This window comes from Marmota flaviventris, chromosome 1, assembly GCF_047511675.1.
Source record: "Marmota flaviventris isolate mMarFla1 chromosome 1, mMarFla1.hap1, whole genome shotgun sequence".
Classification (NCBI taxonomy): Eukaryota; Metazoa; Chordata; class Mammalia; order Rodentia; family Sciuridae; genus Marmota; species Marmota flaviventris.
In genome coordinates this window covers 187,782,367-187,854,455 of record NC_092498.1, presented here as the reverse complement: position 1 = coordinate 187,854,455, position 72,089 = coordinate 187,782,367, and the positions used below count along the sequence as shown (strand labels likewise).

General features: G+C 37.7%; 1 pseudogene; it reads right to left on the bottom strand.

Moving 5' to 3' along the window:
- Positions 1-52,980: 52,980 nt before the first annotated feature.
- On the bottom strand, positions 52,981-53,089 carry LOC114090424 (small nucleolar RNA SNORA70; annotated as a pseudogene).
- Positions 53,090-72,089: the final 19,000 nt, after the last annotated feature.

Genomic DNA, 72,089 nt, shown 5'->3' with positions numbered 1-72,089 from the left:
CAAGGTGGGGAATCTAAATATCTTTTTTTTTAATTTATGAAGCATAAAATGATCAAAAGAACCAAGTCATTCGATTGACTGCAAACATATATCTACACACTTTCCTGTAAGTCAGTGACAAAATACCCCCATTGTTAACTCTTCAATTGTATCTGTGGATAGCTAGCTCTGGCAGGACCCAGAGTATAATAAGTGTTAAAAATTTGGGGCTGGGGTTGTAGCTCAGTGGTGGAGCGCTTGCCTAGCATGCATGAAGCACTTGGTTCGATTCTCGGCACCACATATAAATAAATAAAAGGTTCATTGGTAACTTAAAAACATTTTTTTAAAATTAAACAAAAATTCCAAAAAATCTGTGATTCTCTCAGGTAGAGAAATAGGAAGATGAGATACACTGAAGTCCCTTTATTCTTTAGTCAGTTGACATCACCATGAAAAGCCCAACAATAACACATAGTAGGACTTTCCCCCTTTCTCTCTGCTTATCCCCCTACAATTGAAATTTTTTTTTCCAGGAAAAAAAAAATAAAGAGCTATTTTCAAGTTAAAGTGGTATTAACTGTTAGATATGCTACAGTAGTCTTATCTCGGCAAGTTCCTGAGTCTTGGATTTGCAAAGATCTGTATTACAGCTTTCAGAGCTTCATAACTGGCCTGCTCCAAACCTATCCAATAATGAACCCACTTTTCAGGAGAGGTTCCTGAAATCAAATCTGTCCAAATGGAGAACATGACCCCAAGACAGGACCAACTCTTACCTGCCTAGAGATGTCACATTATATTTCTCTAATATAAATCAAAGATAAGCCAGAAGGTAATTCAGTCCTCAGATGCAATTTAGAGTCTAATATATGCTGTGGCTGGAGCCCTTGCAAAGCTTCTGAATTTTCATCAGTGTTCATTTTTAAGTGGTTTAATTTTGCCTCTGATTGCCAGGTGCTAAAATATGAACCTTCACACTTGTGAGTCACCCAATTTAACCAAGCTGTGGCTTTACCCTCAGAGAGTTTCCTAGGTGTGAACCTAACTGTGCCCTGGACCCACAAAAACATTTTAGTCAAGATTTCCAGGGTAAATTCTAGCCCACCCATGTCAAAACCACGCAGACTCCTACCCTTACCTCTCTGCAAAGAGTTACTTCTCCAACCCTGGTTCGTTGGCCAGAGTCTGATTCTGCTATCAAGTTGACTAAGTTGAATTTAGACAAGTAACTTCACCTTTCTGAACCTCAATTTCCTCATTTGTAAAATGTGTGTTTAGAATAATGTAGAATAAAAATGTCATGTGTAAAACGTCTGGCACCTACCGGATACTCTCTCTGCCTCAAACTGTTCGCGATTTTAATTAGAAAAATAAAATGTGGATATTCAAAGCAATTGAAAATATGATGGAAACTCATATGATGTAGATGATTAACAAATGGAGTGTGGCTTTAGTTCTAGGGTCCTAGATTATCATATTCCATTTATCTAAGATTCCGTCTTGTCTTAAGGAGTGAAACCAGGGGCACTTTGCCACTCAGCCATATTGCCAGTCCTATTTATTTTTACTTTAAAATAGAGTTTTGTGAAATTGTTGAGACTGGCCTCAACTTTGTGATTCTCCTGCCTCAGCCTTGTTGGGATTATAAGCATGTGCCACTGCACCTAAGATACCATCCTTTATAAAATTTTTCTCAATGTTATAAAATGCACAGAAAATAAGACTACTGGAAACATGAAATTGTATAATTGCAAGTTAGGAGGAACAATGTTCTTGTATAGGCTCCACGAAAGTAGAAACTAGGCCCATAAAGACAGCCTCTCACTATTCCTTCTCTTGCTCTTTTTTAACCTACTCTGCTTTTCAATCTTAGTACAATGCATACATTTTTATAAAAATCCTTAAAACCATCTTGTCACAAGGTGGGAGGTAGAATTCTGGATGGAGAGATGGCCTAATGTGTCAAGCCAGCTTCAGTCTTTCTCAAGACAGTAATGACCCATTGGACTAAGAAGGACAGTTTCCTAGACTCCATTAAGCTGTGATGTGTGGATTTATAGACTCTGAAGCAAAGGAATACACAGGTACATTTATTGCCAAAATCAGTCTCCTGCCAAGAGACTCATCGCTAAAAGGAAGCCTAAAGCTTAACAAATTCATTTAGGTCCATCTCCTTTTCCTTTATTCATCTGTGCTATGAGCAGTCACACTGCCATAGTTTTCTCCTGAGGCAACCATAGTTGTTGCATGCAGAAGGCACTGAGTATATTTTGTCATACCTGCCATATGCACCAATCAACAATATCCCATTGTTCCATGACTTAAATCTTATTGAATGAACCAGAAATAATTTTGTTTCAGCCCAGAGAGGATAAATGTCTTTGGAGTTTTGAAGATACTACAACTAAGGCTACAGGGCCTGTTATTTTGAGTGAGAGACTAGACAGAACAAATGAAAAAGGCTAAGGGTCTTATCCAGTACCTGACACTTATCAGGAGCCAAGCAAATATTTATTGAATAAATGATAGGTCAGCTAGAGAGAAAAAAAAAAAAGAACAGTATGATTGATGGTGTGAATAGAGATTTGGATTTCAAAGAACCCTATCAAAGAAATATAGTTAAAATTTATCCCAGCACTAAGAGCAGAGTTGGATTAGTTAACCACAGAGAAATTTGTGAAGTATGTATTATGGTTTGGATCTTAAATATCCCCCCCAAAGCTCATCTGTTAAACGCTTGGGCCCCAGCTGATGGCATTATTGGGAAGCTATGGAAACTTAGGAGATGCGACTTAGTTGGAAGAAGGAGGTCTTTGACAGCATACCCTTGACGTCTATGTCTTGTTCCTGGCCCCTTCCTCGGTGGCCTCTCTCTCTCTCTCTCTCTCTCTCTCTCTCTCTCTCTCTCTCTCTCTCTCTTTCTCTCTCTGCTTTCTGACCACCATAAGGTGAGTAGCTTTGCTCCCCCATGCTCTCCCTGCTGTTATGTTCTGCCTCACCACAAGCACAGCAAATGGGACCAAGTGGCTATGGATGAAAACCTCTGAAACCATGAACCAAAATAAACCTTTCCTCCTTTAAATTGTTCTCCTCAGGCATTTTGTTATAGAGTCAGACAGCTGACTAACACAGTGCATTTTCATCACTTTTTGCCTTCTGTTGGATGGTCTACCATCTCTGTTATCTGCTCTCTAGGCCTCATCAAGATTTACATTCAGGGAAAGTTGGCTAATCTATTCTCACTGAAGAGTTAATAACTTAAGTTGCTTTAAACTTGCTCTCCAGAATTTGCAACTTCAGGTGATCATAACTGTCTTTGACCTTCTCAAAGGATGGAGTTTTGAATATGGATTCACCCAGGGTAAGTAATGATGATGGGATTAGCTAATGAATGGATAGAGGCTTTATGTGATAGCCATGGCATAGAAGATAGCTACACAATCTTGCATCCTTCAGATAAACAGATACAATTCTAGCAATGGAGCTTGGGACTAGGTTAAGCATATTGCGGGATATCTAAGGGACAGAAAACCAGCCTGCACTAAGAAATAAAAGCATATTGAAAATTTAAAAGATATTAGATATCTCCAGAATAAATTAAAGGACTTGGGCCAGAAATAATTGAGGTAAGTGGATGGCAGTTGAAGTGAACACCGAGTCCTCAACAAAGCTCCATGCAGCCCTTAAAGTATTATTTATACATCAGATGAGAAGGTGTGATGCTTAACTTTATGTGTCAACTTGGCTAGGCTATAAAATACAGGTATTTAATCAAAGGCTAATTTAATTGTTGGAGGTATTTTTGTAGATGTGACTAACATTTGTAACTACCTGACCTTAAGAAAAGTAGATACTCCTTAATCATGCAGGCAGGCTTCATCCAATCAGCTGAGGGTCAGAAGAGCAAAAAATATGAGGTTTAATGGAAAAGAAATTTCCCTCAATATGTTAGGACCAAGTTGAGTTTTGATTCTACTGACTTGCTGTGCAGACTTCAAACCTGCCAAAAACTTCATAATCATATGTGCCAGTACCCTAAAATAAAATCTCTAAATCAAATAATCACGTATTTTATATATTCATATATATAACATGTTTATACACACAAGCACACATACACATACATCCTACTGGTTCTGTTTCTCTGGAGGAATTTGAATAATAGAAGAGGCTTTATAGAATTAAAAGTATTAATAACCTTCATTCAACAGTCAACATTTCTATAGAATACCTATTATGTGGCACACTGTGGATGCACAGTGGAGAAGAAAGTCAATGTGAGATGCATTACTCGAAGGAGTCTGCTCTGCCTTGAAGGACTAATAGGAATGAGACAGGCAGTAGAGGGAGGAATGTTCATCCCAATGTAAGAGCCGCCTTTGCTTCAGACTCACAGGCAGCCCTGCCAACTTATCAGAAATCTATCTTGGAGGTGGAAAGAATCAACACTAAGGAATCTTTGCTGAATCATAATCAATCATAATGGTACCTCATGCAAACTCATTTCCTTTTCATCTCTTCACCCATTATGCCAAACTTATGTGTGAAGAAAATAATTTCTTTCATGGTTGCTAAAATCTGGAGTCCGACTGGGTTTATTTCAGCAAGTTACTAACCACTTTCTTTTCTGATTTGAACTACTAAAGCAGCTGAGAGGTTACTGGTTTCCTCTGATGCTTGCAAGAAAGAAATTGTATGAAACTCTTAGGGTCTCATGCAACACCTCGCTGTGATGCATTCAAGAATCAAGAGTCAAAGCTTGGGTTGTTCTGAAGAACCTATAAGAAATTCTGAAACCATTAGGAAGCAATGACATATTTCTTTTTCTTTCTTCTATTTACTTTCCACATAAGGAGAAAACACTAAAATGGCAATGGTTAAGATTTGTACCCTGCGAAATCTTACGTGATTTGAGCTCTTACACATTATCACCACCTTCAGTTATTTCCTGAAATGAGCAAGGGCATAGGTAAGACCATGAGAAGGGCGTAGATAAGAAAGATCATCAGGGACTTCATCATCTTGCATTTGTAGCCTAGAAGGCAATTTTGCTCTTGGAATCTTTTGGCTCATTCAGAACTTTAATAAAAAGCAGATCCGGTTACTATGACGAGAAATAAAAGGATGAAAGTGATAAAGTTTTCAAAAAAATTATAATTATTTTTGAGAGGATATTGATATTCAATGGGTCTTCCAGAGCTGTGAGTGTTTTCACAGTAGAGGACCTACAGTTGTTAGAGAAAGGGGACCATCTCTGTGTGTTGTGGGGGGATTTCCAGACCATACTGTCAATTGAAAAATTGAAGTCAATGCCAGTTTGTGTACTGCATGCTAGATTTTATGGAGGAAAAGATATATATATACATACACACACACATACATACATATATATTTTTTCATTTGCTTGTATTTCATAAACATAGAAAAGCAGACAATAGAATCTTAATGTATTTACCTCTAACAGTCAGGGTGGGGCAGAGGACTAAAGTACTTCTCCTAAAGGGCCTTGTGTATTTGACTCTCTGGGGAATTAAATACATATAATATACAATTGACCATTTTAAAGTGTACATTTCTGCATTAAGTGCAGTGACAATATTGTACAACCATCATAGTTTCCAGTTCCAGAGTTTTTTCATCAACTCCATAGGAAGCCCCATACCCATTAAGCAATCATTCCCAATTCTTCCCTAAACCTCCTCCCCTGTCACAAATCTGCTTTCTGTCTCTGTGGATTTACCTATTCTGGGTATTTCATATAAATGAAATCATACATTATGCATCTGGATTTTGTTTCTAGCTTCCATAATGCTTTCAATGTTCATTTACATCACATAATGAATCACTGCTTTATCTCTTTTTATGCGAAATCATGTTCCACGGTATGGATAAAACACATTTTGTTAATACAATCTTGTACTAATGGATATTGGTGTTGTTTCCACCTTTTACCTATTGTGAATAATGCTAATATGAACATTCAGATGGTACTGTCCACAGCCCATTTGTGATCAGTCAATGAAATAGGTTGCCAAGAGACCAAAGAAAGTACCTGGAGATGAGATATAAGACCTAAGGTTTATTGAAAGAATGCTTATGGGAAAGGTCCAGTGGCAACTGGCTGGACAGAGATCAACTATGTCCCTCATGGTGCCTTGCCAGGAAGGATATTGCCACAGTACGGCTACAGCAAACTAGCCGGGGGGTGACGAACAACTTGTGTACGTTGATACAGCAGGAGAGGGAGCCATTTATTGTAGGACAACAGAGGTATTTATACATTCCACACAGCTTATCTTAATTAGCATAAACTAGATACATCAGTCAACCAATAAGAAATCTCCACACTTAATGGCTCGCTGGCGTTACTTCACAAACCACTCCCTCTGGCATTTTGCCAGGCGCCATCCAGACTTGTTTACAGACTCTAACAGGATATGTCTTTCCTCAAGACACCTTGTCCAATGGTTGCTGAATGAGTGGCATTTATGCTCTCCACAGTGCCCTCCATTCTACACCAGTTACCACAAGGATGGGGTTTTACATGGTAGGCAACAGAAGGTGACATCACTCATTCAACTTGCGTTGTCCTCTTGTCTGAACAGCATCCCTAGGGATTTCACTTGCATGCAAAAACACTTGGCATGCATGCATACAGATCACACACACACTTGCCTGAATTCCCAGAATACATGGGAGGAAGCCAACTGTCCTATGAGATAATATTCATCTGGACATTCTGGTCCAAACTCCCTCTGATTGTACCTTGATTCTTGGGAATGGAAAGGGGCATTTCAGGGACATGGCATTTTGACTGGCCTCCTTTTCTCTAAGGATGACACACAAGTACAAGTTTTTCAGTTCTTTAGGGTATATACCTAGGAGTAGAATTTCTGGGTGGTACGGTAATTCTGTTACCTTGTTGAAGAATCACCACACTGTTTTCTGCAGAAATTGGGCCATTTGACATTTCAAACCCTGACAATGTATGAGGGTTCCAATTCCTCCACATTTTTTCAGCACTTGTTAAGTCATATTTTTAAAAATTATAGTCCTACTATAGTCCTACTTTGAGTGTGAAGTGGTATCTCACTGTGACTTTTATCTTTATTTTCCTAATGACTAATGGTTTTTATGATCTTTTCCTATACTTTCTGGCCATTTGTATATCTTTTTGGGAGAAATGTGTATTTGAGTCTTTTGCCTGTTTCTAATTTGGTCATCCCTTTATTATTGAATCATAAGAGTTGTATATATTCTGGATACTAAATCCTTATCAAATACAGGATTTGCAAATATTTTCTCCTATTATTTTTAGGTTGCCTTTTTACTCTCTTGACTATATCCTCTAAGGCACAAAACTTTTAATTATCATGAAGTCCAATTGTGTCTATGCTTTGTTTCTTTATTTGTTCTTTTGAAGTCATAACTAAGAATATATTTTCAAACAAAAGATAATGAAGGTTTATTTCTGTTTTCAGAGTTTTACAATTTGGGCTCTTATATTTAGTTCTTTGATAAATTTTGAGTTAATGTTCTTATCTGCTCAAACACTGAGCCACACCCCCAGCCCTATTTTGTGTTTTATCTATAGACAGGGTCTCTCTGAGTTGTTTAGCGCCTCGCTTTTGCTTTGAACTTGCAATCCTCCTGCATCCACCTCTTGAGCCTCTGGGATTGCAGGCATGCACCACCACACCTGGCTGCACTATCTTTTTAATATGTTTTTGTATGCAAATTTCCAGAACTTTATTGAGAGTTTTTGCATCTATGTTCATCGGGGATATTGGTCTGAAGTTTTCTTTCCTTGATGTGTCTCTGTTTGATTTTGGTATCAGGGTGACACTAGCTACATAGAATAAGTTTGGAAGGGTTCCCTCCTTTTCTATTCTATGGAATAATTTGAGGAGTATTGGTGTTAATTCTTCTTTGAAGGTCTTGTAGAACTTGGTTGAGAATCTGAGGACAGCCTGGGCTTTTCTTGGTTGGTAGGCTTTTGATGGAATCTTCTATTTCATTGCTTGAAATTGATCTGTTTAAATTGTGTATGTCCTCTTGATTCAGTTTGGGTAGGTCATGTGTCTCTAGATATTTGCTGATGTCTTCAAGATTTTCTTTTATTGGAATATAAATTTTCAAAATAGTTTCTGATTATCTTCTGTATTTCAGTAGTATTTGTCATGATATTTCCTTTTTCACCATGAATTTTAGTAATTTGAGTTTTCTTTCTCTTTCTCTTTGTTAGCATGGCTAAGGGTTTATCAATTTTACTTATTTTTTCAAAGAACCAACTTTTCATTTTGTCAATTTTTGAAATTGTTTCTTTTGTTTCGATTTCACTGATTTTTTGGTCTGAATTTAATTATTTCCTAATAATTAATGCAGGGTATTCTTCTACTGGTTTTAATGTTGGTTTGTTCTTCTTTTTCCAGGGCTCTGAGATGTTCCGTTAGGTCATTTATTCTTTGACTTTCTGTTCTTTTAATGAATGAGCTCAATGCAATGAATTTTCCTTTTATCCCCGCCTTCATAGTGTCCAGAGATTATGATATGTTATATAGGTGTTCTCATTTACCTCTAAGTATTTTTTTTATTTCATTGCTGATTTTTTCTGCTATCCATTCATCATTCAATAGTGTATTATTTAGTCTCCAGGTATTAGAGTACTTTCTATTTTTTATTCTATAGTTGATTTCTAATTTCATTCCATTATGATCTGATAGAATGCAAGGTGTGCACTCTATTTTTTTTTTTTTTGGTATTTGCTGAGTTGGATCTGTGTGCTGATGAGAAGAAATTGTATTCAGTCACTGATGGATGAAATATTCTATATATGTCTGTTAAGTCTAAATTATCAATTGTATTATTTAGTTCTATAGTTTCTTTTTTTATTCTTTGGAGGATCTATCCAGTAGTGAGAGAGGTGTTTTAAAGTCACCCAGTATTATTGTGTTGTGGTCTATTTGATTCTTGAAATTGAGAAGGGTTTGTTTGATGTACATAGATGTTCCATTGTTTGGAGCATAAATACTTATGATTGTTATGTCTTGTTGGTGTATAATTCCCTTAAGTAGTATGAGATGTCCTTCTTTGTCCCTTCTGATTAACTTTGGTTTGACGTGTACTTTATCTGAGATGAGAATAGAAATCCCTGCTTATTTTCAAGATCCATGTGAGTGATGTTTTTTTCCCCCCACCTTTCACCTTCAGTCTATGGATGTCTTTGCTTATGAGGTGAATCTCTTGGAGACAGCAAATTGTTGGGTCTTGTTTTTAATCCAATCTTCTAGTCTATGAATTTGGTGAGTTTAAAGTTATTATTGAGATATGATTTGTATTCCTGGTCATTTTGGTTTATTTCTAATTTTTAATTTGAATTATTTTCCCCTTTGATTGACTAGTCCTTTAGTGTTGTTCCTCCCTTGAGGAAAATTGCTACATTTTCTTTTTTTTTTTTTATTTCATCTTCATGGAATATTTTGTTGAGAATATTCTGTAGTTCAGGCTTTCTGGTTGTAATATCTATTAACGTTTGTTTATCATGAAAAGTTTTTCAGCTTCAAATCTGAAGCTTAGGGACTGGGGTTATGACTCAGTAGTAGAGCGCTTGCCTAGCACATGTGAGGCACTGGGTTCAATCCTCAGCACCACATAAAAATAAATAAAATAAAGGTATTGTGTTCATCTATAATTTATTTTTTTTTAAATCTGAAGCTTAATTTTGCTGGATATAGTATTCTTGGTTGGTATCCATTTCCTTCAGAGTTTGATATACGTTATTCCAGGACCTCCTAGCTTTGAGGGCCTGGGTTGAGATATGAATTGGTTTCCCCTTATACGTAATCTGATAGTTTTCTCTCACATCCTTTATTCTATACTTATTCTGCATGTTAGGCATTTTCATTATAATGTGCCTTGGTGTGGGTCTGTTGTAATTTTGTATATTTGAGGTTCTATATGCCTCTTGTATTTGATTTTCCATTTAATTCTTTAGGTTTGGGAAATCTTCTGATATTATTTCATTGAAAAGATTGTACATTCCATTGATTTGTTTCTCTGCACCTTCATCTATCCTGATAAATCTTTAATTTGGTCTTTTCATGTTATCCCATAATTCTTGGAAGTTCTGTTCATGGTTTCTTAACATCTTCTCTCTGTGGTCAACACTATTTACAAGATTTTATATATATATATATATATATATATATATATATATATATATATATTTTTTTTTTTTTCCTTCATGGCCTGAGATTCTGTCTTCCAAGTGGTCTAGTCTGTTGGTGATGTTTTCTATTAAATTTTTAATTTGGTTTATTATTTCCTTTATTTTGAGAATTTCTGCTTTTTTTCCCCAGAATATCTCTTTATTGAGTGATCTTTCACTTCCTGTGTTTTCTAATTTCATTCCTTATATGGTACTTTCTTTGCAGATTAGTTTAATTATGTACATTCTAAACTCCTTCTCTGACATTTCTTCCACTATGGTATTAATGGATTCTGTTCTTGGAGTATCTTGGTTTGTTTGGGGTGATTTATTCCCTTGCTTTTTCATGTTGTTTGTGTGTCTACCCATCTAACAGTATGGATCAGAGGCAGTAGAGTTTCTACCCTGTGGACTTACAGTGCCCCTGAAGGTTTTTCAGTACCTCACTATTCAGGGGGAGACAAATAACAACCACCAATGCAAACAGTATATATCATTAAACCAAATAGTTCCTACTATGACATCTACAATGTTAATCATCATAATAAACAGAAATTATATGATCAGTTATTGCCTAAAATAAAAACAGCAAGTTTGCAAAAGGATTTACAATTTCAAATGGTGGACATGAAGAGAACAGAAGTAATATAGGATGTGATGATTATGAGGGAAGAGGAGAGAAGATAGAAGTAAAAAAATAAAATAAAAGAAGAGTAAAAGAGAGAAAAATAGAAATTGGCTGTTAACAGAAGAAAAGAGGATCAAGGTATACTGATAAGTAAAAGAATATATAGAGAGAGTAAAAAGTAAAAGAATATATAGAGTAAAAATTTTTAAAAATTGTTTTTTAAATAAAAGAATACAAAACAAAACTTGAATATACTAATTAAACATCTGAGTTCACAAAAAAACTAATCCATGAAAACTAACTGGCTTCAAAAATACTAGAAATGAGAAAAAAAACAAATATGAAAATGTATAATCATCCATGTACTATTGACGCCACAATTAAACAGAGAAAAAAGAATTTAAAAAGATAGAAAAAGAAAATCTTGTTTAAAAGTTAAAGAATTCTTTCTGTTGGATTCAAAATACTCCAAGCTTCTTTTTTCTGCAGTGAGATTGCTGGATTGAGAGAGGTAATCCTGTGGGCGGAATTCCTGGAGGCAGGGTTTAGGTTGGCTGCAGGCTCTTTGCTGAATGCCAGTTAGTTTGGAGATTTTAAATCAGCACACCTCCAGGGCCCAGTACTTCCTGGTCCATACTAAAGACTGTACCCCAGGGATCTCCCTAGGTTCCACTCATATGGTGGGGGAGCCACTTATTAGTCCCCTATGTCACCTGCGGACCCCAGGTTTCCTGGTCTCAAATTTAGTCTCCAAACAAACTTTCCCATCCCCATCCTTCTAAGGCCAGCTGCGCCTCTCCCATCTGGTCCTGCAAGCAGTTGGATTGAAGTGGGAGGGGTAAAGCCGGGTGGGTTTACACAACCAGTTGTCCCCTGTGTAAACCTCTTTCCACATCTGATTTTCTTCTGGTCACTTAAGCACACTCTATGTCATGCAGTGTGGGTTTACTGAGCCTGTATTTCAGGTGAAACTCGGCTGCAGCTACACCCACCACCCTCCACCCTCCACCCCCCACCCCAACCCGGTTGCAAAGCAGTTCCTTCCTTCATCCAGCATACACCACCTGGAAGATGCCAGCTTCCTTCTCCACACATGGATATTTGGCAGTGCCTCTTTCAGGTTTGTCGGGCAATGCCCTAGATCTCTAAATACTCCTTCCACAGACGTGTCTGGGGCCTCCCCAAAACGCAGGTTCCCTTAATTCCCTTATCCCTCCTCTATGCTTCTGGCCTAGCCACAGCTGTGCCACTGGGGATTTCTTCCTTATTTTATTGTACCCAACCTCCTGAATCGCTGGTCTGTTTTGAATGTCCAGTTTTAAATTCCAGTAAAGTCCCCCCACCTTTTTTTTTTTTTTTTGGTTCGCCCAGGAACACCACTTCCTGTCTGCCATCTTGAAAAAAAATCATGGTTTTTAAATCCATTCTGCCAATCCCTACTATGTAATTGGAGACCTTACTTTGTTTATATTTAAAGTAATTACTGATAAAAAGGGCTTCTGACATTTTGACCAATGTTCTTTTATTTCTCTACATGGCTTCAAAGTACTAGCTCATGTTCTTTCATGTTATCATGAAGGACTCTCTTTTACCTTTTTTTTTTTGTATAGGTTGGGTCTCCTAACAAATATCTCCTTTATCTTTTGTTAGAAACACCTTAATTTTTCCTTCATTTTCAAAAGGATAGTTTTCACAAATATAAATATCTTGGTTCATAGTTTTTTCATTTCACTTTGAACAGGTCATCCCACCAGTGGCCTGCTTTTTTTAGCTTTTGATGAGAAATCATCTGTTAATTTTATTGAGGATTCCTGGTAAGTGATATGTTGTTTTTCTCTTTCTGCTTTGAATATTTACTTTTTGTCTTTGTTTTTGCAACGGTGCCTCAGTGTGGGTTGCTTTGTTTTTATCCAACTTGGAATTCATTGAGCTTCTTGTATGAATAGATTTATGTCGTTTATCAAATTTGGGAAGTTTCAAAGCATAATTTCTTCACATATTCTTTCAGTCCTTGCTCACCTCCCCTGTCTTTGAGATATATATATATATAATGATAAACTTGATGGTATCCTATAGATCCCTTAGGCTCTGCTCAGTTTTTTGGTCACTTTTTTTTTTTTTTAATATTTCTATGTGCAGACAAGGTAATTTCACTTTATTGATCTCTAAGTTCACAGATTCTTTCATTCTGCTAAAAAAAAAAAAGAAAGAAAGCAGTTGCTGAAACCCTTCAATGTAGTTTTCATTGCCACTATTACAATTTCCAGCTTTAAAATTCCTTTTTGGGTCATCTGTAATTTCCTTCTCTTTATTGATATGGTGGAATTCATGGTCTTGGTTTCCTTCATTTCCTTGGTTTCCTCTAGTTCCTTGATCATTTTAAAGAAAGTTGATTTAAAGTTTTTGGCTGTTGACTCCAAAGTCTATGCTTCTGACTGAACAGTGTCTATTAATTTATATATATATATATATATATATATATATATATATATTTTTTTTTTTTTTTTCTTTGATTGGGTCATACTCTTTTATTTCTTAGAATTTTTTTTTTTTGAGAACTGGCAACTTTGAGAAACTTTGAGTATTATGATTAAAAATGTCCCAGATCTTTGCAGACTCTGTATGGGTCACTCTTTCTCTACTTAGGACTTGGGTAATTCTGCTTGGCTTCCATGGTTTCGCAAGTCTTTTCTGAGCATGTGTCCTGACCTGGATATACATATGGCTTTCTAGATTCTCTAATATACGTGGGAGACTTTCAAAGCTCTTTTAAATTTCATCCCCAACATTAAGTTCATTTACAGCTTCTTTTTTTTTTCCTGGATTTTGAATATATCTATTATTTGCCCCAACTATTATCTTTTGCCCTTGTCTATAACAGATTATTTTTCATCTTTCCATGTTTGGGGGGACTAACCTTCCAGAAGTCATCAAGTTCCAAGTGAGGTGAAAGAAAGGAAAGTCTCTTGCGTCAGTCCCTTAAAGAATCCCTGGTTAAGTTGAGCCTAATGGCAGACACCTATAGTCGCAGCAGCTAGGGAGGCTGAGGCAGGAGGATTTCAAGTTCAAAGCAAGCCTCAACAACTTAGTGAGGCCCTAAGCAACTCAGCAAAACCTTGTCTCTAAAGAAAATATAAAAAGGGTTGGGGATGTCGCTCAATGGTTAAGTGCCCCTGACACTTATTCAATTCAACTGGGTTCAATTCCCAGTACCAAAAAAAAAAAAAAAAAAAAAAATCTCTGGTTAGGTCAAAACAGACAAATACAATTCCTTAGAACAAGTTCTTCTCTGCTCCTCCTGACAGCTGATACCCACACTAAGATGGCTACCATGTTTAGAACCACTACCACACTAGGAAGAATCAGGACTAGGGCAAGTTAAAATGCTAGAACACTTTTCTACCATGTTTCAGTGACTTTTAGCTTTGTTAAGCATTCATTTGGTTGCTACAAACTTTGATTATCTTCCAGAGTTCCAGTAAGGTTTATTCTGATATTTTTTTTTGCCATATTTTTAGTACTTTTTTCAAACTGCTGGGGTTACAGGTGTACATCATCATGCCCAGCAAGTGATGCATTTTTAATCATATATAATTCTACCACATATATTCTACATACATTTTCTTTAGTAATTTAGTCACTAAGCTTCAATCTTTTATGGTTAATTAGCCTAGTGTTTCTCCAGCACTGTAGCCTATTAGAATTGTAAGGACATTCCCCCAATTCCCAAATCAGGCCTCTCTACAGACAAACTGCATTAAAATCTGCGGGAAAGGACCCATGCATCAACAGTTTTAAAAGCTATCCAGATGATTCTAATGTGTAGTCAGTGTGGAAAATCGATAAATTTGAGAATATAAGCTTATTTCTAGTACCTCCTAATAAAGTTGTCCTATCCTATAACCCTCATTTTGAAATATGAGAGAGAGAAGGGGGGGGGGGAGAGAATGTGTATGAGATGGAAAAAGGGGCTGGAGAGGGAAATGGTACATATCCTTTCTTTGAAGGGTGTTGTTTTTGTTGACATTCACCACACAGGCATGTACACGCTCCACTTATGCCCATCTTCAGGGTGTTATGTCTAAACAGTTAATTGTATTTTGCAAGTTAAATGTTCATTGTAAAGACTTGGTGAATATCTAATAATTTGTTCAAACTAGTTTAAATTAGTAGAGCCATTCTGATTTGGAGAGGGCTACCATTCTGATTTGGAATGTATCGCAAAATAGGCCATATATTCACTAAAGTGTAAATTGCTTCAATTTATAACACAATTTCTTTTCTTTCTATATAATTCTATGGCCCTCTAACTATTCCTTTCCTATAACATTAAGCTTTATAAATTCTACAGTATTTTACACATGCCTCTTAACCTCTATTTTTTTAATTCTTTTTTTTTAGTTGTTGATAAATTTTATTTTATTTATTTATATGTGGTGCTGAGAATCGAACCCAGTACCTTACACACACCTGGCAAGTTCACTACTGCTGAGCCCCAGCCCCAGCCCCCTCTTAACCTCTATTTAGGGAAGTAACTTCAATTTTGTGAACATTTGGGTTCAAAAACTGGGTCTCCCAAATATTGGCAAGATGATCTTAAACTTGTTTCTTCATTTCTCTGAGTCTCAGTCTCCCATTTATTTAAAATCAATAAACAAGAAATAGTAATATTTAGCAAGGTTACTATGAGTTTCAGATGCAAAATATTTCACCTATTCAATGCCTGGAACATTGGTCCTCAACAAATGGAGCTTATTGATGATGCTTCCTCTTTTCCTCTGATGGTAATCTCCCTTATACAGCTCAAAGCATCTTCATCTTCATTATCTCATGCAATCTTCTTCACAAGGGAGATAGATTAGAAGTTATCTCTGGGTCACCAAAGAGCAAGCTGAAGTGCCAGACAGTTAATGGGATGGATTCAAGAGATGACTATTCATTCTCTTCATAAAACATGCTTATAAATGGGAAAATACTAAGCAACAGTCTAATTGGGTAAAATAATACAGCCACACAGGATTACATGCAGTTATCCACTTTGGTTGATTTGAAAATTAATGCTAGCATGAGCAAAGTCAACAAGGGGAAAATAATATGCATTTAATATTTTAAATTCATGTTGCTATTGAAGAGCAAAATTGCATTTGGGGGACAGAATGGTAAATGACAGATCTTTTCCTTTTCTCAAATTTTAAGTTTAACCCTCTTGTCTTATCCTCTCCCTTATTAAATAAAACTTTTAAAAAGCTAGAGATGACATATGTATTTATATTTACACATTTTTATGTATAAAATATATAAATGTATATTTATATATAAATGTATGTATATATGTATTTTTTACATAAATATGTATATAAGTATATAGTATAAAATATATTTTATGTATAAAAATATATAAATATAAATGTATCATTTTTTTAAATGATAATTATGAATCAACCCTGATTGGGACATTCCCCTACAACAAAAGATGGGAGTTCAAACCCAATATCTAGGTTGCTGGCTCAGTTGTCTCCAATTCAGAATGCCTGGAGGGCGATATGTATGCACTGTGATTGACAGGGTGTTATCATATTTTGCTACACATTAAAATCACCTAGAGAGCTAGGTACCTAGAGAGCACAGGCCTGTAATCTAGCTACTTAGAAGACTGAGGCAGAAGGATCATAAATTCAAGGACAGCCTGGGCAGCATAGTAAGGTCCTAGTTCTCCCACAAACCAAATGAGTCAGCACCTCTAGGAATGAGATTGAGATGGAATGAGATTGAGATATCAGTGTTGTTTAAAGCTTCCCAAGTAATTCCATTGTGTCACAGATTTAAGAAGCAGAGGTTTGAAGCAGGCTTCCTGGATCAGTTCTGGCTCAGGGACTGTGAATTTGCATTTCTAATATGATTGCTTTCCAGTGTTGCTGATTCTGTTGGTCCTTGGACCAACACTGAGTAACAGGGCTTAGAGGAATTTTTATGCCTCATTTAAGCAGTATTATCACATGGGCTACAGAATCATTTTAAGTTCCTGTTATTACAAAAATGAAGGTTTGAGCTGTATGATCTCTGATCTTTATCTCTCCAAACTTGTGGTGTTATTACTAGCAAGTCCCTTGGATTCCTCAAGGGATCAGATCACTGTGCTCCCATTCCGTGTTTATTGAAGTTTTGACTGTGAGGCTTCCCAAGACGTAGAGTGAGGCAGGATAGTCTAAACCCCTGCAGTATAATCTTGTGAATCCCCTTCTCCTCTAGATCCAACATGGGGTCCAATAATCTACATTTTAACAAGCATACCCCCTCCCTCAAGTGATTCTATTCACAGACAAACTTGAGTTATTGGAAGAACAGGACTTGAAGGCTGACAGTCCAGATTCCCCATGCTAGTTTTCCTGCTTGACATGTAGTAGGTATCATAATCACAGAGGGCTTGTTTTAAGCCCTCTAGAGCCCTATCTGCAGAAATTCCAATCTCATAGTCTGGGAAATGAGCCTAGAATAATGGTGGCTAACATTTAGTAAATGTTTGCCATATGCCAGGTACTGTTCTGGTAATTTCATAACAAAAATTCATGGAATCTTCATAGTGATCTTCTGAAATAGGAACTGGTATATATTACTAGTTAACATATTGAGAATAATGATAAAGAGGGTAAATAACCTGACAAAGGTCATTCAGTTAAGAAACTGGAGATATGAGATTCTTCTGTGAGAAAATTTGCACAGTGAGATACAGAGATCCTTTCTTCAAAAGGTCTCAGATTAGATAGGAAATCAAGGGAAAAATAAAAGCAAGAATCAAGAAGGCTCACGGACAGTGGAGTCAGGATTCTTATAGCCTAAGAGACCAGCTCCAGTTTCCAGACTTTGCACCAGACAGTTCTGATGCAGGCAGCTCCCAGATCACACTTTAAGTTTTCATTTATGGGTTTGCAAGGCCATCATACTACTTTATAGGACTTTCTGGAGACTTTTTGCAGTATAATCTCGTGAATCCCCTTCTCCTCTAAATCCAACATGGGGTCCAATAATCTACATTTTAACAAGCATACCCCCTCCCTCAAGTGATTCTATTCACAGACAGACTTGAGTTTTATTGGAAGAACAGGACTTGGAGGCTTGCAGTCTAGATTTACATGCTAGTTTTCCTGCTTGACATCTGTGTGTCTATTCATTCATCCATCTGTTAACAACTAACGAAATGTTGGGATACCTACTACATGTATGTACTAAATGCTGGAGACTGAATAACAAAAAAAGGTGGAAATCTGTTTACATTCTGGTTTAATAGGTGGTAAATGCTAAATAGGGGGAAACTTAAGCATCAAAGAGGGTCAGGAACATTGCAACTCTAAAGTGGCGGGGGGAGGTTTCATTGGGAAGATAATATTTGAATAAAGATTTGAATGAGGCATTGGATTAGACAAAGGGGAATGAAGGGAAAGGGAGATGAGAATAGGAAAGTCAGTAGAATGAATTGAGCATAACTTTCCTATGTTCATATATGGCATACACGACCAGTATAACTCCACATCATGTACAACTACAAGAATGGGAAGTAATATGCCATGTATGTATAGTATGTCAAAATACCCTCTACTGGCATGTATATCCAAAGAGAATTTAAAAAAAAAATTTTAAACATTTGTTTTTTAGTTGCAAGTGGACACAATACCTTTATTTTATTTTTATATGGTGCCAAGGATTAAACCCAGTGCCTCACACATGCTAGGCAAGGGCTCTACCTCTGAGCCACAACACCAGCCCCTAAATTTTTTTTTTTTTTGCATTAAGGAGATAGTATGCAGAGACCTGTGGGAAGGATGTTCTTTGTAAAGAGAACAAGCTAGGGCATAGGGTTCTGCAGTAGGAGTGTTCTTGGTATGTTCAAAGAATAGTAAGAAGCCTTGGGAGGTACGTCAGTAAACCACCTATGCTCACGGAGCTTATATTCTGGTGACACTGAGACAACAAGTTCCTATTTCTCTGGGGTTTTATGACAGTATAAGATACATAATACAGAAGCTGACAGTTCATTATGGTATTCTGTTATACAGGAGACTTAGCAGAAATGGTAATATATTTATTTATACAGAACATAGGTTGATGTTAATGAAAAACAAAAGGAGTAGTCAAGATTGAGTGGGATGAAGAATTAAATTGATTCCTATCCCCATGATTTTCCAAATAACCCAATATTCTGTTTAGTTTTGGTTTTGTTTTCATTTCAGTATGGTGGATGATCTAGTAGAATAGTACCAAGAACAGGAGGCCCAAACCTTGAGTCTTGAACCCAACTCTGGGAAAGGTTTTGAAGTACCTTTGGGGATTAGGATAGTAAGGCTATTTGTTGGAATTAGCCTCCAACCAGGGGCATTTAGTAATATCTGGAAACACTTTCCATTGTTATAAATGGAGGCCCAGGGGAAGAGTGTGGTCCTAGCATCTGGTGAATAGAAGTCAGAAATGCTACTAACTGTCCTATAATAAATAGAACAGGGCTGGGCAAGGTGGCACTTGCCTGTAATCCCAACCACTCTGGAGGCTGAGGCAGGAGGATCACGAGTTCAAAGCCAGCCTCAGCAAAAGCAAGGCGCTAAGCAATTCAATGAGACCCTGTCTCTAAATCAAACAAAAAATAGGGCTGGAGACATGGCTCAGTGGTAGAGTGCCCCTGAGTTCAATCCCCCATACCCCCAAATTAATTAATTAATTAATTAATCTTTCCCACATTCTCTCTCCCTTTTCTCCATTGAAAAAAAATTATCAAGTCTAAAATATCATTAGTGCCTGAGATTGAGAAACTGTGAGATGAAAAAAAAAAAAAATAGATAAAGTTACCATCTAAAACCATAACCCTATGATCAGAAACAAAACTGAGGAAAGGCATCCACACTCAAACTCTCTGAACTCTGGAAGAACATAACCATGTCCTTAATGAAAGCGGGTCCCCAGAAGAACACATGTCCGTCTTAACTCCCCCGACCCCCAAACAGCCTCCTTGGAGGCATCTTGGCCTTCTTTCTTCCTGCTGTCTTCACCAAAGGGTAAGTAAGTGCTTTTCCTTTTTGTTTAAAAGTCCTGTCTGCCTAGACTGGGATGTGGGGCATTCTAAGAGCAGGGAAAGTCTGCAGGAAGATGTTTTATTCTGGGAAAATTAATGGGTAGACAATGCAAAAGAAAAGAGACAAATTGTTCTTTCGGTTCCAAATAAATGCTTGTTTTCTGACACTGCCAGAATTTAAATGGTCCTCAGTTTGACTGTGAAATTAACACCTCTTTGAGGCTAATTGTGGGGGTGGGGTGTTATTCACACCACTTCCAGAGCTATTGTCTGTCTGGAATACAGAGGGAGCAAGCAGACACAGGGTATACCCTTGAACCAACAATCACTTTTCCTTGACCCACAACTGGCTTCTGGTCCCTAGTCTTTCCTTAGGGGCCACCTCATCACTGAGTGCTTAGGTTTTGCATGAAAAGATGCACTAACTCATAATCAAGTGCAAGCCTAGTATCTTTAGTTAATAGCTAGGGAGATCTACAGGAAAGCTTTTATTTTTATTTATTTTTTTTACAGCCATTCAGTTGCTTTTTAAGTTTCCTTCCTTCTTTAAAATTCTGTGATTTTTTTGGATCCTAGAATCAGTGGCTCAGAGTTGGGATGGGTCTTAAAACTCCATTTTGGGCTGCAGATTCTCTGTAGTTACATCATGGAAAGATAGTAAATCAATGGTCTTTATGAGAAAGATACTTGTACAAATAGGGTTTTCATTTGAGTAATTTAAAAAATCATTTTTGATAATTCTTATATATTATAAGGATTCTTTTCACAAATACTGAATCCATTTTAATGTCATTATCAATGCATACATGCTATTTTTTCCATAGCCTATATATTGGAAAGCATTAGATTTGATCACTTATTAGTAGTTTTGGTTAGCCTACTACAATATGAATTCTAGATTATTTGTGTTTGAGTATCTTCAGCCATTAATGAGCCAACTAAAATGTAGCTTTTTTTTTTTTGTATATTGTAACTTCCACGTTTTGAAGCTGATAGAAGCTCATTGTAGATGGAGCTTCTTACATTAATCAAGTGATATTTATTTACTTATTTATTACAAAATACTGAAGATTCAAGGAAAGGATATTGAAGCTACATAAAAGATAAAAGAATGTTATTCTACAAGTGATTGTGGTCTGCTCCAAACTAAATTTACAAAATAATAAATAAGAGAAGCATTGGCTATCTTTCTTAAATTTATTATTAAAGAAAGATGTCAAATCTATTTTCTGCAGGTCTCTACTAGGAACATATATTCTCTTCCTATAGTGAAAGAATAAGTGCAAAAGTCTTAAAAACAAAAAGAAAATAGGATTATTTATTACAAGACACCAATCATCTCTGGGGTTTTGTGTTTAAAACCCTTTAAAAGTCTATCAAACAAGAATGAAGAAAATACACAGGAAAAATCCAAATTTTTCCCAGATAATGTGTTTTAGTAAACTTATTTCCTCATCTAAATTCTCTTACAGTCTACCCATCTTCCAGTGTCCATTCTCAACATGTTATTATGATGCGAGCAAACAAAGTCCTGTCATAGGTCCTAAAAAAATCATTTTTGTTTTGAAAATACTTTATGTTCACTGTACAAATATTAGAAAGATACATAACTAAAAGAAGAAAAATGTCATCATCTGTAAATTGCACATCCCATCATTAATGCATTGATCATATCCTTTAAGATAGTTTTCCAAGAATGTATTTTTTAAAAGATGTCAAAAACTATCTTTTATTCCATTTTCTTCATTGAACAACATATTATAAACACTTCCTGGGTCAACTATTCATAGAAACTCACCCTGACTTATGTATATAACCTTTCACTGTAAAATTCTGAGTGCTTCTAATTTTCTACTATTATAAACTTATCTGTAGGTAATACCTCATCACTTCATTCCTGTGCATATCTTTAATTTACTTACAGTAAAGTCCTAAATGTAGCACTACTGGATAAAATAAGGATGTTCACTTTTAGACCCTTGACACTTATTACTGGCAATTCTTTAAAGTTCACGGTTACTTCAGCTCTCAAACCCCAGGTGGTTGATGGATGAACCTGAGAGGACCTTTTATGGTCTTGCAAGTACAGGTAGTCTTTGGAAATACAACCATGATTTAAGAAGTGTAGGTGGTTCAGTTAACTGATGTCCTACAGAAATTTCAGAGGTGACATTTATAGAAGTGACTTTATAACTGTATCACTATGATTTCTGGTAAAGAAGTGGGTGAAAGCAAAACAGGACTTTCCTTTGAGGAAGGAAAAAAAGAAATCAAACCTCACAAAATAGCAAGTCCAGATTTCATTCAATAAAGTTAAAGGCACCACTAAATGTAGCATTAATTACAATAAAGGTAAATTGAAAATAGTTGAAAGTATATATAAATATCCTACAATCTGGAAAGTCCACTGCTAAATGTGGATTACAGCATAAACTGGACGTGGTGCCACATGCCTGTAATCCCAGTGGCTTGGGAGGCTGCAGCAGGAAGAACACAAGTTCAAAACCAGCCTCAGCAATTTAACAAGAACTTAAGCAATTTAGCAAGACTCTCAAAATAAAAAATATAAAAAAGATCTAAGGATGTGGCTCAGTGGTTAAACGCCCCTGAGTTCAATCCCTGGTATCAAAAGAAAGAGAGAGAGAGCCAGAAAATTCCAGTATGAACCTGAAAAAATGAATCAGAAACAACCTTCTTAATGCCTGCCAATAAACGGATAAATTATTTAGAGTATGCATATAATAGAATATGATTCAGCAGATTGAGCAGATTAAAACCTCTAAGTAAGTCAACATGAGTAGAATTTAAAAAATATAATTGTAGGTAAAAAATGATAGTTGCAAAATGATATATGTAAAACAATAATAGTACATATTATGAAATAACATACGTATATAAAACACATAGACACATGTATATGAATGTATATATAAAATTATGTTCCAAAAGATACACAATAGATCTATGATAGTTATTGTGTCTTAGGAGTGAGAAAAATAAGACCAGTAAGAATGAGAATGAGATACAAAAGCCCCACAATTTTATCAACAATGTTATATTACTTTAATATTACAAATAAATCAGGATTATCAAACTAAGCAATTGATTATAAACCCTACTATTATTTTATGTATCACTAAGGAAGAATGTTTCCATGAAATGCCATTGATTTTCAAATGCACCCAATTTCAGAGATGGTAAGATGTGAAACAAATGTGTGAAATTCTCAATGAGGCAAAAATGCAAAAGGTTAAGATTTTGCTCATTCACAGAGTGGTTGGGGTACATGGGTTTTGGTTATGAAGTCTATAAACTTTTGAAAACTTTTCCAAAGGAAAAAAAATGTTTAAGTATTATACAGAATGTATTTTCTCTATAACGTAGAATTTTTAACTTATACTGCTTATTAATAAATACATTACAGTAGGCAGCCACGATCATCTTGTGTATGTTGTCCAAATAAGAATATGGTGAAGGTAGAAGACATACTCTTGAAGGTTTGAAATTCTGGGACCATATAGCTTACCATTTATGTACTTAATACTTATGAAAGTACTTCACTGAATTGATGCTCTCCAGGCTTATTCTCAAAGGAAAAAAAAAATCCTCAGTTAAATAGTAAATGTGCCAGGAGTGTGATGGTGAAGATATGTAGGTGTCCACCTTCATAGTTTAGCACATCTTTAGAAGGCTACGAGTATTCATCATAAGGCTATCCATTTGGCTACAGATTCTGTAGGAGTAGCAAACTTAAAAAAATAAAAACAGTAAATAAATTTTAAAAACTTCACTCATTCTACTATTATCAGTAAGCAGAGATCATCCTAGCTCCTTAGTTCAATTTGAGTTCATGATAGTAGGTCAGCACATGAGAACTAACTTGCCTATCTATGATCCTTTATTTTTTTCCTTGCTTCAACTCGCTCGGGCAAATATTCAAAAAAGAGGAGAAGAAAAAATAAAATCTAGAGTTAGCATTGACAGATAGACTCCAAGTTAAATGTAGATTTCAGAACTGGACAGAGTGGTGTATACCTATAATCCCAGCTACTTGGGTGGCTGAGGAAGAAGTACCACACGTTCAAGACCAGCCTCAGCAACTTAATGAGCCCCTAAGCAACTTAGCAAGACTCTGTCTTGAAAAAGAAGGAGGAGGAGGAGGAAGAGGAGGAAGAGGAGGAGGAGGAGGAGGGGGAGGAGGGAAAGGATGGTTTCTGGGGGACGTGGCTCAGTCCCTCTGAGTTCAATTCCCAGTACCAAAAAATTAGTTAATTAATTAATTTAAAAAAGAGAAAGAAAAAAGTGTAGATTTCAGATAACCAATAATATTTTATGGGGCTGAGGTTGTGGCTCAGCGGTAGAGTGCTCGCCTAGCACATGAGAGGCACTGGATTCAATCCTCAGTACCACATAAAAATAAATCAGTAAAATAAAGGTCTTTAAATAATAATAATAATAATAATAATAATAATAATAATAATATTTTATTATGTCTATTGCACAGAATGTAAAATAGACAGCAAATAACTTTTGGGGATATATCTATTCCAAAAGAAAATTTTTGTATATATGAAATTCAAATTTAACTATTTTTAGTATTTTTTAGTTGTAGATAGATACATTACCTTTATTTTATTTGTTTATATTTATTTGGTGCTGAGGATGGAACCCAGGGCCTCACATGTGCTAGGCAAGTGCTCTACCACTGAGCCACAATCCTAGCCCTAACTGTATTTTTATTTTCTAAATCTGGTAAAGCTATCTGTAGTATAACAAATGTGACAAAAGGAAGAAAAAGTAGAACTAGAAGCTAAGTGGGAGACCAAGAAGCTGAGAATAGGTGGGAAGTGGTTGCTAGAAAAGAAAAGCAACCAAAAAATTGGTCAGCTACCCCAAGGGGCATATATTTGATTTTTGGAAACCATATACATTTTTTTTCTATTTCCTATTTGCTTAGAGGGTCCCATTCTAGATTATGTACATTTTCAAACCACTGAGCAACGAATGTGGTTTGAGCAGCCCCAGTCTTTGACTTGTCACTGATGAATCAGTGTGTCCCCATGGGATCACCAGCCCCTGCAGTGCAAAGCCAGTAGCAGAGTCTGTCAGGAGACACTTATCTGGCAGCCTGGTTCAGGGGGCCACCTTCCAAAACCAAAGTTCTGCTGCCACCTTCTCTTTCACTGATTAAGTAAAAGAATTATGAGTCATTTTAAACCTTGGAGTTGAATATCATATGCAGAGTGAACTAGAGCTCCTTGTATCATCTGGAAAGAGATGATTGTTCCTTTAGCCTGCTAAGGGTCACGGGTCCTCTGACAAGTTGGACATCCTGAATCCCTTGCCCTAGGTCACAGTCATTTTTTTGTGGCAAGTTCACAGCCTCGTCAGCTTCTAGAACACAGGCAGACCCTGAGTGCTTAAAAACATTAAAAAAAAAAAAATATATATATATATATATATATATATATATATATATATATATATACACACATATATATATACCCCTTCCTGTTCCTCTCAAGGTTACAGAAATAGAAGGAAGTGGGGTGCAGGGAGGCTGAAAGAGAGGTGTCAACAGACATTCCCTGGGTCTGAAGGCAGCAGCAGACTCCACAGTGTCTCACACCTTCCCTGGGTTGGTGGAGAATTGCAGCCCTGCACGCCGGTCTGGGGAGGTTAGCATCTTCTCTTCCCTCTTTGGTTTAACTCTAATGGTTGTTAAGGTGTTACTGAGTTTTTTTCACCTCGTATTTTGATCTCAGAAGTTTGAAATTACTTTCACTTTTGCAAGCAATGTACCCCTGAGAGGAAAAAGTGCAAACCTCACTGAGGGTCCACAAGTAAAGATGGCCATGGGAGAGGGTGTCTCCATGGTACTTCCATTTACCCAAAGACCAGAGTCCTGCAGTGGCAGGCTCCAACTACTGGTTTTCTAACTTGTCTTGTTTTACTTGCTCCTCCCAGGGGTGCAGGGGGGAAAGCAGTATCACCCCACAGTTTTTCAAAGGAGGAGAGTGAGACTAAGTAGCCAGGAAGCAAAGGCAGAAAAATGAGCCTGACAATTGACCTTCAAACACATTAAAACCACTGGAAATGCAATGCAATGGAGAGATTATTACTTCCAAAAATTCATTTTGGAGAAACTTATAGGTGCATGAGATGTTGCTTTACCAAGCTGCTTACCACGCTGCTTAGTGAAGGGAAGGTGTAGCAGGACTGATGGGCCCAGGACTTGCAATATTAGGCTCAAGCTGCTTTCTAATGAAGCAAGGAAAGTTCTAGCACATGGCTTTTCTTGTGCTGAGTGGGGTTTGTAAGTGTAGAGGCAGAAAAATGTGCTACCTTTCCTCACCCATCATAGGGGTCACAGCTGACACTCCTATTACAAGACACGTTAAGAGAAAAGTGATAAATTTATTTGACCAAAGTTTAATGTAACATGCACAGTCTCAGATTAAGACTCAGAGACCCAGAGAAACCTATTTTTATACTTAGATTCAATGAAGTATAGGTGGTCCTATAGAAATATGACTGGACCAAAGGGCGGATCCGATGGTAATAGACTGAGGGGGAGGCCCAGCAAGGCCTGTCTGGTCAGATTCTTCTTGGCCTCTGTGTAGCATTCCTTCCCCCAAGGTGTGGGTAGGGTCCCTGTGGAATGAGAATGTTCAAAGGAGAAGGGTTTTATGGCTGGCTTTGAGGGAGAGGAGTTCCATCTATGATTTGCCTTGGGGAAGAGGAATTCTGGTTTCTGTGATTCTGTCCAAGGGAGACAGAGGGTTAAGAGAAAGAAGGAAAAAAAAATCTCATTTCTGAAGCACTTTCCATCTCCTTTATTTCAAAGTATTTAGCATGCCAAGGTGTCATCCTTTGAGGTACTGTGTTCTCAGATCCAATGTAAGTTTGGGGTCAGAACCAAATCAGTCTGTACAATTGAGCAAGACTAGTTCTCCCGTGTCCTACTAGACTGCCAGTCAGCCTCTGCTCCAAATGGCATATGCCAACAAGGAGAGGAAGAATGGAAAGCCACCTGTCTTCTCACTTAGAGATCTCTCTTTTGGGAGATGTCATTTTTTTTTCTAAAGATAATAAAATTTTGGAAGTTGGAAAGCAAAAGGAAGCATATTGACTGACGAGTCAACCAAGGAAAGCTGGATTTTTAAACATGAGCACCAGCCAAATGCTCTGCATAAAAGCCAGATATCTAAGAGAAAAGATACTGCATGCATGAGATAACAGCAGGATGCTGTAACAAACAAACATGGAGATAACAGGAGTGAGTCTGGGAAACTACAAATCTAAAAACAGAAATGGCTATCTCAGTAGAAGCACTGGAAGATAATTTTAAGGAGATTTTTTTCAGAAAGTAGAGCCAAAAGATCAAGAGTCAGAAAATGAGAGAGAAAAAAATCATTGGCAAATTAGATATTTTAGAGTGTCCAGAAGACTGAATGTCTAAATAAAGGGAATTCTAGAAAGAAGAAAATAATCATTAAAGTAGGTTTTCCTCAGAATTAAATGTTTTATCAAGGTTCACCACCATAAGCGGTAAAAATAGATCCTCACCAAAGCCCATCAGTGTACGATTTCAAAATACTGCAATCAAAGAGAAAATCCCATAGGTGGGGGTAGAGGGGTGGAGGTGGGGGGCACAAGTGAAGAAACTTTGGATTGGGCAAAGGGGAAGGAGAATAGGGGTAGGAAAGATGGTGGAATGAGATGGACATCATTACCCTAGGTACCTGTATGATTGCACAAATGGTGTGACCCTACTTTCCATACAACCAGAGAAGTGAAAATTTGTGCTCCAGTTGTGTACAATGAATTGAAGAGCATTTTGCTGTCATGTATAAGTGATTAGTACAAATATAATAATAATAATAATAATAATAGTAATAATAATAATAATAAAAGAATATTGTATTGTATATAGATCTTGCCAAGAGTATACATTTTAGGTAATTCTTGTGACACAGAAGAGTCACAAGAGGAAGAACAGTAACAGTAGTAGATGGTGGGGATATTAATTTACTTGACTGTGGTACTCACTTCACTCTGTGTGTGTATACTGAGATAAATACGACCTAAATACACAGAATTAAGAGAGAGAGAGAACCAAAACTTTCAGAAAAGAAAAATAACATTTACTCGAAAGGACCAAGACCCAGAATGCCTTCAGATTTCTCGATAAAACAGTGGGAACTAAAATGGAGCCATTTTGAGGGAGTAGTTTCCCACTGATAATTCTAGGCCAAGACAAACAGTTAAATTTCAGTATAGATTTAAGACACTTTTATATATACAAGATCTTAAAAGTTTTACATCCTATGTACTTTCTCAGGAAGAAATTATAGTAGGTCACCTCAAAACTAGGGATTAAACTAAGAAAAGGACAGATATATGGGGATGTAACTCATTAGAGAAATAAGCTGAAAATCTGGGTTATGCAATCAAACTAGGCCAGAATCCAAGACCACTGACTTAGTTTGGGGGTTCCTTTTATTTTATTTTTATTTCTATCAAGTTATCATAATTTACAATATGGTTCAACAGTGTATGACAAAACTTACTTCTTTTTTTTTGGGGGGGGGGAGGTACCAAGGATTAAACTCAGGGGCACTCGACCACAGAGCCACATCTCCAGCCCTATTTTGTATTTGATTTAGAGACAGAGTCTCACTGAGTTGCTTAGTGCCTCGCTTTTGCTGAAGCTGGCTTTGAACTTGCAGTCCTCCTCCCTCTGCCCCCCACCCCCCAGCTGCTGGGATTACAGGCATGCGCTACAGCACCCAACCCTCAGCCCATTTTCTTTTTCCCACTATTTCCCACTCTGCAGAATAACCACTTCTATCCACTGTTGCTGCTTACTTTGGCATTTGCCTTCAAATCATTAAACAACCATACGTGGTCCTACTTGAGTATTCCATTTTAGCCATTTCCCATTTATTCCCTAGTCTGAAAGTTAAAGAAACATTTCATTATCACCACCCACCCGCAAAACCACATACTCTACACTTTTTAGATGGGTCTGCTTATCCTGAAAATTGTTTTTGCCTTGATTTCTACTTTGTGCTGAAGCTTTGTTTTTTTAATCCTGTCATTCAAGATAGGGTTTTTGTTGTTGTTGTTATTGTAGGATTGTGTGTGGGGTGTGTGTGTGTGTGTGTGTGTGTGTGTGTGACCTGATGATTGAATCAATGGGTTTGAAGTAAAGCAAAGATGAGGAAGCAGTAAAAGTAAAATTTTCTATAATCAAGACAAGTACACAAATGTGTGAATAAGATTTTCAACAGAAACATAACAGAGACCATGAAGGATATAGGGCAAAGTACAGAAAGTGATAATAAGTAAATTTATCAGGACAGCACATGTGAGAAATAAAAGTAGGTTCAAGATCAAAGAAAACATGCAGCCTTCTTACTTCAGATACAAATTGGCAATTAGCCTAGACCACCTTTCACATTGACCACAAAAGGGCTACACCATCCAAACAGGAAGTATCCACCTCAGAAATCTTAAAAAGCCCCCCGTGTGAACTTGCACTCTCTATCTGCCCAGAACCTCTCTTTACAGGAACCTTCATCTTTTGAAGAACCACTCCTCTAACCATGTAGTCCTTATGGGGACTGTTTGTCCTAAATATCTTCTCCTTCAGTCACGTTGATTAATTTAGAGGTAAAGATGTGACCCAAGGCCAAGAGAATAAGGATCCTTCCCTAAGATTTTTAAGATTCTCATAGAGTTTCCAGGAGCAGTGGTGTATACCTGTAATCCCAGGAACTCAGAAGATAAGGCAGGAGAGTTGCAAGATTGAGGCCAGCCTTGGCAACTTAGTGAGACCCTGTCTCAAAGATAAATAAATAAAAACAAAATTAAATAAAATAAAAGAGCTGGGGGTGTAGTCAGTGTCTCGGTGGTACAGCATTTACCTAGCATGCATGGAAGCCCTGGCTTCAATCCCCAGCACTGCAAAAAGAAAAGAAGGAGAGGGGGGAAGGCAAGGGAAAAGAAAGAAAATTTTTACAGAGAGATGAAGGAGTTCAGGAAATACCACCACAGAGTCTGCTGCTTTGGTGTTCTGATTACTGCTAGCTGAAAAACAGCATATGCAGGGAGGGTCCTTCTCTGAACTCCACTTATTGACCCAAAAACATATGCTCCAAAAGGAACTAGGTTGCCATCAATCCCCTCTTCTAGAGTTTCATCAAGCAGGGAAGGTTAACTCACAGGAGAGGACAATTAGAAGTCATGGCGCACTCAGACAGACTGCCACAGGCCATCACTTAAGATTCTAAGGACCCTTTCATTTTCCCCCAAATAATTTACTCTCCTCTACATTGCTTACATCCTTCCTCCCCTCTTCTTCATGAAGAGGGGATATAAGTTCCTAAATCTCATGGGTTACTTAGGTATGTGCTTTTTTTTTTTTTGTACTGGGGATTTAACCCAGGGCGCTTAACCACTGAGCAATAACCCCAGTCCTTTTTTTTATTATTATTTTTTATTTTGAGACAGGGTCTTGCTGAGTGCTTAGGGCCTCATTAAGTTGCTGAGGCTGGCTTTGAACTTGCTATCCTCCTACCTCAGCCTCTAGAGCTGCTGGGATTACAGGTGTGAGCCACCTCGCCTAACTAGAGATTCACTTTTATTCAGCTTTCATTCCTGTGGGGCCTCTGTGCATGTTTCTCCTATCAACCTGTCTGTTGCTGATTTATCTCATAGATTCAGTTATCAAACCCTGGGAGGAGAGAGGGAAAGTTTCTCTTCACAGGGGAAGATGATCTTTCTTTAGAATATCATATGCCACCTAAGAACCAGAATTTCTCACCTGTATAAAAGGAGGAAAGTGGATAAAATGGGGGCAGCTAGAAGCCTCTGCTGCCATTGCCTTCTGAGACATCACAGGATGTTATGATTGGAACTTTTCCTGCCTCATTTTCAATGAAAGCACTGTCAAAGAATAATTCAGAGACTTTTCATCATGGTTGCATCCTGTTTGTTATTATGCATGCAAATTATTAACTCACAGGTAATAAGTTGGATCAAAGATGAAGTCAAAGAACAATGGAAAAGACAGGGTGTTAGAGAGCAGGGAGAAAAGTCTGTACAGCATAGAAATAGAGCATCTTGTCTGCAAATGTTTAGGTAAACTAAGGAGCTGGCAGCTAGTTAATGGGACAGAATGGTCATTTTATATTAGAATAAGCCCCAGAGAGATACCAAAAAACATAATGTTAGTCATTCATGGAATTTCCAGAAAATCTTGAGATTTTAGATTAATTAATGTAGGTTATCTCTGGGCAGTATCTTCCTGTGCTTCCTTTATTGTCTCTTTTCTATTTTGGATACCTCCGTATCCTTTCTCACTTTGTAACATATCAGCACCAAGAAGAAAGATTTAAATATACATATTTGCAAAGGATATACACTTTAAAATTCATTCCAGAACATTTGAATCCCTGAGAATGTTCAAGGATATGAGAAGCGGATTGGAGAGGCCAGAAGGAGGGAGGTGTGGGTGAGTGGTTACCACTGGAAGGAGTTCTGCGGTGAGCTCCACATGTACCTCCCCATCTGGAGCTGTGGAAGGTGGGTGAGGCTGCACCTGCCTCTTCACCTCAGGTCCAGTGAAGGGGTTTCCATGGAACACTGTAAACAAGTAAGATGAGTAAGATGGAGTCGTGGTCATTTGGAGTGCTTTCCCTACCAGCCTACTTTGCAGGATTTGCGGATGGGATGGGGTATTGGAAGAGACCTGCTTTCCTTGAACTCCAAGCATAACAATGAAGTCTTCAAAAGACTCCTTGGAACTCCTTGAATTATGAAATGGAAGGGACTGGTACTTGACTCACTTTTAAAGAAGTTAAAGCAGATTATAGATGGGTTAGGAAATCCAAAGTGAGAGGGCCTAAATGAATGCTTTGGTGTGGCACCCAAGAGCTGCTGGGCGGAAATGGAGCAACATTACAAATGCAGAGAATGATGAGGTGCTTTTCTCACTCTTCAGCACTGTGCTGTGTGTTCATTTATTGGAGTAATCAACTAGAACCCCAGTGACCAGATGACTTGCATGAAGTCTGGGAAGCCCAAGAACTGCCCATATAGATATCCATTATTTTCTACTTCTGCTGCTGTTTCCATCACCTGGAATCTGCATGATAGGGAAGATTTCCCCCCCCCTTTTCAAAGAATACTGGCCCTACACCATGAACAGTGGTGCACACCTATAACCCCAGGAACTCAGGAAGCTTAAACAGGAGGGTCACAAGTTAGAGGCCAGCCTCAGCAACTTAGCAAGACCCTGTCTCCAAATAAAATATTTAAAATGTGCTGGGGAAGTAGTCAATGGTAAAGCACCCTGAGTTCAATCCCAGTATGAAAGAAAGAAAGAAAGTTCTTTATCCAGAATTTAGGTTGTGTTTCAAAATCATATAGTCAGTGTGGCTGCAGGCTTCATGGGGGTAATATCTAACTTTCCTCATCCCTGGGGCAGGCGAGGAGACCCTAATGGTGCTCTGTGGATCTCTCTCATTCCAAATCATTTACCTTTTTCTCTTCACTTCCTACTGTATTTAATATTTAGCCTCTCCATATTTCTGCCCAATCATCCCCTGGGACAGAAAAGAACAGTCTTTGATCATAGTGCCTTAAGATACTATAGAGGTAGGACAGGTAATCACTACAGGGAGAAGGAAAGAGAATCTTTCCCTGTGGTTCTTTAAGAAACAACATATCTGAAACTAACTCTAATGACATTTGTAACTATACACTTTGCTTTTGATTGACAAGCATCTGTTTGCTTTAACAGTAGTCCACTTCTCTTTATTTTTACACTAACTTTTCCCAGCCAGATACAATCTGGAGGTAACACTATGATCTGTTTTACCCACAGAATGCTGCTGACACCAAAGGCATGGGATTTCTCCACACCAAAAATTAATTCCCCAACTCCTCAGATACCAGCTGAGTGTTCAATGATTCAATTCAGTTCTGATGCTTCACACCCATAGGTTAAGTCCTCAGTTCCACTAGACTGACCCACCATATAGGACTTGTGACTTCTATACTTGTGACTGACCAAGTACATATCAGGGGTTCCCACAACCTCCTTTTCAAATTTGGTAACTTGCTATCATGACTCATAGTGCTCAGAAAAATGTTATTATACAGGATATAAAGGTTTATTATAAAGGATACAATCCATGAATAGTCTAACGGAAGAGGTGTATAGGGAAAGATATGTTGAGGAGAGAAATACAGAATTTCGATGGATTCTCCAGGAATGCCACCCTCTCAGCACATCAATGTGCTCACCAACCTGGAAGCTGTCAGAACCCCATTATTTAGGAGTTTTACTGATATTCTATTACATAGACAAGATTGGTTAAATTGTTGCCATTGATGATTAACTCAATTTCCATCCCCAATCCCCAAAGGATTTAGTGATGAGGAATGCAGCTAAAAGTTCCAATTCTCTAATCATGCCTTGTTCTTTCTGTACCAATCTCTATTCTAAAACTATCCCACCAAAAGGTCATGTATGAGAAGCAAACAGTAACATCATACTCAAGAGTGAAAAGCTGAAAGCTTATCTTCTAGGATCAAGAACAAGACAAGGGGGCTGGAGTTGTGGCTTAGCGGTGGAGCGCTTGCCTAGCATGTGTGAGGTGCTGGGTTCAATCCTCAGCACCACATAAAAATAAATAAATAAAATAAAGGTATTGTGTTCAACTACAACTAAAATGTATTTTTTAAAAAAAACAAGAACAAGATAAGGATGCTACTATGCTACTTTCACTATTTGTATTCAATATAGTACTAGAAATCCCATCCAGAGCAATTTTAGGCAAGGGGAAAAAAAAAAAGAAGAAGAAGAAATCAAAGCCATCCAAATTAGAAAGGAAGAAGCAAAACTTCTGTTTGCAGATGACATTATTTTATATACAGAAAACCCTAAGTACTCTGCCAAAAAATTCTTGGAACAAATAAACCTATTCAATGAAGTTGCAGGCACAAAATTAACACATAAAAATCAATAGTGTTTCTCTATACAAACAAACTATTTGGAAAACAGATCAAGGAAATAATCCATTCATAACAGTTACCAAAGAATCAATAAAATACATAGGAATAAATTTAACCAAAGAAGGAAAAGATATGTATACTAAAAACTATAAAATGTTGAAAGGTACTGAAGAAGTTTCAAATTAATGGAAAGACATACTATATTCATGGATTGGAATAATAAATATTTTTAAAATATCCATACAACCTAAAACAATCTACAGAGTCTGCGTAATCCCTTTTGCAATTTCTGATATTCTTTATGGAAATTGAAAAAAAATAATTCCAAAATGTGTATGGTCCCAGAAAAGATCCTGAGTAATCAAAGCAATCTCAAGTAAATTAACAGTCGGGGATGTCATACTACCTGACTTTAAAATATACTTCAGTTAAGTCAAAGCAAGATCAGTAGAAGAAAGGGTCCAAGGGTAGGAAATGAGGAAGGAGGGAAGAAGTGCTAGAAAGTGATATTTATAAATTATGTTGTTGTATTACATATCGTGTGCATATACAAATGTGTAACAACAAATCCAATCAGTATGTACAACTATTATGCACCAATAAAACGTGGGAAAAATATATATATTTCAGTTATATAACAGCAAGCTAGAATAATGAAAGCTATGATAATCAAAGCAGCATACTACTGGTACAAAAATAGACATACAAAGCAATGGAATGATACAGAAAGCCCAGAAACAAATCTGTACATTAGCCATCTATTGATCCTAGACAAAAGTGTCAAGAACACATGTTAAATAAAGTAACTGTTAGTATGCAGCATTCCAGGCATTACTGATGGTGAGCTTCTTTTTTCCTGTTTTATTAAGTTTTAATTGACAAATAGAAATTGTATATATTTATGGTATACATGTGATGTTTTGATAGATGTGTATGTCATGAGATATTTAATCAAACTAACTTATCCATTGCCTTATTTATTTATTTTTGTGGCAAGAGTGCTTAATTTTTTTTTCTCCCAAGGGGCACTTTACCACTGAGCCACATCCCCAGCCCATTTTTTTAAATTATTATTTTGAGACAGAGTCTTGCTAAGTTGCTTAGAGCCTCACTCAGTTTCTGAGGCTGGCCTTGAGTTTGAAGAGCACTTAATAGTTAATTGCTTAGAAATTTTCAAGTATACAACACATTATGATGAATTATGGTCACTAAGGTATATAATAGGTCTCCAAAATTTATTCATCCTGTTTCACTGAAACTTTGTACCCTTTACTCAATATTTCTGCATATGTCCTTGGCAGTCACCATTCTTTTTTTTTTTTTTTTCGGCAGTCACCATTCTGTCTCTGAGTCTGTGATGCAATTTTTTTAGATTGAACATATAAGTGAGATCATGCAGCATTTGTCTTTCTTTGCTTGGCCTTCATAGTATAATGTTCTCCAGGCTCATCCACGTTGTCACAAATGATAGGATTTCTTTATTTTTAAAGATTGAATAGCATTCTGTTGTGTGTATGTGTGTACATACATGTGCATGCACGCTTATGTACATATACACAGTGAAATTGCATATATACACATACACATATGAAACGCATACATGTACACGCACATACATGTGTGCCAATGATAAGAAAGTAATAGAGATCATCCTATTCTATCCTAGTGCACTAATATGGAATTCCTGCCAGAAACACTGAAGCTGCTTTTCTGTCCAGCTTGGGTGCTTCCTTCCTCATAGTTTCAGTCAGTTCGGAATAAATAATCACATGGCATTCTTCTGTTCTCTCAATGACTTTCACTAGAATCACAGAACAATACAATACTTGAGTCAGAGATTTCTGAAATACAATTCCACAGGCGACTATCTCCTTGAATGTTCTGCATAAGCACCTCCAGGCAAAGTCACCGGGGAGCACAAACCAGCTCTGGGTTCAAGAGAGATAACAAACCGTGATGACTGCTTTGTGAAGCTCAGTGAATCCAAGGTCTCCTCCCAGCTGTCGGGGTAGACACCATTTTGATCATAGACTGGGAAGCCAGGCGGATGTGGAGTTAATTCCTGACTGTGTCTCTGTAAACAGGGGCAAGCAATACCTCTCTGTGCCTCAGATCCATCATCCATAAATGAGAACAGTAATGTCTCCTTCATATAGTAAAACACAAAGAAGAGCCATTGGAGTGGTCAGTAAGTAGTAACTTAAGGTAGGGAGCTGAAAAATCTCTGGCTCTGGAGACATGGGACCATAAGATCAAGAAGGATGCTTTTTCCCTCAGTCTGCCAAGTCACTACAAGAATATAAGCACCAGCTATGAGAGATGAACTTCAGTTTAATCTTTACCTTTAGTTTACAGGGTGTATCAACACAGTTTGCTTCACTAATATGTGCTTTGATAGGCTCCTCCTTTGATTTTTTCTTTCCTAAGATATCTATACTACAGAGAGATCTGTTTATAAAGTAAAATGCCCCTAATGTTCCATCTAAATTGCAACTAGGATAAATTTTTCAAAAAAGCCAATCTGTTATCTCTTGACTTTTCCTTTCTGCCTGAATATAAAAGGCTATAGTGATCTTAGTCATCTTTTTTTTTTTTTTTCATTTAAAGCAATGGAGGAGTGGGGTTGTAGCTCAGTAATAGAGCACTTGCCTAGCACATGTGAGACATTGGGTTTGATCCTCAGCACCACATAAAAAATAAATCAGTAAAATAAAGGTATTGTGTTCAATTAAAGCAATGACCCAGGTTCTTGAGCTGGGTCATTCTGCCCCAGAGAACATTTGGCCATACCTGTAGATATTTTGATTAACACAATGGGAAAATGGGTAGAGATTAGGAAGCTACTTAAAAACCTTTAATGCATAGATCATTCCCCACAACAAAGAATTATCTGGCTGAGCATATTAATGGTGCTGAAGTTGAGAAACCCTGATTTAGAAGGAGGTTGATCGTCTTGTCAGAATCAAGAGAAACTCGGTTTGAGCTAGTAGCTCAGTAGCTGCACTTCTAAGAACTTCCCATCAAACCTCTTAGGTTCCTTGTCTTCTCGCCAGCTCTGACAAAGAGCTGCTTCAAAATAGTAACATGCAAAATCTATCTTAAACACGGGGAGTCAAGAAATTCAGAGTTAAGGTTTAAAAATGTGAGGCTGGCACTCTGCTGTTAAAAACAGACAAAGCCTGAAGGTGCCAGGGTGTGAGCGGGAGACACAGTGTCAAGCCAAGCTTTCAACTCCGACCCTGCTAACTTTTGGCTTTTGTGGGCTGAAGTCAGACTCTGTCTGCTATCCTGGGGTGGTGGTTCTGTGGTTTCCTTCTGAGTTCTATAGAACCTAAAGAAACAAACATTGGCAATACAAAAAGCAGGCCTCAAGAGATGGAGGCATGAGCTATTTAAGGTTTAGTGCCTTAATTTTGAAACACTTCTTTGACAAAACCATTAAGATGTCATACTTTAGGTTCCAGATTCTTAGCATTAAAACACAGCTATTTTTTATATGACTATCTGCTCAATAAGTCACTTACTTATTAACTTTGTGAGATTATAGTTGCAAAATTAAAATGGCACAGCCAGAAAACACAGTGATTAAAGACAAAAAAAAAAAGTGGATTCCAGCCCCTCCTCTACTGTTTACATTTTGAACAAGTTCCATAACTTCTCCGAGTCTCATCTCCTCTTTCTATAAAATGGGGGAAATAATTGCTACCTTTATGGATGCACATTACATATAAAATACTAATCAGAATTCTGGAGCAAAAATAATTTCAATAAATATTAATCTCTTTTCAAAAGGCAAAGTCTCTTTCTTTAGTTTTGAAGTCAAATTATACACATGTGAAAAGTAAGCTAAGAAATCAGAAGTCATGAATGGTATGGCTTAAGATCCCAGGAGACTACAAAGAGATCACCCATGAATATTTAGCTCAGAGCTAAGGAGAGAGAGAGAGAGAGAGAGAGAGAGAGAGAGAGAGAGAGAGAGAACAAACCTACCTATTTGTGTATGCATAGCAAGACAACAAGCAGGACCAGACTATCACAGATAGAAAAGTCAAGGGCATATTCAGGGATCATCAAGTTATCAGGTTTAGCTGGGCTCTAGCTGCTCCCAAGAATGAGGGTAGAAGTGAAGTTGCAAAAGTAGTTGTAATAATCAGGTATCAACACAATATGGTGTATAGTAACCCCTACAAACCTGAAGGGCACATTAACAAGCATTTACTTTCATGCTCACAGCGTCTGCAGTTCACTATGGTTCCGTTGATCTACATTGGGTTTGGCCGGGTAGTTCTGACTACACACTACTTCAGGTAGCTTGAATCCACAGGGTGGGTTGAGTCTGTGTTTTTCACTGAGTATTAATTCGGGGCTAAAGCTAAAGGAATAGGGTCTGTTCTTCTCATGGCAGATCCAGAGCAAAAGAGTCAAGTCAAACTATAAAAAATTTCATGTAAGACCTTTGCTCCTGCAGTATTTTCTCATATTTCATTTCCAAAGCAAGTCACATGTGGTAAAGGTAGATTCTTGAGGAGCACAGCAAAATCACAAGACAAAGTATGGACACATAGTCCTATCACAGAGAATATAGAAGAATTAGGACCAATAATAGAATCTACTGCAAAGTCCTATGAGGGCAGATCAGTGATGAGCTGTTAAAAAAATATTATTGCAATAGAACATTTTTGGAAGGAAGTGATGTGTTCAGAGCTAGAGCAATGTATGGAATAAATTGGAGACAAGATACAATACCAGAGGCAGTTAGAAAACACTTCTGTGGCTGAGAGGAAGAGGAGTTGTATCTTTGGGTGGGGCGGGGGTGGTGGAGATGGGCATTGGAAAAGTAGATAAAAGGTGACAAGAAGGATTGAGAACATAATATTTAAACAATTTATTGATTGGTCATTGTATGGGGATGGTAGCAGAATAATAAGAAGTCTTGAAAGATAAATTTAGAACGTGAGGGTTTGGGTCTGGTAGTCTAGGAGAATAATAAAGTGTTCATAATAGTAGCAAAAGTAACTTATTGAACTTGTAAGTTTTCCAGACACCATGCTAAGAATTTTATAGATTAAAAAATGTTCATAATAAAGATAGATGCAATTTTTTATCTCCATTTTTAAGAGGAGATAGAAAACTAAGTAGATTACCCAAGATCACATAGCTACAAAGTGGGAGAATGGTTGGCTCTGGAGTTCATACAATGTTGCCATTCATTTATTTTTCTACCCAGCTCTGGGATAGAAATGTTCATATTTCAAATCATGCTTCATTATACATCAAACCATTTACTGGTGATCAATACAATTGTCTGACAGAATTCTTTGAAATGCTATTGATTTTTAGATTGCAAACTGTAAAACTGGATTGACTGACATCCTGGTCAACCAAAGCAGTCATGACTGACACAGGAGTCATATCTGCAAGTAGTTTATGGTCAGTCTTTTATTTGATCACTCCAATTAAGGAGTCCAATTTCCCACACCTCTCTTGCCTGACCATATCCCAAGTACAAATATAAAGCAAGGGACACCAACAGAAATAAATCTCTCCTAACTTTAAAAATCCTTCTGTGTTGGGCTGGGGATGTGCCTCAAAGCGGTAATGCGCTCGCCTGGCATGCGCAGGGCACTGGGTTTGATCCTCAGCACCACATAAAAATAAAATAAAAGATGTTGTGTCCATCGAAAAAACTAAAAAATAAATATTAAAATCTCTCTCTCTCTCTCTCTCTAAAAAAAAAAAGAAAAATCCTTCTATGTATTCTCAATTGGGCAGGTGCCACATATACTTAGGCTCTTTTCCTGTCCAATGAGAACACCAGTCTAATAAGTACCCAAAGAACTTTCGCCCCTCAATTATTATCTCCAGGTTGTTACTATCTTACCCATTTTCCAATTTTACATTTTGGGGGATCAAAACTTTTCACACTGAAAAGGTTTCTATGTCCCAGGCTTTGCATCACAATGGTTTCACCTCCACCCATTTTGCCCCCAATTTTTAGCTAATCTTGGGACTCTGTGGACTTTCTGCATAGAATAGTAGACATAGAAAAGTGGGGGTAAACAGTTTCTTAAGTATCCCCTTTAATTACTCCACAAAGTACTTCTGTTCAATCATAAATTGGATTATTATTTGTCTTTAGGATCTGGGGACAGTGTTCTGGTTTATGATGCTGCAGAAGGGTCCTGGGAGGGTTCTCTAGTCACAACACTGGAGAAGTTTTCCCCAAATTGGGGCTGAAAAAATATATATAAATGGCAGGTCTCCTGACCCTATACAAGGGAAGAAAAGAAGACCACTTTTCTTTTTCTTCTCAAAAATCCGTGAACTCTTTCCTAAACCTTCTTTAATAAAGGTGCAGTCCCAGAGGCTGCCTTGAGGTGGCCAGCATAGACCACAGGTCAGTCTCAGCCAGGTGGTTGACACCTGTCGGGTGGCCCAGCAGACACCTTATACATCCCATGCCTCAATGATTTTTAAAGCAGGTTTTCATTTTTATTTTGTTGATCTCTGTCAATTGAAGAGGTGCCATTTTTGACCGTTTTTCATGTTCTTTTTAAAAGAGGGCTGGTATTGGGATGGAGGTAAACAGGAGTTCACTTGCTGTTCATAGAGATGATCTCAGTTTGCTTCCAAGAAAGTCAATGATCTGTTCAATTACAGTTTGAGGAAACTTCGGTTCAGGGTTTATCATAAATTCCTTGGAAAGAGAGTCCAATACAATATATGAAGCATGTGAAGGAGAAAAAAATGATGAGTTAAATTTGAAAACATAATAAATATTTATGTGTAACAATAACTTTATTTATAAGGATTACTTATGTGATAATGCAAAGACACTTAAGAAGCAATCCACTCTAGTGATGAGAATACAGGGAGTCAGAAGTTTTTAGATAAGTCATTTAATTTCTTTGTTCCTCAGTCTCCTTCTATGTTAAGCACATGTAGCAATAATTTCCCTGTGAATTTCTTAAGGTTATTTAAATTTCAAAGTGCTTAGAAAATTGTATGGTGCATTACTACATTATCTATTCATATCATTACTCTATTCATAATATGAAAATTACAGAAACTGGTGTATCCCAGTGTAATATATTTCATATACAGTTATAAAACTACTGCATGCTGTTTTATTGTGAAAAGTTATTATAATGAACATGATTTGGTAAAAACAGAAGTGACCTTGAGTTAGAATACTTGGGCTTAATATTAGTATCTCCTATTTTTAGCTGTTTCACTCTTGAAAATACATCTATATCTCTGAAGTTTGGATTGCTCCTGTCAAAATGGGAATAACGCATGCTCTGTCAACCTCATAGGAATGTTGTGAATGAGAAGTCCATACCAGGAAGACTTTGAAAAAATCTTGAAAAACCTCATGGTTTCAGAGGTTCAGAATCCCACAGGGGTGCAAGACACTTTCATTGTTGTCTTTATAGAGAGAACATGTACAACCTGTGAGTCTGGTGACAAAATATTTACTAAAAAGATAATCAAAAACAACAAATTCTGCATCTAGTATTCCACTAAATTTTTTTCCTTACTTCATTTCATTTTGACTGACAGTAGAAAGGGAAATATTAAATATCTCTTATAAAATATCATTATTTAAAAACACGGTAGCACATGCACGTGTTTGCTAGTTCTTTCTCCCCATTCCTTTGCCTAGTTCCTGCTAATGCATATCCAGGTCCTTGCAAAATCCCTACCCTATGTTACTTTAAACCCAAAGGGGTTCCCATCTGGGCTTAGATATTATATGACATCTGCAGTCCGCCTTTTCCCAGCTGCTCTGCTTCTACTTAGCACATCACACCCACTGAGAGCTGCTGCTTTTCTACTGAGCATCACAGGCCACAGTCGTGGGCAGTGGTAGTCTCTGATGAGTATGAGTTTTTTGCTGCTATTCACTGCAGGCCCTTGAGCACCCAAAGTCATTGGACACTCCATTGTTAATTGGGGAGTTGAAGCCATAGGACTCAGTCTGCCATTTTATTTATTTATTTTTAATTTTTTAATATTTATTTTTTAGTTCTCGGCAGACACAACATCTTTGTATGTGGTGCTGAGGATCGAACCCGGGCCGCACGCATGCCAGGCGAGCGCGCTACCGCTTGAGCTACATCCCCAGCCCCAGTCTGCCATTTTAGATGGTACACAAAGAGTAGAACTTGGAGAAAACCCAACTTTATAGAGTTTAAATGACTTACATCTTTCTAATTGCTAGGATCACACCAAGACGCAGCTAAATTAAAGGTGCCACACTGGACTATGGATGATCTACCTCCAGAAAATCAAGAGGAGGTAGATCCATCCCATGGGCATTGGTTTCCACAGAGATCCCTGCCTTAACTAAAATCCCAACTCACCATAGAGGCCAGGATAGCCTAAGGAAATTTATCTCTAAACTTCAAGTTCCCTGTTATGCCTAAGATTTCATTCCATCTCCTTAATCTCTTTAAAGCAAAGTCTTGTATTTTCCTCTCCATTTTACATGCTTTGGAAAGACAGAACTAAGTCTCCACCTGTTCTAATAAATAAAACATGACAGACAACCAAAAGTGTGAAAGCCAAAACAATGTGAAAAACTGCCTCAAAAGATGAGCAGCCTATTTGGAGGGAAAATATGTGGGTTGCTAGTGGGAGTTTCTCACTATTCAGTTTTTTACATATGCATTTGCAAAAGGGAAAAAGTTAGGAGGAGGTGAAGTGTGGAGATCTGGCTTTATTTAAAACTTTTTAAAAGTCAGATTGCTATTAATCTATGGAAATATCACTTGCAAATATTAAAAATCCCCTCAAAAATAACCTCCAGGTCAATCTTGTTGGAAAACATGATATGCAAAACCAAAATTGTCATGTATAAGGAAAAATGGGTGACAACTGTGGCTGGAGGGCGGCCAGGAAGAGAAGGATAAAGATGTTTATCAAGAGAAAAATGAGGAATATTGCTTGGATTCTTGTTTCTCATGACTATAGGAAAAATACTGTGTTAGTCAGCTTTTCTTCATTGTGACCAAAATACCTTCCAGCAACAAGTTAGAGGAGAAATTTATTTGGGGCTCATGGTTTTACAAGCTTAGTCCATGGTTTAGGCCTGAGGTGAAACAGAACATCATGGCTGAAGGATGTGATGGAGGAAAGCTACCCAACTCATGGCAGCCAGGACGTAGAAACAGAGAGACAGAGACAGAGACAGAGAGGAGAAGGAGTCATGGGTAGATATAAATCAGTCCATGCCCCCATGACATTCCTCCAGCCATGCCCCACATGCCTATAGTTACCACCCAGTAGTTCATTCAAATGGATTAATCCATTGATGAAGTTACAGCTCGAACAATCAAATCACTTTATCTCTGAACATTCTTACATTGCCTAACAATGAACTTTTTTTAAAGCTCCAAAGCATAACATGATCAGCTGGTTTGGAGAGTTTGAAGTGCATTATAGAACTTTGGAATCTTCAACCCTGAGTGGCAGTCTTTGCAATTCATTTTTTATGAAATACTAAAATCATTGCTGTCCTAAATACAATCTTGCTAGTATCTTTGATGATTGATGTTGCAAAACAGAAGTGGCATTGATTTATGGTTTATTATGGTGCAAAAAAAAAAACTTAACATGGCAATTTTAATTGGTTTTATATGTTGTAATTTTTACCAGATTCATCAGAGTGAAATTCACACAGTACAGAATTGGATACAAAATCACTGATTTCTTCAATCCACTCCATGAGTTTTAAGGCATAACATGGCATTCAAAGCTGTTTGTGGTTCACTCTTCAGGAATTATGGTCTTTTGATTTGTTGGTTTTTCTGAAATTTATCTGTAATTGAGATTAATGGCCCATGTACTGCTAAAGATACCATCCCAGAGGAAAAGATTTCCCAAGAATGTTTGTTTAATTAAGAAAAAAAGTCCACTGTATAGTACAACCCACCATATTTAGCCAGAGCTAATGGCCATCTAAGATGACCTTTCTCTCTCTTGTCACTAAGAATTTAAAGCATGATTCACTTTTATTTTTTAATTTTTATTTATTTATTTTTTAGTCATACATGACAGTAGAATGCATTTTGATATATAATACATACATGGAATGTACATACTTCAATCATGATTCACTTTTTTGCATAAAAATTAATTCCAGAAAAATTAAAATGTTTCTATGCTGAAATATCACATTGAATTCAATATACATAATGAAAACAGAATTCAAAAATAAAATATTAAAAAATAATAAAAATTGTAACAAAAGAAAAAAAAGTCAATGATTTCTAAGGTACATGGTAGACAGAGTTAAGGCAGATCATATTCCAAAAATATAATAAATTGAACAAAGAAAAGGAAAGGCAATATATATATATATACACACACACACAGGCAATATATATATATACACACACACACACACACACACCCCAACATATTAGCACTTAGATAAGATGCAATTTCATATCATGATTTGAAAATGGAGAGCCAAATACCCAATGACTTATGCATATCTTCTAAAATCCACAAAAACCTATGGAAGTCCAAAATATCATTTAAAAATCCAGGAAAAAAATGATTTAGCCAAAGATGAAATCCCAATCTCAGAGAAAAGAATTCAAATGATCAAAGATAACATAGGAAAAAAAATGACAAAGGGTTAAAACCTAATAGGAGAGATAAAAGATAGTAGACATAGAAGATAAATCACAATAATTAAACATGCATATAACTTGTTTCATGAAAAAGAGAATTCAAGTGATTTAAAAAAAACATTTATCAAAGAAGAAATTATTCCCAAATAAATATGAGTGTGTAAAAACTGCAAGCCATTGGCAGAAAGTTTGTCAATGTCACTGCTAGGAATTAATCCCACAAATACATCCCACAAAATTGGATGTGCAAAAATATAGTATGAAGATGTTCATTGCAGCATTTATTTTTTTGATAGACAAACAGTGGAGATAATTAAAATGTCCAACCCTTTGAGAACTGGTTAAATTTGGAGATAGGTAGAAAGAGAGGGGAGCAAAGAGTGTCTGACATATAACAAAAAACAAATATTTAATAGAGTACAATAAATATTTATAGGGATTAAATCTTAAGTATGTCTAAAAATTTTAGGAAGACTATATAAGAACCCTTTGCATTTTGTGTCTAATTTCTTACCAAGTACACTTACTTTTTTTTTACAGTGAAAGTTTAGAGGTGACCAAATACCATCTTAGTTATCACATATGATGCCAACTCACTATTCAGGAACATTATTTTTAGGACCTGCTTTATAATTTATGAAAAATTAAGAGCTTTATGTTCTTTACAGATAGTGTTTAAAACACTAAAACACTTTCACTGTATTGACAGAAGGATACCACCAGGAACTCAGAGTTTATTTAATTTAACTAAATGCCTGAAAGATCATGTGGGTGGAATTCGTAAAGGGCGCCATATTGATAGCTTCTCAATTCCATGGGTGACTGATGGTGGATGGTCCGAGGAAGTCATTTGAGGGTGATCAGGCAGGGGAGTTGTGTTGTATAAGTTTAACTTCACAGTTGTCCCAAAACAAGACTACAGAAGTGGATTTTCATCTACTGACGCTTGTCTGTCATTGGTTAGGCAGGGGGAGGGAAGCAGGGAGGGAACCCTCTGGATCTTCATTGGTAAAGACAAAGGAAGCTAAAGGAGCCCCCTCCCACCAAAAGAGCTGACAGTGCTCAAGCTCACGAACCTTCTGTCCAAAGTACTCCAAAACAAAGAGTAAAAAGAAATCCAAAAAAAAAAAAAGAAAATGAAGAAAGAAAACAAATTTAAAAAGAAGTCACAAAAAATGGCAAGGAACAAATCAATGCGCTCTTTAAAAAAAAAGTTTGCTTAACAATCATTTAACACTTTCCTAGTTTTATATTGAAATATATGTGCTGTACTCAAAATGTAACAGAATTCAACACTACAGATTAAAAATTTGAAAGCTCTTGAAAAAAAAGAAATCCAGGGGATCCAGGAGGAATACTGCTGACTTCCCTGCAGCAAACTCACCTTAGAACACATTAGAATTTAAAATGTCACAGTGATGAGCGGATAGATAAATAGGTTTATGGAACAGAGGAAAGAATTCAGGGATATATTCATGTTTTTACAAGAATTTGTATAAGATAAAAATAGTATTTCATTGATCTCTGGTAATTTCTCAGATTATAACCTCTAATGTACATCACACACATCACTGCATCGCCAATGGAGAGATAGATGCTTTGGTTTAAATTTCATAAGACTATTAATCATGCCATGAATTAAAGGATAACTGACATCCCACTGTAACTCTTCTAGCACCTTGAGTATCTGCACTTTCACCAACAGCATCTCACCGATAAAACAAGCAACCAGTTTTGTAAATTCCAATTACCCCTCAGTCACCCTTGGAATCTCAGGGACCACAGTGAACTGAACATCTCCTCCTAAAAGTGAGAATGAGTTCAAACTCTCATGTACTTTTGCTTTCCAGCTGCCCTCAGCCCTCTGGACTCTAGGCCTCAGTGTTCTAAATTTGATGAATTGGGCCTTGGGCCTCCTTTCCCTACTGAGAAGAACATGAGCATTTCCTTCCCCCATCTTACTTCATACCCTCTTAACAATGATGGAATCACATTTCTCATAAAAAGAAGGTGAGAAGACAAAATTGCAGTGGCTCAGGGTTAAGTCATAAGTCATAGCGGTAGTTTGTCAAGAAACCACATCAGTGAGAACCCCTGTTCTGGTTTTGCCTTAACCAGCAGGGCAGAGGAGAAATAGCCAGGGGGCTGCTAGCTGGCCCCTACTCAGCCAACCCAGGCAGCAGCTTTAACTGAGGGCTTACTCATTTCTTCTTCCCTCTTTCTTCCTACCTTGCTATTGCTGTTTTTCTTTTTCATTTCCTTCCTTCTGCATGTGCTTATTGACTATCTACTCCATGCCGGACATGCCAAGAGGCACTGGGACCTCAACAGGAAACTATGACTTAAAGGGGCTTCCCATCTTGACTGTTCTACAAGACCAAACATTGTCCTAGTGCTGAAGCAATCACTTACCTTCATGGACATCGCAGTGTGATCCCAATGGTCTGCCACTACTCAGTTAACAGAAAAACTCCTCTTCAAGATCTGGCCTCTTTCAGATACAGCACCATTCACACAGCATTTACAATCCATAGCAAACAAGACAAAGAACTAAATGCTTCTCCACCAGGTGCGGAACTCTTTATAACTTTTGCTGAATTCTCTGCACCCCAGGATTCTAGCCTCACCTATTCCACTCCTCTACTGATACTCTCTCCAGAGTGGACCATCAATAATTTTTATTAATGAATAATAAGAGGGAGCTAGTGAGCATACATATATTAAAAGAATTGAACTTAGAGACATTGCCATGTGGACCACATGGTCCCTCCCTAATCAGATCCACCGAACCTACCAGTCCTTTCAAAGGGAGTCAGGTTTCTTACCCTTCCCACTGGGTTTGCTTGATAGGGCCCTTGCCATTGGATAGTTAATATACTCTGGCTAGCCATGTGGCCTACATCAGTTCTCTTGAAAATTTGGGGAGCTCTACTCATTGGCCCTCAAAATGAAGTCTTCCTTCTTATATGATGGGCACCACCCAGGTCAACATCCAGTACATGCACTGTTTTTCCTAGCTTTGTCATTGGTCTTCACCTGTTTCTTATACACTGTCACCATTATTGTTATTATGGGTACCTGTTGTTATTATGGGTACCTAATGTACATCACACACATCAAAATATTCAAATTATTTCATAACATCTTTTAAAATTGTATATCATATCAGTGAAAGAAAAGAGAAATAGCCAAGCTATTTCTCTTAATAACATGATGGGTACCTGCTGTTATTATGGGTACCTGTTGGTCTCTGCCTTGATTCTCCTTAAAATTCTTCCTCAAAGATTGATACTGTATAAGTCTTTTTGTAGGTACCCTCAACAACAGTAGTGGCTAACAGCTGACCATTTGCTCTGTGAGAGCTATGCTAATGCCTCACTTGCATTATCTGTCTTCACAAGAACCCCTTATACATACCCCATAGGCACTGTAGGCAATCATCTTAGTTTGGATTCTCTGAAATAAGTACTTGATATAAGGATTTGGATGTATACAGTTTGTAGGAGGTGGTCTGAGGAACTAGAGTAAGAGTGATGGCCTGGGAAGGTGGGTAAGCCACTAAGAAATGCATTAATGGGTGGAAAACCATTGCAAGCTAGCAACTGGGGCACAGAGCTCTCTTTACGTTCAAGAGACATTGTAGAATGCACCTCAGAGTTATTCCACCAAGAAGCAAGGATTCTGGAATAATTTCTTTTTACCAATTCCTCTCCTTCATGGGTAGAAGATTACCCCCATAGGATTTAACTCTTCAGAGAACTTCCAGAGCACGGAATCCATGCAGTCAGAAAACATGTGCAGACAGAAAATCAACGAAAGCACAACTGTGTGCAGGAACTGTCTGCAGCTGACTTCAGAGTGGGATAAGGCAATATGAGCAGGTCATTGGCAATGTCTGCTGCAATAATATTGGCGAGAAATAAAAAAGGGACGAACACAAGGAGAAATAAGATCTGATTTCATCCTCACTAGTCTAGAGTTTAAAATCCATCCACTTAAACACTGTTAATGAGGACCTACTATGTTGCACAAAGTTTATCACATTGAGGGTATAGAAATGAGCAAAAGAATCAGTGACTTCATGACATTTATCATACAGAACAACAAAGGGCTAAACATATGGTGCCATCCACCCTCCATCTACCCTTCTTGCTTGATAGCTCATTGGCTAGTTTGTAGATCAATGCCTGTACTTCAGACCTCAAATTTGCTTTGCCTATATTTTATGTTCAAAAGTGACAACTCAGATTTGAGAAAAACTTCCAGCTAGTTCTGAACTGGCAAGTGGATCACACAGCAGCCTGTCAAGCTGCTTCTTGCTGTCATTTATAGATTTCCAGGTATTTCATTGCAGAAATTAAATATGGAGTGATTTGGTACACACTACGCATTTGTGTCTGCCACTTCTTTTTTAGGCTTTTTACTGAAGTCTCTGGTGCCTCTTCTTTGCTTTTTCTCTAGAGTTGCCAGCATGTTCTTGTCAACCCTGAAAGTGCTAGACCAAGCTTGTCAGATTGACTTCTGAGGGTGACACACCTTGATCCTGCCTTGTCACTCTTGGGTATTTTGATTCCTCTTCACACAGACTTAGCACTCAACAGACCTCATGGAAGACACCCACTTCACCTCTTTCATATTTACCCCTGATCTGGACATAGAAGAGGAAAGACCAGATAGCCCTGGAGATGGACAATGGCCTCAGCTTTGCAGATCAGGACAGGCTTATGGCTTTTATCCATGTAAACTCTTGGCTACTCTACTAGACCATTGCAGTAGCTTCCAGCTAATCTCCTTGCCTCCTCTCTGAGCTCCTTCCGAATAAATCTGAAGTCCTTTCTAGTCAAGGCCTACAAAGTCTTATATGAATGGACTCCTCTACCTCTCTGATCTGACCTTTACCTCTGTTTCTCATTGTTCCAGCTACTCTCTAGCAAAACAAGCACATGGCTGCCTTGGGGACTTCATACTTTCTAGTCCAATACTTTCTAGTACTGCAATGCTCTTCCCCAAACATCTGCATGGCCCATTCTCTCTTTGCTTCATCTAAGGTCTCTGCTCAAGTATCATCTTATATGGGAAGTCTTCCCTAATCTCCCTATAATAGAGGACACCTCCCCTCCCATTCCACACCCTGTAACCCCTAAACCCTCTTCTGTGTCCTGTCATAACAATATCTCCACTTTAGAAGGTGTGTACAAGGAACTTTGCCAGTACAGCAGCAGCACTCAGAACAGGGCTTGTCATGCAGTAGACTGTGAATAATTTTTGTTAATGAATGATAAGAGAGATCTAGTGAGCATACGTACATTAAAGGAACTGAACTTAGAGACATTGCCATGTGAGTCTTAAATATTTACACATGAAAATCCATTCCATCTGTACATATGCCACCCCCATTGCTTTAGTGTTATGCACTTATAAAGCAATCTTAGAAAAGTCAATTGTCCAAAGAAACTTATGGAGAAAATGATCAATCTTACTCATTATTAGAGTACTGATAATTAAAACAAAAATTAGATACCATTGCTGATCACAATGGTCCAATTATTCTAGTCACCAGAGTTGGAAAGGCGAGCACTGGAGTAGGGAGGGGACTGAGCACTGAATCACACCGCTGGCCAGAGCATAGACACATGCAGCTTTTCCAGTTGGTGAATATACATGAAAGACCTTAGAGCGTGTAGTTTTCAATATGTCTGAAGAACATTTATTGGTATGTGAAGATGCTCACAATACTTTTTTTTAGAAGCAAAAGAAGAGAGTAAATATAGTATGCAGATCAATAGCCCATTGTTGTTTAAGGAACTCTATCACTGATGATTAGATCCCAATGTTAACTGTACTGGTGTCTGGATAGCAGAATTGCAAGTAACTTTAATTTTCTTCTTCTTACTTGCCTGTATTTTCCAAATACTTTGTAAGTCACCTGCATTAATTTTTCATTAATTATTATGCAAGCATAGTATGAAAATATTTGAAATACTAATAATCAAAAAGAAATAAGCATTAATTAAAAGCCATCTCTAGGGCTGGGGATTTAGCTCAGTTGGTAGAGTGCTTGCCTCAAATGCACAAGGTCACAAGTTCAATCCTCAACACCACAAAAAAAAAAAAGCCATCTCTAATGGATGTACATACTAGTAATAATATAATAATAACTTTTAAATAAAAATAACTTATTTTAATGGTAGATATTTTGATAACAAAAACATATTTTTTGATGCTGGGACATCCCTCATATCCACCTACTTAGTAATATGAGGCCCACATTGTATGGGCAAACACTAACTGCCCTATCTCAGGGCCCCATGATTATAATTTGGGGTGGCAGGCCTGCACATAAAACTTAAACCAGAATCATTCCAAAAGAAGAAAATATCATTCTGGTTCCCTCAGGTGAGTATTATCCAAAGTTAGCAAGCTTGTAAGGAAGTGTCTCCCTCAAACCCACACTGAGGCTGACCCACTCAGGAGAGGTTTCCATCAGTCTTACCCTTCAGCACAGGCTCTTGCAATCACTGTGAGCCTAGGATCTTCTGTATTTGCATTATGCCCTGTAGGCTGATGCTTTGTAGCCCAGGAAGGTGACTCCAGCCCCATCTCATTCCCATTTAAATTAGGTTAAGTGAAAGTCCCACCTAGCTCCTTCCATGTTGAAAATAGCCACTTACAGGTCTGAGAGAATTAGATCAGGCCCTGCAAGAAATTCTCCCAATCAATGTGTTGATAAGTAATATTAATTCATTAACAAATATTAATGCATAGTTTTTAACTCTTTAATTTTTTGTTTTAGTTAGTTATACCTGACAGTAGAATGCATTTATGCACTTTGATATATCATACATAGATGGGATATAATTTCTCATTTTTCTGAGTACATAGGTTGTAGAATCATATTGATCATACAATCACATATATACATAAAGTAATAATGTCTGTTTTGTTCTACTGTCTTTCCTACCTCCACATCCCCTCCCCTCCCTTCCTTCACTTCCCTCTACCCAATCAAAGGTAACGCCATTTTCTAGTGCTCCCCACCTTATTGTGAATTAGCATCCATATATTAGAGGAACCATTCAGCCTTGGTTTTTTGGCATTGGATTACTTCACTTAGCATGAGTCTTCAACTCCATCCATTTACTGGCAAATGCCATAATTTCATTCTTCTTTAAAGCTGAGTAATATTCCATTGTGTGTGTGTGTATAAAACATTTTTAATCCATTCATCTGTTGAAGGACACCTAGTTGATTCCATAGTTTAGCTATTGTGAGTTGAGCTGCTATAAACATTGATGTGGCTGTGTCACTGTAATATGCTGATTTTTAAGTCATTTGGGTATAAATCAAGTAGTGGAATAGTCAGGTTAAATGGTGTTCCAATCCAACTTTTTTGTGGAATCTCCATACCACTTTCCATAATGGTTGCACCAATTTGCATTCCCACCAACGATGTATGAGTGTCACTTTTTCCCTAAATGCTTGCCAACATTTATTGTTGCTTATATTCTTGATGATTGCCATTCTGATTAGAGTGAGATGAAATCTTAGAGGAGTTTTGATTTGCGTTTCTCTAATTGCTAGAGATGTTGAACTTTTTTTCATATATTTGTTGATCAATTGTATTTCTTCTACAGTGAAATGTCTGTTCAGTTCCTTTGCCCATTTATTGACTGGGTTATTTGGGTGTGGAGGTTGTTAAGTTTTTTTGAGATCTTTATATATCCTAGAGATTAATGTTCTATCTGAGGTGCATGTGGTAAAGATTTTCTCCCAATCTGTAGGCTCTCTCTTCACATTATTTCTCATTCTTCAAATATAAATTTTCAGTAGTTACACCAACATCATGGGAAAATATAATTCAATTGATTTTATTTGTGTGCAGGTGTGCAGTCATAGACTTACATATAATGTCTATTAGATGCTGGGTACTATCTAGGCATGAGGAACATTGCTGTGACTCTGTGTTTGTGTGTGTGTGTGTGTGTGTGTGTGTGTGTGTGTGTGTAAGAGAGAGAGAGACAGAGAGATGGAGGATTTATTGGTGAGCATGATTAAGGAGGGTTCAACACAGTGGATATCCTCATGAGTGCAGGATCTGCCACTTGTCCAAAAGATCATGACTGGGGACATGAGCTATTAGAAGTGAACCTCTTCTCAGCCACTGTGTCTTCAAATTCATCTTCGGTGAATGTGGTAATACTTCATTTCTTTGAGATGTGGATCTTCTGGTAGCCAAAGAACTTGAACTTTGCCCTGCATAGGGCCTCAATCACATGTTCCTTTTTCTGCAGCTTGGGTGCAGATGGACATGATGACTTGGCCATTGTGACCCCTAGCCACCATGCCCTAGGCCTCCCAAAGGCAACCCACACACCTGTCTGGGGCCTAGATTGGGGACAGCAGGAGATCAGAGACATGAACACCCATTGGAGCACACTGTCTCAAGGTTCCTTAGGAGAACCTAAACAAGAAACAGGCTGCTGTTGGTAGCCATTGCACCCTGGGCTCCCACGAGCAAAGAAGTTCAGCTTAATCAACTTCAGAGACATGACTTTTTTTTTTTAAATCGCCACAATCATTAAGCTAACATCTTTCAATAGAAGATCATAATAAGCAAAATAAATAAGAAAAAAATATATATATATAGTCAGCTAATAATTAGTGCTAACCATATAACTAAAGCATATTTCAGAAACATCTTTTGTTGTTCAGTATCCAAAAATCTATAGAGAAATAACACAAGACTTGAGTAAATGGAAAACTCACTCTATTTTTGGACGCTGGGATAAACTGTATTTTTCAGGATGACCGAACAGTATTTTTCATCTCTTTCAATGAAGCTTTAAAACTCCTGCCTTTAAAAAGTAGACATTTAGCTGAGTGCTGTGGCACATACTTTTAATTTCAGCTACTTGGAAAGCTGAGGCAAGAGGATTACAAGTTTGAGGTCTGCCTGAAACTTATCAAGACCCTGCCTCAAAATAAATAACAAAAAGAGCTGATATGTAGCTCAGTGGTAGAACACCCCTGGGTTCAAGACCCAGTGCCACACACTCACACACAAAGTAAACTTTATTCCTTAGCCTTGAATTTGAGTGTGCTTATGACTATGGCAGAAATGACACCATGTGATTCCAGAGGCAAGATTTCTAAAGGCAACGTAGCTTCTGCCCCGGGGTTTCTTAGAATGCTTGTTCTTGGAACCCCGCCTCCAAGCTGTGAGGTCAGACAGCCTGTGAAGAGGCTCAGGCCAATTTTAGCTCAAGGCAAATTTCGGGGTGGCATTGTTTTCTCAATGTTTCTCTCTTTTGCCTTCTCTCTCTTTCCTTTTTTCTCCCTCCCTCTCCGTCTGCTCTAGTTTAATTGCACATTTCCACATTATCTACAGGAAAATTGTCTTCTACAAAATAAGTGGAAAATATTAACTAGCGGCCATTCATTTATCATTTTTATCTATTGTTTTAGTTTGATTTTTCTCCCCCTTCCAGATTCCTCCCTACTTTGCCTAGTTGGCATCTTGCTCTGGTTTCCAAAATCACGCCTCACAGCCTTGAGCATCTATTCTGTAGTTCTCTGGTGCCCAGCGGCAGTTCCAGCTCTTGGTTTTGGCCACCACATTCTAAGTGACAGCTCCCCAGAGGATCAGTTTTCGATGTTCTAAGAGACTCCTAAAGACCCCAATCAAACTGCTGCTTCAGTCTTTACAGAGATTTTTACAAGTCTACATTCAGTTTCAAGTACTTGCAGTTGTTTCTGGTTCTGCACTAGCACCTAATGGGTAAAGTCAGCTGGTTAAACTCTCAGAACCCTTATCACAATGTGTAATTATTTGTTGATTTGTATATGTTTATTTGTGGGGTGGTTTGTTTCTGTCTGGGTCATCAATGTGTCCCCAGCACTGAGGGGAGAGCTTGGCATATAAAAAGGAGATTAATAAATATTTGCCAAACCAGTGAGAGAATTTAGCACTTTCAACTGCGTGGGGATCGTCAACTGATCATGGAGATAATTAGATTCACACCTCCGGTTACCTCTTACATTTTTAAACAATAACAAAATTGCAAAGTGTCTAAAAGGAATGCAAATATAGTTCCGGTTTCTATTGAGTACAAGGTGTTTAGAAGTGCTGCTTCCATTCCAGTAAGAGACAAGAAGATCCTGGAGAGCCAGCAAAACAACTCTATAGATTAATTCTGCTCTCATCAAATCTGATCTGATCTAACCTACTCCATCAGGAATCTTCCCTTAGGCTAACTGGAAAAGGACCATGAATAGAGCAACCTGGGTATCTCTGGTTACACTGCAGTTAAATAAAAAGATTTTTCTAGGCCAACTGATTCTGGGTGGAAAGTTGGCAAGTTCTCTGATCAAAAGGAAACGCCTCTACAATCCAACGTGAGATATGAAGGAAAGAAAGAATTTGTCTACTCCTAAAGTTTGATTTTTTCTTTTTTGATTGCATGTGACTACTACAAAGGAACTGAAGGACCGGAGACTATGCAGATAGGTCTAACCAGGACAGTATTTCCCAAGCATCAGAGGCTCAGGCAGGCAATGTAGCCTGGTAACTAAGGCCTGGGCTCCAAACTGCACAGACCTGGATGCAAATATTGTCTTTTCCATTAATAAGCTGAAAAATTTTGAGCAAGTCATTTAGCCTCTCTGGGCTTCGGTTTCTTTATTTCTAAAATGAAAATCCTAGTTACACCTACCCACGGCTTGTCATGGGGTTTATCTTTCCAATTGAAAGGAAATCACATATGTAAACGGTTTAGCATGGAATATAGAACCTATCCTATGTGTGCTTCACAAGTGGCAACCATTATTTTTACTGTTTAATGAATGTGTTCTTTTCTCATCCCTTCATTAAAGAATGGTGATATTGGGGCCCTCAATTCTAACCCTGAAAAGGGGTCGTTGGTCTTATTGGTATGGTTAGTCCAAAGAACTTCCGTTGGGGTGAGAGTTCTAAAAATGTGAGGTATCATCAAGAAAGAAGATGGTGGGCTGGGGATGTGGCTCAAGTGGTAGCACGCTTGCCTGGTATGCACGGGGCACTGGGTTCGATCCTCAACACCACATAAAAATAAAAAATAAAGATATTGTGTCCACATTAAAAAAAAACTAAAAAATAAATATTAAAAAAGAAAAAGAAAAAAGATGGCAATTCCAGACAGTATTTTCTAGTTTATGGGATGTTTTCTGTTGCCCACATCCTTCTGAAGTCAAGCCCACTCCCCCCATTCCATGTGACCCTGATAGAGATGTTCTCTTCCCTGGGGTGACCACCCAACATACTTCAGCCACCTGGACACAGTGATCATTCTGGAGGCCAGCACACATCACAAATACTGACACTATGAGACCTTTTCTGGAATTAATAAGGATGTGCACCAAAGACTTTATTTTTTAGGTATTGCATGCTGTAAAGCCAACTTAAGTTTGGAATGGCTTTTCTAAGTTAATACATTAAGGGAAACAGAGGTAGGGGTCAGGTAGTGGGGGAGGGAGAGAGTGAGCAAACCAACTATGTTGTCTGAGTAGCCACCCTTACAAACATTTGCACCATCTTTAACATTTCATTATGTGAGTTAATAAACTAATTTTTAGAAAATTCGGGTAGAGGCTATATTGAGTCAATGTATATCACTTCCATCCAAAACAATTATCATTTATACAAACACTGTATTGTATTTAGGGATTCCTCTAGTTGCAGACCCTGAGACAATCCCCCATTCAAAGGGAAGGGAAGCTGGGGTATTTATATAGTAGGTCCCTTCAGTCAGTGGTTAGAGACTAATCTGGGTGTGCTGATTCTCTGGCATTCCAGTCTGTTTTGGGAACAGACACCAGGAGCTGGCTGCCTAAGTAAGCCCTTGAGCAAGAAATGCAAATGCTGACAGTAGAGTTGGGCCTGTGGGTATTACCATGGTAAAGCTCCAGGGAATATTTGGGGGTGGGAGTTCTTACTACATCCCCAAACACTGCCACTTACTGCAATACAGTCTTCAGAAAAGATCCAGAAGAAGACCAGTAATAATATTCACTTACGTTTATGTACGTCCTTGAGGGTTAGAAGAGGTTTTGTCACATCTCAATCCCTTAATACATTTCTGCTAAGTCACTTATAGGAATCACTATGTCTATTTTACAAAAAAGAAAGCCAGACTTAGAGAGGTTGTAAGCTGCAGAAACACACACACTGCTATTAGGTAACACAGCCTCAAGCCTGAGTTTTCTAATTCCAACTGTGCAGGATTGGATTACAGTTGGTTTCAGAGCAACTCTGGAAAAATATGCCTTTTATAAACTTTTTTTCTTCCACTGGCACTTCCTAACCCCCATATAGCAGAAACTTCTCTGTGACAGAAAGCATGTAGTATGTCTGAGAATATGACTTCTGTTCCTGTTTCCTCTCTTTTCAAAATTCTGTGTTGTTAATATGTTTACTTTATATTTAAAAATACATTTATTATTACAAAAAAAAGGATATGGCAAGTCTGTCCGTAAAACCTAAAAAGTCTGCCTAATGGAGATCTATAAAATCTTTATAAAAAGAGTAAAATTGAACAGACTGGGAATACACGAGCCTGCTTTTCTAGTGAGTTTGTAGGGCAAATGTTAAAGAAAACATTTCTTTAATACTTCACACCTTTGCCACATTTCAAGATGAAATATCTTCACAAGAAGATTTATGGGCTTTAACAAGGTCAACGGATGTCAGAGATGATTTTGGTTTTAAAGAATGAGTTTACAAATGGGACCCTAATTAGAATCAGTTATACTCCATATATGTGCAATATGTCAGAATACACTCTACTGCATACCTAAAATAAATTGAGTTTACACATCAATTAGCTGAGAGGGTAAAATAATAGAGACTCCCCTTTAAAAGGCTTCTAAACATTAGACTGGGCATCACAAAAAAACTCATGGAATCCTCATTTCTGAAAAATATCGGCATTATCTTAGAGTTCTAGACTCCTCTCAAAGAACATTAAAGGTACTTCCAGAATAAACATAAAGAACTCTCTTAGTGGCTATTAATCTTTGATTCTTTACAAAACCCACCTAATTACCTTAAGTGCTCTTAATTATTCATTTGAAATTTTTTCTTGTGCCTATGGTCTCCTAAGGCTGGGCATTGCATATTTGGTTACTTGGCAGTGACCTAAGGTATCCTGTGAGCCTCAAAACAATAATACAATAATTAACACCCACCAAAGTACAAAAATATCTTTGGTGTGAATATCTCATATCATTGAATAAGAGAACCAGAAGCAATGACTATCCTTCACACTTAACTTCAACAGATGTAAACTGAGCTTCTGTCTTATACCAGCCAGTATGCTCAGTACTAGGAAATTAGTGATGAACTCGACAAATATGACCCAGGTCCTCGTGGAGTAAAAATTTAATAGAGGGCTGGGGATATAGCTCAGTTTGGTAGAGTGCTTGCCTTACATGCACAAGGCCCTTGGTTCAATCCCCAGCACCACCACAAAAAAAAAAAAAAAAAAAATTAGTAGATTGCTGATTGTGACCCAATGCAGTATACTACAAAAGCTTGTCACCAGAAAACTTCATTTTAAACTGTTTAGGAGCTGAGAATTGAAAGACTGTTAGGAGCCAAAAGTGGGCACAGTTGACCCAAAACTTTAGCTACCTCTAGGGGGCACAGGTGACTCAGAGCTTTCCCAAGAGGGAACATCTCTGTGGGCCCACAGAAAAGGGATTCCTGTTGATGTGTGCATGCTGAGACAGGAGCAAAAAAAGCAGTTTGAGCTAAATACTGTACAGCTAGTCCCTTCAACCAGAGTGTGGCTCCAGAGAGAGCCCTTAATTAAGGATCAGATGCATCAGAATTGAAAACCTGGCTCTGCTATTCACTCGTTGGGTGACCTTGGAGAGACAGAGCTTCTCAGTGCCCCAGGATCACAACTTCAAGGCCAACCTGAACAACTTAACAAGACACTGTCTCAAAATAAAAAATAAAAAGGGGTTAGGGATGTAGGTCAGTGATAGAGCACCCTGGAGTTCAATCCCCAGTGCTGCAAAAGAAAAAAGAAGGAAAGGAAAAATTGAGAGCTGTGATGTGAGGGGAGGGAAACAGAATTAGACAGAGAAACCATCTAATCCTTCAACTTGCAACTTTAAACTGCAATGAAGGCCTAACAATGCCTTGGCCAAACCTGCAGGGAGCCCTTGAGCAAATAAACCCTAACAGAGTTGATTCATACTGGGCCCAAACAGTCTATTTTTTTACTCCTTTGCTTAGTCACTGTCTTCCTCCTAAAAGGCTATGAGTCTGGGCCAGGTGGCTCTTGCAACTGAGGCCAACTCTGAAGCAGCTGGCAACTGAATGGAAGCTGTAGGCTGACCACACAGCCCCTCTCAAGCCTGGAAATACTGGGCCATATACTTGTGTCTACCACAAATACTGCAGTTCTGGAAAGTAAATGTGATCAAGCCCTTAAAAACATCTAACATACTGGAAACGTATGATAAGGGTTAGTTAAATCATAATCATTATCATATATACATTTCGGTACTCAGCACCACTCAACAGGCTCATCATTTCAAGCATTTTTATTAAGCATCTGGGCTTTGCATATTCTACAACATCAGAATGGAATGCTCCCCTACCCTAAATTATAAGTGCTTTCTCTTCCTCGGATTCTTTACAAAACCCACCTAATTACCTTAAGTGCTCTTAATTACTCATTTGAAATTTTTTCTTGTGCCTATGGTCTCCTAAGGCTGGGCATATATATAGTTGCTAAAAGACATTCATTTACCTTCAACCTTATTTTCTTTCCTGGTCCTATCCCCTGCCCAAGTATTATGGTCATCCAGCATATAATACCTGGAATATACAGATTGGTCTACCTGAAGCCCTGATCTCTGACCCCAAGTCAATCTATGTTTCTGAAAAGCAGAGATAATGCCTTTTGGATATGTGAATCACAGTTTCCCTCCCCAAACCCAGCATGCTAAGTATGTTCAGTAATATAAACTGAATTGAGCCCAGTTGAATTTAATGAAGCAAAGTTTATCCTGTGTCTGGCTCTGATTCTTCTAAGAAAAATTAATAGCTGGGGAAAATCTTTCAAGGGAACTACTGAACTAATTCAAATTGGCCATGAAAGTTCTTGCACTTTCTAATCCTGCATATGGATGAAAAGAAATAATCTGTGCAAGGAAGGCCTCCAAATTCGTTCCTTCAGCAATTACTATACAACCCAACAGAACTTAGTGGTAAACAATGCTAGGCTACAAAGTAGGTCTACAAAGTTTGAATCCTGCCTTTGCTGCTGTGTGACCTTGAGTAAGTCACCTAACTTGTGTCTCAGTTTGCTCAACTGTAAATTGGAAATAATAACACCCACCTGCTAGGTTATTATAGTTATCTAATGATATAATGCAAAAAAAAGTGTTCAGAATATAGTAAGATTTTGATGTTAGTTACTATCATCATTTTTATTAATCCAGAAAGCCATGTAGATACACACGTGAATTCTTTCTCTATTCACCAGCAACTGACTTCTAATGGAAGATGAGCTAAGAGAGACCTGTACATTTTTTGTTCTAGATTCTGTACTGGGTTTGTCTATAGAAGTATATATACATTCCCTAAAACATAAGCAGACTTCTCTTATACTTATTAAATAAGTTATGAGTTTTTAATACTTTCTAAATATTAAAGAAACAGCATTCTTTATTTTTTCTCTAGGAAAGTTTGAAAGCCAATAACTTTTTAGACCATATTTTCACTAACTTTTGTAAAACATACTGTGAAGGATTATTATAAATAATCTAAATCAATGCTACCAATTTGTCAAAATAAATGAGAAACCATACATTCCTGAAATGAAGATCCAGGTTTTGAATAGGTTTGCAGAGTGTGTGTATATTTCAGTAGATGGTAGATCTTGACTTTCTTTAAATTTACTAATGCCCAGTGAATTTAGGTATTTGAGGACTTCAAGTACTTCCAAATACTCTTGTATTTTTGTTTTGTTTGTGGTGCTAGGAATTGAACCCAGGGCCTTGTGCATGCGAGACAAGCACTCTACCAACTGAGCCATATCCCCAGACCATACTCTTCTATTTTTAGTGGACATTTTGCCCTTGGCTATCAGGAAAGCCTTTTTCGGAGTCACTTCTTTAACAGACTGAACAGCAGCTTGCTGTAGGTGTGCGATTCTCCTTTGAGGCATTAGGAGGAGGCCTCACCTCACCCAGATGGATTGGTGGGAGGGGCTTGTTGCCAGGAGTCAGTCACACCTGGATCATGATCCTCCAGGATGATTAGTAAGTTTCTGGATCCAGTGAGCATCTTGGAAGAAGGAATTACAAGTGAGTTGCTGAGGGGTAAGAAGCACAGGTGCATTGAGATTGTAAATCAGGCTGGAGAAAAATGCATTTAAATTGGAGCTGGAATAAGGTCAAAGTCCATTAGCATGAGGAAAGTTCAGCAGAGAGCCAGAGGGAGAATGCACAGGGGTGAGGCAGGACAGTGGGGCATGCAGGTGAAGACCCGGGAGGACTTTCTATAAGATGAGGCTCTATGCTTAGGACCACAGGAAGCTACTGAGAGGTAATAAGCAAGAGAGACAGGACCAAATTTGCATTTGATTTGCTTCCACCAAAGATATTAATATATTTATCTGCATCCCAGAATGAGCACAACAGGCATACATCTAAAGTTGTTAGAAATACAATTGTCTGGTTTACTTGTTTGGAATGACATGGTACCTTTCCTCCCTAAGAAGGAAAAAATACACTTTAATACTGTTACTTTATAATTTGTTTAGGACAACTGACCCATGTCACAGTGAAGAACTACTATAATTCCTATAACTGGAACTGCTATAATTCCTAATACATAAAATAGGAATCTCCATTTTCCTGGAAATAGATCTAGTAAGAAGGGATTCCAAAATGCTTTAATCTTTACCACAGTTTAAGTTGGAAAAGAAATATAAAAGTCACAGCAACTTAAAAATTCTACAGTGAGTGTGTGTGTGTGTGTGGTGTATACTTCATAAACTTGGGGAGTTGTATAAAACCTTAGAAATTATCCAGTTCAACAGTTCTCAAACTTTTTGGTCTCAGGAGCTTTTAAACTCTTAACAATCTCTAGTGACCTCAAGGAGCTTTTGCTTGTATGATTTTCCTCTATTAATATTTACTGTTCTAGAAAATTAAAAACAAGAAACCCTAAAACACAAGAATGTGACAGCACACGTTCCATGGGCCACCAGAGCTATAATGTCATCACACATGTGTAGCCTCGGGAAATTCCTCTGCATATCTCCTAGAGAAGGAGAAGGTAATAGCATCTGGAATTGTAAAGGAGGTAGTTTTGCCCTCATGGATACCCTGAAAGGATCCCAAAAACCCCCTTTATCCCCGTACCACACTTTGAGAACCATTCATCTACTCCAACTGGAATATTCTGCCAAGGCCATGCTTTGGGTCACATAGCTAGTGAGAGTGACAGCCAGAGTTCCTGCCTTTGACCTCCTCTCACTGACAAGTGCCAATCCCAAAAGGCGGGTGACCGAGTAGCAATTACAGTGTGTATTATTTAAGGTAAAGCCAGTGGACAGCAGCTATGGGTGTTCAGAGCGTGATACCCCAAAGTGTGGCACCTCAGCAAGCCAAATACCCTGAACTGAAAGAGATGAGAAGGGCCCCAGAAGCAAGGTCTTCGTGGCCTTCTCCCATTCTCCTTCCTCCCAACCCTCTGTCTGCCCCTGAAGGGAGTCACAGAAACCATAATTCTTCTCCCCCAAGGCGAGTCATAGGAATTAGAACTCTCCCCCAAAGCAAACCATAAAGCCTAAAAAGTCACTCTCCCTTCTCCCTTGAATGCCCTCATTCCACAGGGACCCTCCCCACACCTGGGGGAAGGATTGCTACACAGAGGCCAAGAAGAATCTGAACAGACAGGCCTTGCTGGGCCTCCCCCTCACTCTATTACCATTGGATCAGACCCTTAGGTCCAGTCACGTTTCTACACAGCCGACCCTCCTTCATCAAACCTAAGCATAAAAATAGAATTTCCTCTGGGTCTCTGGATCTTTGTATCTAAAGGCTCTTGTAACACATTAAGCTTTGATAAAATAAATTTGCTGTGCTCTTCTCTTGCTAACCCGTTCTTTGTTATCCGAGTGTTGGCCATGGTCCTTTTGATGAGCGTGGACAGGTAGCACACCCATTCCATCCTCCAGCAACTAATGAACTCCAAAGCCTCACTGACTTATGTGTCACTCACATAATAATCCAAGGTAGGTGACCTAGGTCAGTGAGCATCTCCTGGGGTGTCTAACACATCCTATTTAGCCCTGGACTGTCACAATTTTTAAAACTGGAAGTCTCAAGTTCCAGGAACACTCCTTGAGTCCCCTGCAAACCTTAACTATCCCCTAGGGCTCTGAAGCTTCTGCTTCCAGGCAGTAGGAGGGGAAGGAATGTAGAGAGCACCACTTCTTCAAAACTTCAACCCAGAAGAGACACCCACTCGCTTCCACTCACATTTCATGGCAGGGAGAAGTTAAAAGGTGGAAGGGCACCCAGGTAGGGCAGTACAATCGGTAGCTGGCACCTTTAGAGGGAAGACTATAGCTGTTGGGTTTTTGGCAAAAAAGATATTACCTAACTTTATTTCATAACACTGCTGAAAGGAAGGTAAATTGGACATTACAAATGCTACCTATTATTCTCAGGATTATAATGGAGATGAGAAAATTGAGCCCAAGAGCATGAAATGCCCTAAGCAAGTGTAGGGTTGTTCTAATTTCCAACTCCATTTCTATGTGGAGATCTTGGTTTGGAAAAAAAAAATCATGATTCATTGATTTATTTTTATAAATCAAAAACATATAGTTTTCCATTCTTTTTTTTTTTTTTTTTTGGTAGTGCTGGGGATTGAACCCAGGCCCTTGTGCCTGCTAGGCAAGCACTCTACCTACTGAGCTATATCCCAACACAAAAACATATAGTTTTGATTTATAAAAACAAATGTATTTATTTGTTATATGTTTATATATTTCAGATAATATAAATATATTATTTATTTATATATATTACATATTTATATTTTATAAAACAAATATAATTTGTTTTTTAACATTCCTTAAGAACACTGGTCAAGCAAATTATATTTTAAGTGCATCAGGAAAATTTCATATTTAAAGGTACCCTCCTAATGCAAATAACTTATTTTGAAAAACAAAGAAAACTAAAAATATTCCCTGCATGTGATGTGTGTGTATGTATGTGAATGTGTTTCTTAATATGTATGCATTTTCCTCCTGCTTCCAAAGCTGAACTCTTACTCCATCGTTGCTTTGAATTTCAAATGTTTGATGCTCTGGGTCCCCTTGTAAAGTGGTGAAACAGTTAATCTACCACCCCTACCAGCGATCTTCCCATTGAGTTTAAATCTAAATATAAATTCTGAAAATTGGCTCATAAATTCAGAAATAAGAAAACATAACTTCACTGGCAATAAAGGAACTTGTCCTAAAGAAATGCTACTGGGCTGATCTTACCTTTTAACAACCCAAATTGATTTCATAATCTAAAATTAATAAACAGGAACCAGGTGTGATGAGCACGCTTGTGATCCCAGTGGCTGGGGAGGCTGAGGCAGGAGAAGTGCAGGTTTGCGGTCAGCTGGGCAACTTAGGAAGACCCTGCCTCAAAATAGAAAAATAAATAAAGACTGGATATATAGCTCAGTGATAGAGTTCCCCTGGGTTCAATCCCCACTATGGAAAAAAATAATTAATCAACAGAAAATTAAGTAAATAGCATAAAATTAAGTGGTGAGGAATTTTCCATATCCCTTAGCTTACATTAAACAAGTCAAAGATGTTCTAGTTAATAAAAAAAAAAAAAAAGGAAAAACCTATTTGAAAACTGCAAATCACTATGCACACAGAAGTCACTGTTACTGCAGGATGTAATGACATTCAGCCATCTTTCAGAATGAGCAGAGAAAATGTATCAGTATGATGTAAAAGCATGTTGTATTTTTACAAAGGTTTTAAATCACAAGTAAATTCATGAGTAGAACCCACACCAGAGAGCCCAAGTCATTGTCATTGCATTGCTCCTGACAGTTTTTGTTACCCTTGAAGTTTAGCAGGATTTTCAATGTTTAACTTAATTAAAATCATTTAAATTTAACTTTGGCAAGTTTAAAGTTTAATTATTAAATAAAATAATTGCTTCTCTTTTAGAATAAATCATAGTTTACCACCCCTAACAAAAGTAAACGTTGCAAACTACAAGATCAACTAAAATTAAATCAATTTTCCCAGTGTAGGATCATACCAATTCTTTTAACTAATCTGTGACTGCCAAATGGAGAATTTTGTCCAAAGTAATGTAAACAGTGAGATTTGGAGGTTTCACCTAGGTTGCAACTGGAGGCATACGATTATATTTTTACTAAAAAATCAAAGAGATGTCAGTATTAACATACTATTGAGAAAAATAAAAGGTGCGATATGTTTACATTGTATCTTAAAAATTAGTATTAGAAAGGCTTAAGATGCACAATCTTCTTCCTGTATGTAATTCTGGACTGTGTTTTGCTTTCTGTAGTACATCTTGTCTGAAAGAATTAACTGCTTTAAAAAGGACTTTTTAAAAACCTCTCCTTCGGTTCTGGGTTGAAGCTCTTTATTTGATATATAACTTGCCCAAAGCATGAAAATAGAAACAGTGGCAGCTCCTTCCATGTGATTTGCCAAAGGGGTGTTAAGAAATTTCTCTGTTTTTTTCTGTATGTGTGATTTGAAAAGAAGTGCTAAATTGCTAAAGGAAATTAAAATGGAGGGAAAAAATTGAAATCCTACACATTATAGTTTTTGAACAATTTCCTAAACCCTACATACCCAGTTAAGCTGAAATCCAAATGTTGATAAAGAGAAGAAAACTTGTTGGGAATAGGTACAGAAGGAAAAATAAACAGAAATTAAATTAAAATACTGCAGTTGGTGTCTTTGAAGTAGAAATGTTTACCATGTACTACAGAGAGCATCCTGAAAGCAGAAAAATAAAAGGGAAGAGTAACTAGTTCTTTGAAGGACTTTTCATTGGATGAGGGGGAATGTCTTTTTGATTTATCTTTACTTTTATCCTTACATATAAAATAGTCTTATATATAAAAGCATTGGAGGAAAAAAAAAAAAAAGCCCCAAACAAACACCACTCTTATCATATTGTTGTATTTCCTTTAGTTCCACAACACTTCTAATGAGGTGGCTTGTTTCAAAAAACAAAAACAGGTTCCTAAAGCACTTTCATAGTTCTGAAAAGTAGATAGAGCTTTTGCTCTTGGAAGAATAGTTGGTATTCATTGATTCTTGTCTTTCAAAAATCCAAGAAAGACTCATCCTTTTGATATGCCATCAGAGCAACTGGTAAAGAAGGAAATGTTAGATTGCTCAGTTGACATCTGATAGACCTTTGTCAGCATTTAAATCCTCCCCAGGAAGCCCGGAGCTTCTAAAGTGGAGATTGGCCATCTCCAGTCCTGACTCTGGCTTCCTCCTTCCTAATCCTCACCAAAGATTATCACCCAAGGCCTCATATTTATTTCATTCACCTTTCACAGTGGTTTTCCAATCTGGCTCTAAATACTTAACCCATTATCCCCAAGAGAAAAGGAAGTGGCCCCAATTGAATTTATCCTTTGAATTCCTGTGATATCTGCAGACATGTGCCTTAAATCCAGATGTTCCAACTCTGGGGCTTGCTCATTGAGAGTTCCAGTCCTGATGCCTCCCTTAATATTGGCAAGGGACACAGACAAATACAGCTGAATGACAGTGTTGGGAGCTTGAATCACAACCTCATGAGAGTGGGGGTGGGGAGAGAGAAAACAAAATTAACTACTTAAAATATTCTCTAAAGAAATCAGAACCTCATTCCATCTTTGCATCTATCTTCAAAGTATTCTTATAAAGTTGTTGCAAATGAGACTTAATTCCTTTCACAAGTGAAAAAAAAAAATAAGGTTTGGGGAGATTCAAACATTAGAGGTCAAATGACATTAGGACTAGAATTTGGGACATCTGACCCTTAAATCAATTACATAATGCATGTCTGTGGATTGCCTATTGTCAATAAGCTTTCAATGGGCAATGCCAGTGTGGAAAATAAACTCTCCTCTCTCAAATAATGCATAAACTGAAACAAAGGAAAAGCTACTTTAAAAATGATAACAAAATTTTAGATGTATGCAGGATGGCCAAATGGGCATTGCTGAGAATTTACAAAACTACCCTCAGAAAAAGAATGAAGCTGGGTGCAGTGGTGCACTCCTGTAATTGTAGCACCTCAGAGGATGAGGCAGGAGGACTGCAAGATCAAGGCCAGCCTCAGCAACTTAGTGAAGTCCTAAGCAACTTATCAAGTTAAATAGCAAATAAAATATAAAAGGACTGGGGATATGGCTTAGTGTTAAAATGCCCCTGGGCTCAATCCCTGGTACAAAAAAAAGAAATCCTGTCCTGTCCTTTGCAGCAATGTGGATGAACCTAGAAGAAATTATGTGAAGTAAAATAAGTCAGGCACAGAAAGACCATGATTTCACTTGTATATGAAAACTAAAAAAATTGATCTTATGGAATTTGAGAGTAGATTAGTGGTTATCAGAGATTGAGGAGAGAAGGGAAAGGCAGATGGGAGGAGATCAGTCAATGGGTTCAAAGTTACAGTTAAACAGGAGAAATAACTCCAAGTGTTCCATTACATAGTAGGATGACAACAGTCAACCACATTATATAGCATATTACAAAACAGAAGAGGGGAATTAGAATGTCATCACCACAAAGAACTGATAATTTCAGGCAATGAATATGCTAAATACACTGATGTGATCATTATGCAATATATAACATGTACCAAAACATCACACTCAACTCCAGAAATATGTCAATTAAAACTAAAATGAAAGTTACAAAGAATTTATAGAACTAGATAAGCACAGATTGCCAGATAGACTTTAGGAAGAGATAGACTTGGGGAACTAGGCTCTGGGTTTAGGGATGCCAGAAACATGTTTATTGAATTGCAATCTCCTTGTTTTAATAGGAATAGAAACAAAACTGAAAGTAGTATAATTCTGTGTTTGCAAAGAGACTACAAAAGACACAGAAGAAAAAATATGGTGCTAAAAGGACAATTCCTACCTCAGTTCCCAAATATTTGAAGGGATGAAATTTGAAAGAGAGATTAAATTTATGGCACAAGATTTCCAACCAAAAGGAGGAAATGTCTGTGAAAGAAATTTTTATTAACTTTTAAGTACTCCATAATGGAGATTGGTCATTTCTAAGAGAGAGTTTAGAAAGCATTCTACATTGAGAGGTAGTTTAGAGGAGATGACTCTTTCCTTTGCAAAGTTCCTTAAAACTTATCCCACATTTTATAACAAAGTATTCAGAATATTCTCAGAGGTATAATGCTTGCAGCTAGTCCTTCATTGGGGAGAAAAAGAAAATGCTACATGTTCCTGGGATTCAGCATCCCAAACCTGGACTCTGCTCCCTTTGTCCTAGTAAATGAGGATACCCAGAGTGACCAGCCAGCTATTCGAAACTTGTCAGAAAAAAAAAAAAGGGTCAAAGACCCTACTTGACCAACAAGGGAAAACAGATGTGAAGATAGCTTTTGAAAGGCCCAACCCTAAACCCTACTTCATGATGGACCATACACCCAAAGGATTAGAAAGATCTTGTCACACTTTAGAATTAGAGCTACATTCTCAAGAAGTTATCTAGTCTGGGATGCCTTCTGCAAGACGATGAAATTCTATAACTCTCATTGAGAGTTCAGTTCTTTAACAGAGAGTTTTGCCTGATGTCTGTTTCCATAGCACCTCACTAATTCATATAATAAGCAAAATTTATCAGACAGCTACTTCATTCCAGGCTTTGTATACTTATTGGAGATAGAAGGGTGACAAAAGAGACTGGGGCCTCTTGAAAATTATAATCCAGACAGAAAGATGTACGTGCACACACACATTTTATTAGGGAAAATCACAGAGTCCTATGAAAATGTGCTTGACCAGACTGAACAAACTGAAGATGATTAGGGAAGACTTTCCTGAAAAAGTGATATCTTGGCGGAGAGCTGGAGGTGGGCAGGGAAGGAAGACTGGCATGCCCACCCCACAAAGGACAAGGATGGGCAGTACCTTGTTGAAACTGAGAGAAGTGTCAGGTGGCAGAGAAAGGATAGGAAAAAGCAGCCTATGAGCGGCAAGTTTCCAGGAACTGGCAGGATCCAGTCAGCAGCCTTTTCATGTGAGCTAGAGAAGAAGCTGCTAAGAAGGTGATGGTAGGTTGGGCAAAGGAGTATGTAGTAGTAATAACAAGAAGGCACTGGATTGGAAAACTATTCAGATTGCAGAATCAACAGATGTTAGTGATGTTTGAAACTTGGAAGTGGAGGAAGAGGGGGTCAGGGTATTAAGAAGGATTCCCAGGTGCAGGGCATGTGGCACACACCTGGAATTCCAGTAGCTCAGGAGGCTGAGGCAGAAGGATCAAGGGTTCAAAACCAGCCTCAGCAATTTAGCAAGGCTCTGTCTCTAAATAAAATATAAAAAAAGGGTAAGGGGTGTGATTCCGTGGTTAAGCACGGAATCCCCAGCACCAAAAAGAAGAAGGAGTAGGAGAAGGAGAAGAAAAAGGAGAATGATGATGATTCCCATTTCCTGATTATGCAGTTAGATGAATGGTGTTGTATTCACAGAGATGGGGAAACTAAAGATCAAACCTGCAGGAAGAGAATGGATTCCACCTGGACATGATGGCGGAAGGTGGTTCTCAAACATCCAAAATGGACATATGAGTTGACTGCTGGATATTTATATGACCAGAGTTCTTTGCTAACATATAAATTAAACATTGTTATTTTAAAAGAGTTCAAAATAGCTCTAATGACTTGGTAAAGATGACTTTAATATAATCTCCTCCTCTTAAAAAAATAGCATGGAATCATAATTTTAAAAGCATTTAGAAAACAGGCTTTTCCTGCAATCACATTCAGCCATTCATTCACATATACTTATTCAAATGTTGTAACTGAATAAGTAGATATTATAATCTTAGTGCAATAAATAGTATAGAATTGACTTCCTATCTGGACCATTAAGTGATTACGGGAGTGTGTGCACAATGAAACATGCCCTCATGAAGCATCCTAAAATAAAATATATTTAACACATTAGTATTTGAATAAACATTTACAAAAGTCAGAAGACCTTACCCAGATATCAATGTATTTTATTTTAACAGGAAGAATCAGTTCCAGAGCTTCAACTCATATCCTTTAACTTAGAAATTAGTATGCAATATACTTAATTTGGTTGTCAAAGTCACCCTCATCAAGACTCAGGACCAAAACAGCCCCACTCCACAAAGCACTCGTACCCCCATTCATCATCAGGCAACTATTTGCTAACAAACCCCGAATGGTTTTCATGGGTAACGGGTTGATGTATCATCCTTGACACATTGCACACAGGGAGGGAACATGTTTGATGCGGTCTCGCAGGCCTTCGGGCACTGCAGGATGGCAGGCCTCCACACTCATGCTTGCTAAGCTGCACAGGTGCCCTCCCTCTGTACCCAGGGGTGACTTATTTGTGAATTTTTGATTCCAGGGGCTCATAAGGTGGAGAAAATATTAACATCAACGGAAGTTTGTAAACTTGCTAATGTTCCTCATGTGTGCGTGCAGGTGAGCTATTTGCAATCCTTACTATAGTTTCATGGAGGTAAAGGCGATATTTAGGAAGGATCAGCAGAGCGGGGTCCACTAAATCAAATCATGTTTTAAGACTTAGAAGTATGTCTACATTTTATTTGGTTCTTTTATCTTAACATAAAATATATTGAAAAGTAAAGAGATAGAGCCAAGGATGGAGCTCAGAGATAAAGCACTTGCCTAGCAAGCCCCGGGCTCAATCCTCAGCACCAATCAAAAAAAAAAAAAAAAAATGTAACATGGTACATAGACCAGCTGCTATTTTAGCAACTTTGAATATTGGGCTTTATTATTATTATTTGACAATTTTCTACGTATATGGTTTTCAATCTTTGGCCCCAGGATACCTGCCACACAATTGCTACAATCCTTTGAAGATACTCAGATTTTCAGAGAAAAAAAAATATCCTCATTACATAAAGATTTTCCTGTATAACTATTTACAGCTTCTTTTCTGCACAGTCTTTGAAGTAGGGCCGGTCTTTGGTAAACTAGAAGTCACCATGCTTAGGACTTGTTATATTGACATCAGGGTACTAGATAAGGCAGAGCTATGAACAGAGGAGATTGGGGAAAATTGGTAGGTCAATTTCCATTAAAAAAAAAAAAGGCCAAGGACACTTAGGAGAAAAGTCTGGAAGAGTTAGGCAGAACTTTAGGAGAGATAGGGATGGGAGGAATTCTCCTAAGTCTGGGAGAACTTCCAAGGAAAGAGACACCTCAAGAGAATTTTTAAAATATTTTGTTGTAAGTCGCAGAGCAGATTTCTCACTTTGTTATTTCTGATGGAGAATTCAGTACATTTATTTTACTGAAGACTCTGGGGATCAGAATCCTCCTGGAGTACAGAGGGAGTAAAAGATATAGGATAATTCAAGATGCACCTCACACAGTTAGGGGTCAGCATTAAAGAGAAATTTAAATTGCCACAACACTAACAGTGTATTTCAGAAGAAGTAAATGCCAATTATGGACTCACAGGAGATGGATATGTACAGATCCCATATTCCAAAGATAAGTGCAATTCTTCTGCCACTCAAGAAAGCAAATAACAATTTAAATGATTAATAGATACAAGAATTAAGAGAAACCCTAATTTATAAAAATCTGCTCTCATTTATAAAAATATGTGTTTAGTAACATCAGTATTTTAACTACTTTGAGCAATACATACAGAAATGTAGCATCATAGTTTAGAACTGGGTTATGGAACCAGACTGGCTGAGCCAGAGTTGCCACTCCAGACTTTCCTAGTTGACTGACCTACTTGGCATGTTATTTAGGCTCTCAAAGTCCACATTTCCTCATCCCTAAAATGGAAAGGTTTGAATACAATAATGTCTTTGCATTATATATGTGGCACAGTAAAAACTTCTAAGTGTTTGCTATGATTATTTTGAGCAACCAATTACCAGGTTGGGACACAGAGGTGTGACACAGGTTGAATATCCCTTATCCAAAATTGGCATCAGAAATGTTTTGGATTTGGGATTTTGGAATATTTGCATATATATTATGAGCTACCTTGAGAATGAAACCCAAGTTTAAATAGGAGATTTATTTTGTTTCCCATATACCTTACACACATAGCCTGAAGATAATCTATTACAATATTTTTAGTACCCTTGTGTTTTCACTCTGACACCTCACATGAGGTCACTTCTGAAATTTTCGACTTGTGACATCAGCACTCAAAAAGTTTCAGAAGTTTTAAAATGATCAACCTGACTTTTGTTCCTT